Source organism: Lagenorhynchus albirostris, chromosome 6 (genome assembly GCF_949774975.1).
Source record: "Lagenorhynchus albirostris chromosome 6, mLagAlb1.1, whole genome shotgun sequence".
NCBI lineage: Eukaryota > Metazoa > Chordata > Mammalia > Artiodactyla > Delphinidae > Lagenorhynchus > Lagenorhynchus albirostris.
Window position 1 is genome coordinate 83,431,784 of NC_083100.1, and position 72,089 is coordinate 83,503,872.

The following is a 72,089-nucleotide window of genomic DNA, read 5'->3' on the forward strand; positions in this document are numbered from 1 at the left end:
CCTCATAGAATCTGCCCACATCTGAGATAAAATCAAGGTCATAAATAAAAACCAAGTGTCAACATTTTTGAAATAATGAAAATAAAAATTTCCAGGACATGTTCAAATGCATTTATGGATGTCTGCAGGGCACTTATCTTTTCATAAACAAACTAGATTAATATAGATTATAATTGAAGGCTTTGGACAGCCAATTGGCACAAGAGGGAATAGAAGTTGAAGCACAGAGAAAGACTGTATAAAAAATAGTAAAGATACACACTTAACTCATAACCAAATAAAATAATCCACTTAAAATACCCACCCCTCTCACTGCAATTTCTTGCTCCGGAAATTGCTGAGCATCTGCTATAGATGATGGTCCCTTAGAACAGTAAGTGCTAAATTATTCATTCTGTTTTGAGAGTGATGCTTTTTGGAGCTCCTTTTGGGAAGCCAGCATATGAGGAGTTTGGGGCTGCAGGAAGAGGGTTAAGCATTGGAGCTCTGTACTGCTTGGAATTTTTTTGTTTTCCTTAATGATGTGAGATTCCAAAGTTGGCTTATACAGTGTTTGAGCTGAAAAACAATGGTGTATAAAAATTCACAAGTTAAATATTCATGACAAGTTTAGAAGGCTATCTTCAGATCCATAAATGCTTAATATATATTGGTTATTTTGTAAATATTTTGTAAAATGTAGTTCTGAGACATATGCCAGATTTTCTAGGGATAATCAATTATTTGTTACCCAAATACAAGCTTATAATATATTATTAGGTTTGAAATACACATTGAAAAATAAGCAGTAATCAGCACCTTCGACATAAAGTTCTATGCACAATAAGAAGCCATTGGTTTTCTCCATAGTTTCTTATTTTAATTAAAGTCAATCAACCTTTAGTTTGTACCTCTATGTGTCAGACCAAGAGGACTCCATATAATTCATTCATAATTCATTCCTTTACTCAATAAATCAACATGATAAATGCTTCTTATTTTTCCAGAGGAGAGTTTACAAAGGTAACTCACAAGTTAACAAGACCCAAGACTCCAAGGAGCTGCCCAGGTAGTGGGAAAACATAGCCCTTATTGTTTATATAAAACTATAGACAAGTGGGTACAGTATGATTGGAAAAGGGCAGTAATCTAAATTTGTCAAAACCACTACTATAGAGAACAAAGAGAGATAAAACTAATTTTGCTTGTGAGATATCATGAAGGCTTTCCAAAATAGAAAATCTTTTATACTTCAGTTATCTTGGAGGGATGAATAGGGCTTATCACCTACAAAGAAAAGGGAGCAATATATTTAGTGAAATGGAAGAGCGAATGGTGGCTCTGGTCCGTAGGGTATTCCCAAGACGAAGATGAGAGAGAAACTACATGGAGTCTTCTATATTTCAATTTTACTTGGCAGATTACGGAAAGGCATTGTGAAAAGAATAAAAATCTGGGAAACATTTCTGATGACTCATTCACAGGAAGTATATCATGGGTGCTGAGGTGATGATTGAAATTGTGACGTGGATGGGTGACAGGAAAAGATAAATCAGAGATGGGACTGGGACAAACTGATAATCGAGTGAAAAGGGGACAAAGAGGAGAGTGTTTCTGAAATGTTTTGCTGACTGAGAAAATGGTACTTCCAACAACTGAGATGCAGACTAGAGAGAGAAGAGCAGGTTTGGGGAGTGACAATCTGACCATTACTGCGCTTTAGGATATGACAATTTTGAGGTGCCTTCTGACATTTAGAGATGATAGCTGGAAATAAGGAGCTAAAGATCATAAGAGATGTGGTGTTAGGAGAGAGATGTTTGTATTGGGGACTTAGGCCTTTACTGGTAATGGAAATCATGGAAATATATGAGATTTTCTGGGAGTAAATGCAGAATGAGTAAAAAACAGGATTAAGAAATTCTAAAAGACTGGTAGAAATTTTCAGGAATATTAACATTAAAGAAGTGGAGATGGGAAAGCATCCAGAGAAGAATGTTAAAATGATAAAGGAGGGCTTCCCTGGTGGCGCAGTGGTTGGGGGTCCGCCTGCCGATGCAGGGGGCGCGGGTTCGTGCCCCGGTCCAGGAGGATCCCGCGTGCCGCGGAGCGGCTGGGCCCGTGGGCCGTGGCCGCTGGGCCTGCGCGTCCGGAGCCTGTGCTCCGCGGCGGGAGAGGCCACAGCGGTGAGAGGCCCGCGTACCGCAAAAAAAAAAAAAAAAAAAAAGATAAAGGATATGTGAAAAATAAAGGAAAATTTATTGAGCATCTAGTATTTGTGAATATACATATTCTCATTTAACCTAAACATCAATCATTTCTACAGAGCAAAGTTCAATATTCTTATTTTACTCATAAGAAAAGTATGTCTCAGAGTGGATCAGCAATATGGCCAATATCAATTAACCAGAAAACGTTGGAATTGATATTTAAGTGTATCTTGATGATCCCCAAACCCATACTTTAGTATTCCAAATTAGAAGTCAGTTTGACAGTCAGTGAGCTAAAATTGGTGTCAAGGATAAGAATTTTATATCATTTATTTCTAACTCTGGAAACTTTATTTTACCTCTACATCATTAGATAAAAAACAGGCAATATTGTAAAACCTTTTGAACAATTAAACAACAGATTTCTATAGATATTAAAACAAAAATTGGCCAAAATATTTAAGGTGTCAGTTCAGAAACATTTTTAGATATATCATTCATCTTTCAGTTGATACTTTTCTCACTTATCTCTCTCTTTAGCTTTGGAAACTTCCAGACTTTTCTCCTCCAAATATTTCACCTGAACAAATATAAGATTTTACTAGTAACACATTAGAAAAAAATAATAGGGCTTATAAATCTTCCTAAGGCTTAATTGTATATTCAAAAGAAATGGTAATAGCAACATTACCTAATGGTGTTTAATACATATATTATAATGTTTTTGCTTTTATTGTAAACCATTAATAGGTGACAATGAAGTTTACCTTATAATGTCTCCATCAGATATGGCTTCTACACAGTCCTACTTTATACTTAAGCTCTTTTCATAAAGTTATGATGGCTTTCACTTGCAGACATTCTTGTCATAGTTCTTACTAAGTCAAAATTTTTTACATGACAATATTTGTCAAAATTGCCTAAATGAAACTATGTGCAATATTATCAGGGTTTTTTTTATTGGAGTATATATATACTTACATGCAAAGTATTTTCTTTTTTTATTATTTGAATAAGAGAAAATATTTTTGCGAAGGATAAAGAGTTACTTTGGGACTTTTGTATCCTGTTTTGCCAAAAAATGAACTTGCTTATAACCTAAGTGCTTGTTAGGACTTCAGTTTCTACATATTCACAAGGATTATTGAGGAAAATAAAGATGCTTATACAATTTGTAAGTGATCCTTGGTATAAAGCAATGGGTGCTTTATAAATGCAGCATAGACTAGGAATAGAATTAATGGCTGGTGAACACAATTGGCATCTTCCTCCAATTTTTTACTGAATTATGGTGTTACAATCATTCCAATTTCAAATGGCCCTGATTTCAGACACAAAAGATGATGTCAAGAGACAACTAAGTAGCAGGGCAGATGAAGTCTTAATAGCTAAAGAGGCTGCTGTGATGCAAATCATTTTTCCAAGGGATGGTAAATATTTCTGAAGTCAACAATTGAATCGAAAATACACTGTCAATAAAAGGCAGATAAAATAAACACAGAAATCATATGCAGTCCTAGGAGAATTGTTTTTGAATAAAATGCTTTTCAAAGTCTTCACAAAGTTGTCAGAAGCTCTTTTAAAAACCAAGTAAATGCATTTGGAGCAATTGTTTGAGACAAGACTGGTTGGTAAACGATTCTGAAACTCCATCCAGCTGTTAATTTTACATAGCTATTCACAAAGTATGCAAGTTTTACAAATAATACTTTCAAAACACTGTAACATGATAGGGTTCTTGTAAAGCGTTATGATTCTCTGCATATTTAAATAGTTGCCCCCTTAACTTAAATGTTTCATTTATGGTGCATTTTTTTCCATACATTGATCGACATGATCGTATAATGTTCACTGCCTATTGCTAGTGAATAATAGAGTGTTTATTAATAAAATAGCCATTATGAAAATTTTGGCAGGACACTGAATTGATTGAGAGTTCCTCTTTAAAAAAGAAAAAGAAAAAAAAAACAACCCTGGTTTTAAATAGAACATTGAAATTGGATTAGGGAAATCTATCAGATAACCTCAAAAGAGACCAATTTTGGATTCTAAAGAGTAGAGAAGAAAGAGTAAAACAGGGAAAATAATACCACTAAGTCCCTACCTTTTTAGAGCGTAATTTCTGGTAGAGGAGACAGATCAAAATAAAGTAAAAAAAAAAGAAAACATGCATCAAAAATTAAGGTAGGGGCTTCCCTGGGGGCGCAGTGGTTGAGAGTCCGCCTGCCGATGCAGGGGACACGGGTTTGTGCCCCGGTCCGGGAGGATCCCACAGGCCATGGAGTGGCTGGGCCCGTGAGCCATGGCCGCTGAGCCTGCGCGTCCCGAGCCTGTGCTCCGCAACGGGAAAGGCCGCAACAGTGAGAGGCCCAGGTACCGGAAAAAAAAAAAAAAAAAAAAATTAAGGTAGATTAAAAATTATGGAAACCAAGAACAGGTTACTGGTCGTCAAGAGTTAGAGATGGTGTGGGGGGATATTGAGGGGGTAGGTGTGACTGTAAGGGGTATCATAAGGGAGATCTTTGTGGTGATGGAATAGTTCTGTATCTTGATAGCAGTGGTGGTTACATGACTCTGTACTTGTAATAGAGTGGCATAGAACTATGTACACATTGTATCAGTGCCACGGTTTTGATATTTTACTGTAGTTATATAAGATGTAACCACTGAAAGAAAGTGGGTAAAGGACACATGGTGACTCTCTGCACCTTTCACAACTCCCTGTGAATTTATAATCATTCAAAATAAAAAGTTAAAAAATAATGTGGATTAACTGATGGACAGACTGATAGATATTTGATAAAGAAAATATATCGAGATGTTAGCAATTGTAAGGTGGCTGCAAGTTATAATAAATGCTGTGAAGGGAACAAAGACAGAATAACAGGGGAATTCAACGCAGACTCCTTTGAAGAAGTGACTTCAATGTAAAAAGAGAACTAGTCCTGCAAGAGTCCAGCTCATTTTAGATTGTGGGACCAGCACGTTCAAATAGGGGAATAATTAATTGTTTCTGACGATAGTAAGAATACAAACATGGTTGGAACTTAGTGAGTGAAGGGTAGATTGGAAAAATAAGCAGATGCCTGATAATATAGGGCAATTGTCAGCAAACTTTTCCTGTAAAGAGCCAAACAGTAAATATTTCAGTCTTAGCGAAGACCTAGGGTCTCTGTCGCAACTACTCAATCAACGTATATAGTGGAAGGCAGTCCTAGACAATACATACATAAGCACAGCTGTGTTCCAATAAAATTTTATTTACAAAATGAGACAGCAAGCTAGATTTGTCCAGGGGACTGTAGTTTGATGACTTCTGAGGTAGAGCTGTAAAGTTAGACATTTGAATTTTATTTTGATGCCAAAGAGAACTAATCGAGTGGTTTCAAGCAGGAGAATTAAGGTCACCTTTGATACTTTGTGAAAAATAGAAGGTGGGGATGCAAAATATGAAATAGTAATTTAAGTGAGGATGAAAGGTGATTAAAGGAAATTCATTTGAAAAAGTTTTAGAAAATTTCCATATTTTTCTTAAATGCTCACACATTTCCTATGAATACTGTGTGTACCCTAACACAGGTACAACATAATAATCCGTCAGATGGAGTAGTATACAGGCAGACCTCAGAGATATTGTGGGTTCAGTTCCAGACCACCACAATTAAGTGAATATCACAATAAAGCAAGTCACACAAGTTTTTTGGTTTCCCAGTGCATGTAACAGTTATGTTTACACTGTACCATAGTGTTAATAAGTGTTCAATAGCATTATGTATAAAAATAATGTATATACCTTAAATAAAATAAAGAAATACTTTATTGCTAAAAAATGCTAACCATCATCTGAGCCTTCAGTGAGTCATAATCTTTCGGCTGGTGGAGAGTTTTAAATACGAAAGAATTACCAAAATGTGACACAGAGACAAACAGTGAACAAATGGTGTTGGAAAAAATGGCACCAATAGACTTATTCGACTCAGCGTTGCCACTAACCTTCAGTTTGTAAAACAAAACAAAACAAAACAAACCACAATAACTGAGAAGTACAATAAAACAAGGTCTGCCTGTAGTGGTAATGTGGATGGTGTCTGAAGTAAAACTACCTGTATTCAAAGCGTGGAGCCAGGTACCACCTGTGTCACTACACAGTTCATTGGCCTCTCTGTACCAATTTGTATTATTGAAAACGTCCAGAAAGTGTCTTTGTCCTTTGTCGTTGTAATACATTTTCGAATATGATAACCCTAGAAGCAGGACTTCTGTCAGATATTTGTGTAACTTACATGTTTTTCTTGCCATTTAACAAAATGTTGGCTTTTGGCTTTCCGTGACTATGCTTCACTATCTGTGTGTACTCGATCTCTGATATTTTCCTCTTTCACATTTTCTATAAGTTTTCTAGGTCAATGATTATTTTTAAAGTCTGAAAAAGCTCTGTGGGAATACATTGAATGTGTGGATGGCTAAAAAAATAATTTCAACACAGAATATACAATTTAAAGAATGATTAGCTAATTGAGTTTCTTTTAGGATCACATAGAAATATATACCTAATATAGAAAAATTTTTATGTGTTTATTACTAGAACCTCAAATGCATGATAAACCATTCTTTCATTATATTAGGTACAGTAAATTGGCTTTAGACCTGTCCTATTTCTTTCTGATTTGCCTTTCTTGCTATACATTCTTGAAAGATGGAATCTGCATCTCCCAGCCTCTCTCTCGGCTATGGTCTGAATATGATCAGGTCCTTTCAAACAAAGCACTCCCATGAGATTTTATTTGTAACTGAGTACAGTGGGAATATCCATTTGTTTGGCTCATATGATTTGACTCCGGAGCCAACAGCATCATTAGAAACTTTGTGATCCTTAGGTTACAGCTTAGGTAGCCTGTTCCTGGAGCCACAAGTTGAAGCTGAAATATTTGATTCTCCAGGTTCCTCATCGTGGTAGAATTTCCACTCTCCATGGGGATCACTTTAGTCCCAGTGTTGTGGGAATCATTTCCATACTCTCAGCATATAGCCTGCTCTTCTATTCCTTCTACTTATTTTGTAAATATTCAATTGGCTGGATCTTAAGTGCTTTTCTGAATAAGATACCTGCAGTATCTATGTCATCTGAAAGCGAACTTTGGTTGATATAGTATTTAATACAGATGTGGTTGCAGATAAAAGCTCCTCAAGGATAGGGATTTGGAGTTGGTTAGCTGGCCTGGTTGGGTCATGGCATGTGCAACTTACTGCTCACCAGGTCCTATCAACATGGTGTCACATAGTAGATTGATATGATGCCTTAGTGAGACATTTCTGTGCCATAGGGTGGGAGGTAAGCCCTATGAAAATTAAGGGGCGTGCCACTTTTGTGAGATTTCTTGCATCTAGTGGGCTGGGTCATATTGGAATTCCTGCCACAGAGAGAGAAATAAATTGCTGAACCTCACACATTCTACCTCTAAGAAAGAAGTATAGCACTTGGTGGATTTGGAGGAGACATTTTGTATCAGCTTTACAGCTGTCATCTTTGAGAAAAGCACAGACTAAGGAAGGTTATCTAACTGACCTAGGCTGCAGTTCAAATAGGTCTGCCCTTTAGCCTTTATGGTATATCAGAACACAGGCCTAGATAAGAAAACACATTTTATGTGTAAGATTGATTGGGCTATGAATGCCCAGATAGCTGGTAAAACATTATTTTTAGATGTATCTGTGAGGATATTTCCAGAAGAGATTAGCATTTGAATTGGTAGACTGAGTTAAAAAATAAATCACTTTTTTCAGTGTGTGTAAATAGCTGCAGGAGATCCATGGTCAATACAAATGATGGAGGAAAATTGAAAAGAATGTTAAGAGAAAATTTAACAGGGTGTGAAACCATTAAGGATAGTGTGAGCTTGCAGGGCCTGGTCCTCTCGGAGTCAGATCGCTTGGGAATGCCGACCAAAGAGAGGAGTAAACTCCATCGAAGGCTGTATGTAATCTGAATCAGCATCCAATATATAGTGTTCTTTCTCCAGTAGCCCAGATTCATGGGTCCAGGAATTAAGGGGTGGAAATAAGAGTGGCCCCACTCACTATTACCGCTAGTGATCCACTAGTACAAGTTTTGCTCTCTGTTGCCTCAAATGTATGGTTTGTTGGCTCAGAAGTCTTAGTGCTGAGAGAGGAGTTCTTCCACCCGGAGACACAGCAATGATTCCATTGAACTGAAAATTAAGACTGCCACCCGGCCACTTTGGGCTTCTCATGCCTCCGAATCAGTAGACTGAGTAAAGAAGTGCACTGTCACTCATGCGGGTGGGCATCATCCAATCCACTGAGGGCCTGAATGGAACAAAAAGGTAAAGAAAGAGTGAATTCCCTCTCTCTGTTTGAGCTGAGCCATCCACCTTCAGACTCAGACTAAATTACACCACTGATTTTCCTGGTCTCTAGCTTGCAGACAGCAGATTGTGGGACTTCCATAATCGCAGGAACCAATTCCTATAATAAATCTTCTCTTATCTGTATCTATATCATCTATATCTGTGTGATCTGTATCTATCTCCTATTGGTTCTGTTTCTCGAGGGAACTCTTACTGATGCACTCTCCTAGAGCATGTATCCAGTTCCATACTATAGTTGTTATATCTCGTTGGGTTCGCGTCTAATTCCAGTTACCAAGGTGCCAGGAATCTTCCATGACATTTAGTACTAAGACTACAGTGACCAATCAGTCCTGCTGCTCAGTACTATCCTGGTTTTGTCTGGCATCCTGGTAAGTCCCTCAGTCTTGGGAATACTGGGATAGTCACTCTACTTCACACACATTCGATGCCTAAAAGAGGTCTAGAAAATGTGTGTTAAATATATTGCTTCAACCATGTTTGAACATAAAACTGGTAATGCAGCACCGTTGTGTTTTTTTCAACATATAGATTAATACATTTTATTCTTCCTCCTACCCCAGCATAGCAACCCAAATAATTACCCCAAACATGCCAGGAGGCTACCCACAGAAATTCCCTATATTGACATAGAAGACAAGATGATTTAACCATGTGCAACAAATACTCCTTCTTTCCCCCAAAGCATTTCTTGCAGAATCTAACTTTATTGCAAACACACTTTATTTTTATTAACATGGAACTTATCTAGATTCTGAAACACAAGCTGGATAAAAAGTACACTTAGAATTTTGCTATTTTCAAATTAAAAATAAGTTCCCCTAAGATAGTTTTGTCAATTGCTTCTTATAAGAAATATGACACTAAAGACTGTAGTTTTCTTTTTTTTTTAATTTGTATGTCAGAGTTTTTTTCTAATTATAAAAATAAGCTCATTACTCTGTTTGGTCTATTGAATTATCCAGATATATATATCCAAATATATCCAAATATTGTACAATCTTATGTTCAATTTTGAGCTAGTGTTGCTGTAGATTTTACAACAAATCTCACAAAAACATGCATTGATAAACAGTACTGGGGATTCCATTCATATGTCACAAGCCATTTGTTTTTCAGTTGCCTGGTTTTATCACTTTTTAATGATTTGTCACGTGTCCTAAAAGACCATGAAATTAATCTTATGTAGGTTCACTAAATTAGCCTGTAAATAATGTAACAAATCATTAAATTGAAAAGCAAACTCAGAGCATTTAAAAATAAATCTATCATATTGCATTAAAAACCCTAAAGTGTGAATGGCAGCAAAGTGCAGCAAGAACGGAAGCCATTTCCCATTTTAGAAAGGGAAAATAATAAGCATGAAGTACGTGGACTCCCTGAGATTGAGCAGGGGAAATTTTGTTGTTGGTTAAAGCTCAAGCCTTAACTTTGGCTTAGAGAATAAGGGATTTTAATTGTTGCATGGGGAAAGCAAGGGCTCACTGATGTCTCCCAGTCTTAGACCGTACTCCATCCAACTTCATTCTTGTCCCGAGTTCTGAGAGGCAATTCTCATTGGTATTTTGTTTGAATGGTGATATATGTGTGTATGTATGTTCTACTCCACTGATGCACTTTTTCCCAAGACACCGTAATTTCTTTGTGGAAAATTTTGGGTACAACTAAATATTTACTTGACCAGTAGTCTTTGTTTAGGCCAGGGTTTCTCAACCTCGGCAACTAGTGACATTTTGTGTGAGATAATTCGTTGATGTGAGGGCTGTCCTGTGCACTGTAGGATATTTAGCAGCATCTCTAGCCTCTACCCACTAGATTCTATTAGTACTTTATAGTAGTGACAACCAAAAAATCTCCAACATTGCCATGTTTTTGAGCGAGGGGGGAGGGAGTGGCAAAATCATACCTGGTTCAGCACCACTGGTTTATAACACTTGCAATGTTATATTTTTGAAAATACAGTTGACCCTTAAACAATGTGGGCATTAGGGGTGCTGACCCTCTGCACGTAGTTGAAAATCCATGAATAACTGTACAGTCAGCTCTCCCTTCTGGACTGTGATTCTGCATCTTCAGATTCAACCAATCGCAGATCGTGTAATACTGTAGTACATAATTAGTGGAAAAACCCCACATATAAGTAGACCCTTGCAGTTCAAACTCCTGTTGTTCAAGGGTCAACTGTGTATGCTATAATTGGATTGATTTACTTTTCTCTATATTTAAAAAAATATTACAGAGTTACCTGTGGGAAGCTGTCATAAATACAACCACATCATCCTTTCAAATTATTTAGAAATGTTAGACGTGGTCCTCATACAATTTTGATTATTGATCTAGTATCTAGTTTTTATGGTCCGGCTGGTAAAATACAGTGTTCAGATGCTATGGACTACAAGAGAGTAATTATTTAGTGTTTACCCTAACTAGGACAGTCTTTCTAGCATGAATATATTTTGTACCATTAAAGGCAAAACTGTGTGGATTTCCCACAAATCCCTGAATTCCTTAGACTCTGTTATGAAGTGATCATCTATGAGTTTGTCTAGATACTTAATGATGTATTCTAAATTGTTTTCAACTTATTTTAAGGATTCCACTTTTTCCTGTTTGCAGCATGTTATAAACTTTTAAGAGAAAGTTTATTTTTCCGTCTAGTTGCTTTCCACAGTCTGTTTCAAAACCATAAATTTTACCATTCAAAAGTTGCGATGGCCTGACTTATTACAGAGCTTTGAACTGATTTTTAAAACAATCTGAGCATATGGAGCTGAAAGAAAAGATCATGGTTTCATCCACACCTCCCTCTAAATGTTTAATGTTACATTTATTCCTATTTAAAGTGCTATCTGTATGTATTGTGGAAAAGGAAGTGGAAATCAAATGTTAGTTTCTTGGTGTAATATCTTCATAATCTCTTGGATGACAAGATAGGGCTGAAAAAGAGAGTTGCAAATTGGATAACTCCTTTACAGTACTCTACAAAGGTTTCATTTTGTCCTTATTCTGATCTCAAGAAACAAGGCATCTATAATTTCTGTATCATCTCTGAATATAAATAAAATGAGAAAAAAATTTCTGTACCTAAGAAGTAATCTCAGTTATGGGAATAACTTACTTGACTTGCTTTTTTAAAGATGTAATGAGGCTGGATTTGGTCTTTTGAGAACTCGAGTAATACAGTATGTACAGTGAAGTTTTTATAATTTCCGTGATATTCAGTATCTTGACTCACATAATTAAACCAACGATTTGTTATCTTACAAAAGTTACCTTCATGTATTCACGTTTAAAACCATTGTTTTAAATCAGATTCATGTAATTAAAAAAAAGAATTGGTTAACTACCCTATAGGTTGTTAAAGTAAACATGCCTAAATCAAACATTGACACTAATTGACACAATTTTATTGACAGAAAAAGCACTAAGATTTACAGTGCTTTGAAGCATATTACTAATTACCTGTCGTATCAGGGTGACTGGGAAACATTCACATATTCAAAACTGGTTGCAAAAAAGCCAGTCCACAATAAACCTATAAATTTTCTCAATGAGAAAAAATATATATATATATACATATGTATGAATATGTAATGTATAAATACATATAATGTGTGTACATATGAAATGCGTATATATTTATATATAACTAGTTATATATCATGTATATACATACATAAATGTGTGTATCTATTGTTCTGTATCTATCTACATCTATATCATTGATGTGACATATCATTGATGTGGAGGGTAGGGGAGAGTGGTCCACAAGAGTAGAGATTCTCGTGTAGCATTCATTAATCAAGAGTTTTCTTTAACTTTGGTTAACTTTGGTTTTAGAGATCCTCAGAGTAAAAGTTCTCTTGATCGTTATAACTTGAAGAAGCACTGCATGAAATATGTATGTCTATCTATCTATCTGTCTAAATATCTATATCTATGTATCCTTTCCTTTCCCCTCTAATTGACAACTTTTAGTATCTTAGAAAACTGTTTTTTTGCAGAGCAAACTGGGGGAAAGTGATTACTTCTATCCTTGATAGATTAGAATATCATAATATTTTCTATTAGTTTGTATGGATTAAGATAGTCTTGAATTTGGAATCAAAATACCTGGATTTTAGTTCTCTATTTTCAACACGATTGACTTTCTGAGACTCGTAATTTTTTGTAAGGATGTCTAGGAAATGAGATACTATTTGTGAAAACCCTTTATAATCTTAACTGTGCTTTACTGGTGTTCATTCTTTTTATTAGCTATTATCAAGCTCAGTCTAAGAATCTCTAAAATGTTACCTACATCACTCAGATTGCTTAAACGATATAATGACACATTCCTTAATTCCCTTCTGTTAATGCTTTGGCTTCCCTCTTGCAAAACAGCAAGAAATGGTTAAATGTTCTAGTTCCTAAGAGGTTGAACACTTCTACAAACAACAGTCAGAATAGGGAAAAAAGAAAATTAACGGTTTTCGGCTAATGACTCATATTAGACCTCTTTGGTGGTCTAAAGCAATGGATTACATCTTTTATCATTTCTTCCATCTGCCTGTCACAGGACTACTGGGGTGACTGCTAGTTTTGTTGTTAAAAATGTCACCCCCATTTTTTCAGAATCTTTAAAAGTAAACACAGGAAAAGTGGTATATACCTGTCATTTAGATCAAATAAAACAAAGGTTGATGGAAACACATTTTTTGTTTGAAGAGGCTCCCCTGCTGATTTTGTTTATCAGGAAATGGCAAGTTTTTGTTCCTAATGGACTGAAATTTAGATAAAATCTGACCCTGGAAATAAAAGCAGCCATTATGACAAAATAAAATTATATACTTTGGAGGAGAAATTGAATTAGAATGCTGACTTTCTTTGGTTAAATTCTTTTACATAAGGAAATGAGCAAGAGAGAGAAAACTGTTGGATAAAGTGAGCTTTTTAAAAATCAATAATTGCTTCTAATTTACTTTTAAAAACTTTATTCCAGACTTCATAGAGTATCATGAATTATACTGAAATTTGTATATTTCCTTTATACAAGAGTTTAACCAAAGCCAAGAGGGCAAACTGATTTGCATTTTGGTAGTTCTTTTTAGCAAAGAGAATTCTCAAAAGAACCAGTATTTTGATTTCTTAAGTCTAATCATTCTTTAAAAACTGGAGTCAGCCTCCCACTAGCTAGCTATTTTACATTTGGTAGTGTATATATGTCCATGCCACTAGCACAGGGAGATCAGATTGGTTCCTTGTGTCCACCTAGAGGGGTGGGATAGGGAGGGTGGGAGGGAGACACAAGAGGGAGGAGATATGGGGATATATGTATAGCTGACTCACTTTGTTATAAAGCAGAAACTAACACACCATTGTAAAGCAATTATACTCCAATAAAGATGTTAATAAATAAATAAATATTTTTTAAAACCCCAAAAAACTGGAGTCATTAAAAGATCAAACAGCATTGGCAAAAACAGACTTGAAAAATGAAGAAAATAGTACAGCTCTTATAGGATTACATTTGATTTCAACTAAAATTCATCTGAGAGGACAAAAAAATAGGCTCTGACATTCATATAATTTCAGAAAGAGTTTTCCTTAAAAGTTTGATGCTGAGTCTCTCAGAATCATTGCCTCCTCTTCTTAGTCTGCTTGTTTTGACAAAATTTATTTTAATTTTAGTCATGTTCAGAAGAATAGTTCTGAATTGACAAAATTTAATACAGTGAGACAATTTTTATATTAAAACACTTTACATTTAATACATTTTGAAAAAAATCAAAGTGTATGTCTGCACTTTGAATAGGTATGTTTGTCCCTTAGAAAATAAATGTATGATAGTTGTCATGAAGAATATAGGAATAATAAAGTCATGGAGTTCTGCAGTTATTGGAGAGCGTAAAAGAATGTCTAGTCCAAAGCCTTCCTTTTTTGAATAAATAACTAATATTTGGCCACAATAAATTATTTATCTAAGGCTACCTTTATAATTTGGCACAGATTAGAATAGAGTCAACAGCATGTAGTGGAAAGAAACAGTCTTTGTAGTAGGACAGGTCTGAAAACTAAGCCCATCTCCTCTATTTATTAGCTATGCCAATTTGGACACAATGCTCACCTCCTCGGAGTCTCAGCCTCCTTTTACAGTACAATAGTCCCCACTTTATGCGCAGGGGATACCTTCCAAGACCCCCAGTGGAAGCCTGAAACTTTGGATAGTACCAAACCATATATATACTAGGTTTTTTCCTATTCATGCATACCTAAGGTAAAGTTTAATTCATAAATTAGGCACAATAAGAGTTTAACAACAATAGCTAATAATAAAATAGAACAATTATAACAATACGCTACAATAAAAGTTATGTGAACGTTGTCTCTCTTTCTCTCAAAATACCTTGTACCAATTTAATGCCTTTTCCATCTTAACTAAGCACTTATGATGCACTGTGGCCATAACTTGTGCAGTTTGAGGTACAATAGCAAAACTAGCAAAATTTCTTTTTCCCTTCTTCACAATTTCACAGATAGGAGGTTTGTTCTTACCAAGGATTTTAGCCACTTCACCATACAGTTTTATTTTCTTATTAGGTCGAGAACTTTCACTTTTTCGCTTAGAGGAAGCACTTTATGGCTTTTCTTTGGCATATCCGAATTGCTGGATCTCTATTCTTGTGCTTTCCGGCCAGTATTAAGTAAAATAAGGGTGACTTGAACACAGGCACTGCAATACCACAACAGTGGATCTGAAAACTGAGAAGGCTACTAAGTGACTAATGTGCAGGAAACCCTGGCCAAAAAGGTAGTTCATGTCCAGGGCGAGAAGGAGTGGGATGGTATGAGATTTCATCACACTACTCAGAATGGCATACAATTTAAAATTTATGAATTTTTTATTTCTGAAATTTTCCATTCAATATTTTTGGATCACAGTTGACCATGGGTACCTCAAACTGTGGAAAGTGAAATAATGGATAAAGGGGGACTACTGTATTTTCCCATGAGTTTGTGTTGAGGATTTGATGAGATAATGTTTTAAAAATTACCTGGAGTGTATTAGATGTTCAATGGAGTCATTAAACAAATATTCATGGAGTAAATAAAATGTATCAGGCTTTGTTCTAGGTGGTGAGGGTGTTGCAAGAAAAAAGTATTAATTTTGCTTTTATTCTTATGGAACTTCTTGTCATTTGGATGATCCAAGACAAAACAATAAAAATAGACAATTTGAGAACCAGAAAGGTACTGGGAATACTATGGAACTAGATGTAGTGATAGTAAGAATATAGGGGCAGGGAGGCTACTTTCCATGTGGTGATCAGGAAGATGTCTCTCAGTGGAGATTCATGCATGGGATGCAAATGGTAAAAAGTATTAATTGAATTTGAGTTGAGCATGGATTGGAATAAGGTACAATGGTAGCCATTAGTATTTTCATAGACTTTAGATCTATACATTCCCAGAAGAGTGTTGTCTATCATTCCATTATGCCCTTATAAAAGAGTACTAATGGAAGTATTTGTGCATTCAATACTTGTTTCAGATTTGTTTTTTTCTTTTGAGATAAATCAGGCAGTGAAATTAGAAAAATAGCATTCTGATGACCTGTAAATTCACTTATATTTAATTACTATAGTTAGATGAATAAGATGTGATGTTGTGGGTAGTAAAGTACTTTTGAGTCCTCATCTGAAAAGACATATCCTCTAGGAGGATGGATTACAAAATATATTTACATAAAGTCACTACAAAAAGGTATTTATATAATACACTGGGTATTTCAAAGGCAAGGAGTATTAAAACACCATTCAGTTTCTCCCTTTTTTATTTTCAATGATTTAATTGACACAGTGTATCTGTGACTTGCTTAGGCAAATCCAAAAACCACCTAAATGATATCTGAAGAGTCCAAAGTAAACTCCCACTGTGGAATTTGAGAGTGTTTAGAATCAGGTATTTTTGGACCCCAGCCCATATCATTTTTGGAGTTCATGCCCCCAACCTGTTCTACTCCTATATCCTAAGGGATCTAGTGATTCATAATCTTTGGTATGTTTCCAAGGGTTGCATCTGGCCCTGCAGGAATCTTCAAATCCTTATTTTTGCATGGCAGAGAGAGAAGACTGCTAAATAGGGTTATCCTGCAGAGGAAATGGCTTGAGAAACAAGGAAACTGATTATACCCCATTGTTTCCTGCAGAGAGGAAGTTACACAATTCTGGGAGAACAGGCAATCTTTGTTCTACCACAGTGAAGGATTCAAAATTATGATTTGTTTTCTCCAAGGATTTTTGTTTACAAAATGCAGGAGAAAAAAGACAAACACTCCAAACTCCATGGAATATATTCCATCTGCTTTAGAGGAAGTAGAGAGCTGAATATACTTATAGTCTACAGGACTGAGTGTTTACTCACACAAGGAAAAAGTTTCCTCACCTCTGTGACCAGAGTTGTGTGATGATTTTAATCTATAGCTTATAAATTCCTTAGGATCCACAGAAAACACCACAGCTAATCCAATTAGCTAATGCCTAAAATGCTTTCCCTGCGAATTCCGCTGGTTTCGAAAGTACTTTCTGAAAACCCAATTTTTCATCTACTTGTGTATCAGTCAATTCTTGTGTGCATCCAAACTGGATATGCTCAGATTGCTTCAAAATGGACCGTTTTTTCTCCCCACTCTCACTCACATGACCCATTCTTAATGATTAGATTCCTAGGGCCAACATTCTAAAGGGCCACCCTTCTGTGTGTGCAGTTAACACATTTTCAAATGCCAATTGGCATATGTGCCTTCCTGTGGGGTAGTTAGGCATATAAATATAGTAATTGCATATGCAAATTTCCCAGCCCCCCAAAGTTGGGAGGTTTCAGAATTCTATCCCAGAGTAGTCTCTCAACATTTTGGGGGGAATTCCCTTCATTTAAAGCCAAGACTCATGGTGGGATTCCAACTAATGTTTATCTGTGACAACTTTTGTGACTTTTGTATTTTTATGTTTCAGAATTTTAAACGATGAATTCCAATTTAAAAATGTGTACTTTTCTCCATCCTCCACATTGAAAATCTTTCAGTATAAGCCACAGGGAGTGGGGACGTAGCTAAGGGGTAGTTGTACTCAGTGATCAGGATTTGTGTGAGGTGTGTGCTCTTAAGATAAGGAATTGCTGTAGAAGCTAAGTAATTCTGCAGTGAGTGTCAAGAGACCAGAGTTCACATCTCAGCTCTGTCACTAACTGTATGACCTTGAACAAGACACCCTAATCTCTCTGAGTTACAGTTTTCTTATTGTTATAGGGGGAGTTTTGTGGTTGCTTGTTTTGTTTTACATTATCTTGCAGTCCCCTTACACTTTAAAAAATTCTATAGACTGTAAAAATAAAGGTCAAGTTTTTCAGTCATTTTTCTTTAAACAGAGGGCTGAGATTTCCTGGTGGCATATCAGCATGTCTTCTAAGTGGCTGAGGCACTGAGGCTCTTCTGGTATTTCAAATGCTCTTTCATTCAAGCATCATCTCATAATCCCTGGATTCTATCCATTTTCTGTTCTTTGAGGCTTTACTCCTTTGGTTTTTTTACCCATTTGGTTGTCCTAGGGAAGAACCTTCATATAAAGTTTTGGTGAGTCAGTTGGTAACTGTGCTTGGGGGTCACGTACACACCTGTACCAGACAGGACCTTAAGAACTATTTAGTCCCAATTTGTTATTTCGCAGAAAGATAAATAAGGGCTCAATTAACTAGTTAATTTAATTATCTTTCTCTTTTATTGGTTGACTTGTTCTTATCTCAGAAGGCAACTACTTCTATGGCTCATATTTCTTTGAGTGGGTTTAAGTTTTTCCCAATGTTTATTTTTATTATTTCAGCATTAATACAGATTTTTAGTCATTTTGTCCTATTATGCCTCCTTCATCACCATTAGTTTCACAAAGTTAGTCCATCCTGGATCAGAGTTGCCTAAATATACTGTCTTTGCCAAGATTATAGCCTGTATCATAAATGTATGTGTAATATTAATGCAGAAACTTATTTTAATATACATAAATTTTTGTTGCTTTAAGCAGTCGTATCTCTCATGGTTAATAGTCCATCCAAATTTACCATTGAAAAATACTTTTCTTTTTTTTTTTTTTTGCGGTACGCGGGCCTCTCCCTGTTGTGGCCTCTCCCGTTGAGCACAGGCTCCGGACGCGCAGGCTCAGTGGCCATGGCTCACGGACCCAGCCACTCCACGGCATGTGGGATCTTCCCAGACCGGGGCACAAACCCGTGTCCCCTGCATCAGCAGGCGGACTCTCAACCACTGCGCCACCAGGGAAGCCCCTGAAAAATACTTTAAAATTTTTACTTTTAAAAATATATTCAAGATCTTAGACACCTCTACTTCAAACATTCAAGGAATATTAACATTAATGTCACTCTAGAGTTTTTTCCTTTGTCCTGATATAACATGCTGCTATGATATATACTTACTGAATGTGGAAAACCCACGCCAAAGTAGCTGTTTCTGTCATATTTGTTTAAAACTAATGCCATCTAATCCAAGGTGTTCTATTGCAAACCATCTCCAGCTAACTCTGGTGAATAAAGGGGTTTACTAGTGGGTAATCTGAAAGATACACATTGTGGAAAGTGTTGCCAAGACTCACAGCAGCATCCCCTCTTTGGGGTCACAAGGTCTTAACCTCTCTCTGCAAATCAGTTTCATTCTCCTTTTTCCCAAATATTTTTCTCTGCAGTCTCGTAATCTCGATTTATACGAGGAATATTTTGTCATGATTTTACACAGAACGTCTTAGATGCTCAAGTCCTCCACTTTCTCCCTGTTTCATCATTGCAGTTTCCTGCTTGCTTTCTCCACTTATATTACCCTGGACTCCTTGCTGATGATATTCCTGGAAAATGCCAGCCTGACTTTTATTGTTGGGAGTTCCTTCTGCCTGAAGCTCTTTCCATTATATATTTGCTTGGATAAAACTTTCTTATATCTTTCAACGTCTTTGTTCTTGTGTCATCTTGCCAGATTAAAACTGTGACTCGCCTCATCCCCACCCCAGCAATCATGTCACCCCTTATTCAGTTTGTATTTTCTTTGTTTCATAGGATTTATCACTTTCTCATGTATATTGCATCATGTCTTATTTATTAAGTTTATGGTTTATTATCTGTATCTCCCCTAGATCATAAGCTCCTAAGGGTTGGATCTTCACCTCTTTTATATGCTGATGTGTCCCATTTGCTTCAAAGAGTGCCTAGCACATAGCAGGCTCTCAACAAACGTTTGCTGAGTTAATGAATAAATGGTGCCGTCTCTCTGTTTAACTCCACACGACCTTAGAAGTCCTGAACAGGACTGTCATCTCCGTTTAAGTTATCAATTAAAAAAATACAATTCACTCTGCCTAGCCAGTAAAACTTTCTTTCCTTAAGTGTCCACTCGTGATCAAATCTGTTGAGGCCAAAATAACTGAATTCCCTAGCCCAGCTCCCATGCAGAAGGTGCTGAGGGCAAGGACATATCCTCTGAGAAGCAGGTTGTGAGGAACTGAGGACTTCCCTCCTGCTGCCATTCCTCTTATGTCAAATATCTGTTATATTAATATACTTCCACAAAAAAAGATCATATTTGACCTAAGATATTAAGACAGGGATGAAGATTCATCAAATGAGTGCTTTATTTTAATGATAGAGCCAAAATAGATAGTCCATGAAAGAACCTGAAATGATTTAGTTGCAGTAATATGTCTATTATATTGAATTCATTCCTAAAAATGTTCTAAACATCTTCAAAGAATATTCACTTGGAAATAGAGAACTCTAGGTTCTAACCTTTGTTTCACCCCATGGTGTGACCTTGTACAAGTCCTCCTGTCACTTTGCTGGCTTTCAGTTCTTCATATGCAAAATGTGAGTGTTAGACTAGGTGATGTTATCATTCTACATATGAGTCTATGATTTGTACCATTCCTACGAAAGGAGAATATAATTGGTTCAGGCAATTTTATGACCTATAATTTGTTAGATATCTATTTCCAAAATGAGAGTTGTCATCCATCATCACCATTTTATTATATGATAAAATAAAGTATAGCAATGGTACCACTTGGATAACTGGTCAAATACTAATTTCAGTGGTGATATCCATACTGTTCTGATACTTATGCAGTTGGCTTTGATAAAGTTGACATTGACCACAATTAACTGAACAAATGCATATAGAGTGAAATGGAAAAGGATATAAGCATAGAAAAAAGAGATACATATATTCTTAATTTTTCTTTAATAATATTTCATCCAACGTGGCTTCTTAATATAAATATCAATGAATATATATTGCTTCTCCAGCTAGATTATAATATTTCTTAGACTTCTGACTTTACGACATCTCCCTCAAGTGTGTCATTCACTGAAGATATTAATAAGATTAGTGATGGAATAATATTCCATGAATTAATCGTAACTCCCAATGTGCTTTTGCTATTCCCGGATCCTTAATTGTTGTTAAAAATATTATTTGTGTATATCTTTGACATTCTTTTATTCAGTCTTCCAGTGAATATTTATTAAGGCCTAAGTGCTAAACATTGGGAAACTACATGAATAACACAAAATTCTTACCTTCAGAGAATTTGCATTCCAGTAGATAGGTCTGAATGGTAAACAAATATCACCTCTAGACATACCTAAACAAATTCCTAGGAACAGTAAAGGGGGGGATGGATGATTAAACTTTTCCTTAACCGAATGCCAAACATAGGAGATGATGCTTTCTCAGAGTCAACCCTATAGATCAAAGAAGCAAGGACTGGCTGGCTAATCAAGGCAGAGGGAAGGGTTGTTTGGAGGTGATGACAGGAAGCAGGCTCAGTGCTCAGCATTTCAGTGCATGGAGTTTATATGTGTGCATGACAAGGTTGTGCGAAAGGGTGGGAGGCACACACTGACAAGGGAGGCGTTAGCAGAGGGCTTACAATGATTTTGCAGAAGGGAAATTCTAATCAGTGGATTAGCTTCTTCAGATTTACATTTTTTAAATATCACTTCGTCAGGGTGTTAAGAGTACCCACTTAAAGCACTCACCCACCAGTTAAGGACACTGATGAACCCAAGCTTTGTTCACTAAAATGCTAGCTGAAACCAGTGTGCTTTTTGTTAAACACCAGAGAATGCAAAAGTTCTGAATAATCCCATCTCCATCACCCTGCCATCCCTATGCATTCACATGTTATGCTTAACTATTTAAATTGATTGTGTTAGATGGTCTCTGTTTCTTAAGACTAATAAATCATTATCACTGTAATTATTAATAGAGTTTAGTAACTATTTATAAAGCTTTAAAGTATATAAGGTATATCATTTTCATCACGATGCCTATTATGTCTCATAATATGAAAAAAGCCTTAAAAACCTTTCTATTATTTTTTAATTGAAGTTTAGTGGATTTACAATGCTGTGCCAATCTCTGCTGTGCAGCAAAGTGACTGAGTCTTACACATATATATATATACATTCTTTTTTTAATATTCTTTTCCATTATGGTTTATCCCAGGAGACTGGATATAGTTCGCTGTGCTGTACAATAAGACCTTGCTGTTTAACCATTCTAAATGTAATAGTTTGCATCTAGCAACCCCAGCTTTGCAGTTTGTCACTCTCCCTCCCCCACTTCCCCTTGGCAACCACAAATCTGAGCTCTATGTCTGTGAGTCTGTTTCCGAAAAACCTTTCTATTATCTCATTACTAGAATTCCTACTCTTGTTTCTCTCTTACCGATGGTGTCAATAACAGAGTGATTACCTCTTACTTTATGTGATTCAAGTTGCAGAACAAAAGTGAAAAAGAGGCAGACCTACCACTCACCTGAAAAAGCTCCAAAGGAGTTCTGGGTACCACTCAGGGGAAGGTAGGGGAAATACCTTAGCTGCACACTCTAGTAAATTCAAAATCCAACAAATTTTCTTCTTCTTCACCATTCTGGTTATTTCCTTCATGTGGCTACTAAAAAAGCAGGCTAGCTTTAAAATTTAAGAAGTATTTTGTGAAACCTCCTGCAGGTGATTGTAACGTGTATCTAAAAATGAGACCAATTCCTGTGCCAGTTCAATGGGTCTCTGTCTCTCAACCTGAATAAAACTTCTAGCCCCTCTAAAAAGCAAACATGCAAGGAAAAATCAGGTACATTTCACACCACATTTTTTTTTGGCTCAGTGACATTCAGTAATTGCTAGTGATGATAACGATGATGCTGTTCTTGATGATGGTGATAGTGATGATGGCAATTATGACGAAGATGATATTGCCATCGTAATGGCAAAAGTTGACCTTTCTACTTGATTTTGGGCATATATCTTTTTCAAAATACCATTTAGTGAGCCCCCATGAGCATGCTTAAACAATCCTACAGCTAATTATGATAACCTTTCTTTTTGAACCATAATCGTAGCTGGAACAACATAGTGCTAAAATACTAGTTGAAAGCTTCCAACTTTTAAACCCAGTGTATCTTATCTCAGGTTACTATTTTTGATGATTTCTTAATTTGCACCTACCATAAATGGGGCACACAAAGTCAAGGTAATATTTCCTGCGAGACCAAATATTTCCCACTGAGTGCGTTTTCCACCCAGAGTTATGTGTGTTATGCCTGTGTGTGCACTTGCATGTTGGTTTTAGTTTGGTAATTCTTTTTACATCTTTATTTCCCTCCTATTGATTCCCTCTACTTATTGGAATCAAACCCTCTGAACAGACATGGGACCTCCCACGGAGCCTGGAGTGGTTTGACCAAAAAAATCCCAGCTTGTTGTTCAATAGGGCTTTGCCAAGCCAACACAGCTCTAATTGCATCTTTCCACTGGTTTACCCCAACCACTCCCCTCCCCACACTGCCTCTCCCTTCTTCCCAATAGTCTTTTGTGTGTACTGAAAAAATATTATAATGAGTACTGTATGTTTACAGTGAGTTTCAGTGGATTTGGTAGCCAAAAATATGTAGATTTTTTTATTAGCAGTAGCTCTCCAATGGAGATAATATTTATAGAATGAGCTTGCTTGTTTGTACTTTCAAAGATAAATAAAATGGATAATATCCAAACATGATAATCAACAAGTCAGTTTCCAAGTACATTGGCATTTAGCATGAATGCTTGTTACATACTTATTCTGTAAAGAGTAAAGGATAGGCATTAGTACCAACTCCCTGGGGAATGGTATTTTCAGCATTATTTCAATATGAACAATTTTCTCTTGTTTATAGCAGGTATAATAAAACCATAGGAGGAAAATGAAGAATTACAAATGCATGTAAAGTTTTTCAAATCCTTCTGGCATGAGAATAGTTTTGTATGTTTTTTGTTTCCTGTCATTTAATCCTCTGAGTAATAGAATATATTTGAAGGTGAATTCTTTAGCATTTCTCTCATCTTCTGCATTCTCCAGAAGCTTTGAGTATTTGTTCATTACTTAATCTGTTTTTGTTTCTTTCTTGAGAAGGACACATGATGTCTGCCCCCTCCTGATTTTTCAGATGCATACATACATGTGTGTTCAAATTCTCTAAGATAGAATGAGGATTTTAGGTTACTGATTTCCTAGGTCTTGAACTTTGATGAGAGTCAAGTACCCTGAGCTTCTGTGTGTGGCATGTGGAAAAGAGTTACTGCTCAAGAAGTCTGTCCTAGTTGAGGATCCAGACTCTACCACTTCTCAGCTGGATGACCTTCAGAATAACATAAGCCTTTATAAACTGCAATGTATGCATTTATAAAATGGGAATATGCCACCTCTGATTGTAGTGAGGCTTGATGGAGATGATGTAAGTGGAGCGGCTTTCACATAGCGAGCTCTATATACACACTAGATCTCTCTACTCATCAACCCTTCATCCATGGTTGCTTGAAAGAGGTTGCACATGACCTTGTACTGATGATGTCAGTGTTATCATCACAGGTAATATTTAAAGTCTTTTGATATTCTATCCCTAGCTAAGTTATTGTACAAAGCAGTTTGCCATGGTGTGCTGGTAAATATTTAACGAGAGGTTGTGGGGAAGGGAGTGGAGGATGGGCGCTCTGTTTTGCAATGTTAGCTGATTTTTGTCATGTAAATGCACCCACCTCAGTCAATTACAAGCTATTAATGTGACATCACTGAACACAGAGCTGGTAAGTGGTGCCTAGTAGCATATCATTTTATGGCATTTCCACCATACAGATAAAATACACTTAAATAATCTCAAGAATATAGATAATAGTGAAATGTAGTAAAATAATTAGGAATTGATGAATTGTATTTATTACTTTTGTTTTTAATATAATTTATTTAAGTAAATGTTTATGTAATCAGTTAGTTAATAATGGTGGTATCTAAAAATTGGCTTACAAAATTCCTGAAAATTTCAGTTTCTACTCTCACAAGCCAGAACAAGCAGAATTCACCGTACCTCTGCCTATTTACCAGCAAGTTCCTAGTCCTTTGAGGTTAACTATATGCGATAGAATTAAAGCCAAGCATCCCTCTAAGGAGAGAGTGCACTGATGCAAAAGCTAAGTAAATCATTTACGTGTACAAACAGTTAAGGAAATGTAAGTGGCGTGGTGTTAAGAATTGAAAGTTTGTGTGTAGATACAATGACCCCCGTGGGAAATCACTACCTCTCAACTAATTAGTTGAGGACAGATCCCACTGGCCAGAGTGCATCCCCAGTGAACTGGCCTTCTTGAGAAGACCCTTATGGAATATTCTGACCACGCTGCCCTGGAAGAATCCAAGGGAAGAGTGTATAGCCCACTTATTTAAATTGATCTGTCTCCAAGGGGTTATGTCTTAGGATAGTGGCTCTTGAAGATGGCATTTTAATTTGTTGTTTTAATGAATTTAATTTTTCTTGTTGTATATATCTCTGAAAGTTATTTTGCTTGTTTTATCTGTTTGTTTGGCCTTAAAATTGTGCTTACATGTGTATTTATCATGCAGGTTATACCTATTTATATATCAATAAAGGCAACCTAACTAAGCAAATTAATTTTTTTAAATACATATCAATGTGAATAAATCTTGTTTTGGTGTACAAGAAGTAAGTACTGATTAAGGGCATTTAAACAATTCCACTTCTCAGAGGATGGAGTGTTAGTTTTCATTATCTAATTCTTCTGAGACATTTTCCTGTACCATATTGGACACTCAAACCACCTGTCTTCCATGATGATGTTGCTTAATCCCTTAGAAAGGTAATGTATCTTTTTCTGGGCGTGAGTTTCACCTCCCAGGGTTTCAAAGTATGTCCAGGCCAAGATAATTGATGACCTTATTACCGCTATTTGAGCTCTGCTGGTGGCATGCTGAGACTTATTTCCTTCAGGCAGAAAACCTAATGACCCTCCCCTTCTATCCTGAATCCAGTGGAGACTTAAAACTCTGTAAATCATAATAATAAAAAAATAGTTACAAAATGATTCTCTAAAAAAGAAATATACATTTGCCTATACCCATTTGCTGGACTGGTAAACTGTGGCAGAGGAGATCACTTGAATAAGATTCTGAAGCTTGATTTTCATATTCTGCTCCAAATATTTGTACAACATTACTTTTTTGCTCTGATTATGAGAGGATATATTCCCAAATTCTCTTTAATTTTAATTACTTGTTAATTGTTTCTCACATTCTTAAACTTGGTTTGGTTGGGTGGCAAGTCAGAATGCTTTTTTAATTCGGTTCTTATTTTCACTGTGAGACAAAAACAAACTGTTTTTCCTTTCTACATGTTCTGAATTTCTTTAAAGTACACAGAGCTCCCTTCAGTTAAATCTAAGAAAAAACATCTACACCAAATTTCCATTATTTTACTGAATCCTTCTGATCACAGCTGCAATGACTATGTTTTTAGTAGATTTTATTAGGTTAGAGATGACAAACTATTTTATAGAATAGAAGATATTTTATTTTTTAATCTCAAGGAATCGTTGAGATTATCTAGTACCTTGTTCTCAATATGTATGGGATAAAATTGAGACTCATAAGAGGTTCAACATTCCAGCCAAGATCACAAAACTTTTTAGTATAAAAATCTGAAATTGCACAAATCTCTTCCCACCATCCTCCTTCACATTGCTCAAGCCTCCAATTTCTTCCCTTCACAGAATCTTCACAGGGACTGTTCCTTTTGACTGGAGTACTCCTTCCCCTGGCTGCTTCTCACGCTCAAGTCCTATCTGGAGGAGTCTACTCCATTGTTCTACATCTCTGTCCCTTATATTTTTCCTTGACAATACTAATCACAATATCTGATTGCTTTCCTTTGCATTTGCTTGTTTAGCTCTTTATTTTCTTACCATATCCACTCTAAGCTTCATGTCTACTAGGCCAAGGTCTGGTTAGTTCATAACCCCATATCAAGCTTCCCTCATAGTACAATAAATAATTAAGTGAATGAAGGAATGAATAAATGAAAGAAAGGAAGGAAAGAGGAAGGGAAGAAGGAAGGAAGGAAGGGTGGGAGGGAGGATGGAAGGAAGGAGGGAAGGAAGGAAGGAAATCATAACTTTCATCAAATTACTGGTTAAGAATTTATTGGATACATTCCTACATGGAAGTAGGGGATGTCTAGGGAGAGTTTGTTAAGTGATTACTTTTAAACTGTTTGATTTCAGTCATATAATTGCGTACAATAAAGATGGTAATGCCTGGCAGATGCAATGCCTCTTTCTCTCTCTCCACCAAGGGCAGACATTCCTAACCTATTAATAAGAGATTTTGTTCCCAAACACAGACTTGAACCAGAGTCTGTCTCAAAACAGAACTCTAGGCAGTCATTCTAAGTGGATCTATGAAAGCTATTTGACATTTTTGATCTATGTGATATTACTGAATAGTTTTGTTTGTTGACTTTATTTTTGTTTTCTGTCTTTTCATTTTTAGTAAGATGATCAACTATAATGTAGACAGAAAGATCTGGAGATTTTTACATCTGGATGTCTTTGATAATTGTCTTTAAATGATATAAATGAAACGTATTGAATGAATAACCATGAGTTTTAGAGACATGCATATTCCTAATCACTTATTTATTCTGTTCATGTACACATTCTTCTATGGGTGGGAAGAAAGAAATCTCTAATGCAGGCAATAAATGAATTTTAGACAGTTCAAAATTATAGTAACCTGAATCTGTTTATAAAACACATTTGCACATGTGCAATCAGGCTGAATTATAAATCTATGGTACTTCGCTCTTTTATACCTCTGATTTCCTGAATAAGCAAAAATCTTGGGTATTTCTCCTGTGGTGCCTTACTTCCCCTTTTGACAGCGAGCAACCTCTGTAAGATTTGTGCTTCCTCTTCCCTCTTCCAAAGCCCTAGTAGAATTCAAGGAAGTGTCCTAAATCCAGCTTTCTAAGAGTAGTACTGCATTTGCCATACCACGCTTCCTACTAAAACAGTTTTGGGAGGTACTGCTGTCTTCCTGACAATTTGTTCTTTCTTTAAATAATACCATTCTGTCATACGATCCATCCCTAGAAGGTTATTTAATCTTTTTCTTTAGTTCCCTATTTCTTTATTGTTTCTCACTGTTAAATGTATCATATGTACAAAAGAATATATATAGCATAGCCCTGCAGCATAATATTTAGAATAAACATACAAATGAATAAATGAAAATAAATAAATGAGTTAATATGTACCCAGTACCCAGATGCATATACAGAAAATTACCAAGACTTGCGAAGAACTCTATTTGTCCCTCTTCCATCCCAGTTACCATTATTCTGCATTTGTGTTAATCAGTACCCTGCGTCCTTCATAATTTTGTTAGATATATGTGTGTTCAAACACAACAAAAATTGTTACTTTTTAATCAGCTTTATGAAGGTATAATTTACATATAATAGAAGCCTCTCAATTTATGTTTATACTTTGTTGAATTTTGATTAGTATTTTCAATATGTCTCTATGTCAAGATGTAGAATTTATCCTTAACCATGAAAAGTTCCCCTGAGCCTCTTTGCCAATAATCTTCTGCCTCCACCATAGACCCCAGCAACCTTTGATCAACTTTCTGTCATTTTAGTTTTGCTGTATCTAGAATATCATATGCATGGACTAATACAGTATATAGTCTTCCATGTCTGACTTCTTTTGTTTAACGTAACACTAATGAGATTCATCCATTTGTGTTTATCGGTAGCTCATTTTTGAAAGTGTTCAGTAGTATTCCATTGTGTGAATATACTGTAATTCATTTTTCCATTTTCCATTCAGTTGGCAGCCTCTTTGGTTGTTGCAGCTGTTTGGCTATCATGTATAAAAATGCTGTGACCATTTGCATACTATTTTTTGTAGGGACATATGTTTTTATTCCTCTTGGGTAAATACCTCAGAGTGGGTTTGATGAGTAGCTTGGTAAATATATGATTAACATTGAAAAAATTGAAACTGTAAAATTGTTTTCCAAAAGGACTATACCACTTTTCCTTCCCATCAACAATGTGAGTGTATCAGTAACTCCAAATTCTTGCCAGCAGTTAGTATGATCTTAGTAGTCTTTTTTTTTTAAAGACATCAATTGTACTCGAACATGTGTTACTTTTTTTCTTCTTTTTTTTAATTAATTAATTTATTTATGGATGTCTTGGGTCTTCGTTTCTGTGCGAGGGCTTTCTCTAGTTGTGGCAAGCAGGGGCCACTCTTCATCGTGGTGTGCGGGCCTCTCACTATCGCGGCCTCTCTTGTTGTGGAGCACAGGCTCCAGACGCACAGGCTCAGTAGTTGTGGCTCACGGGCCTAGTTGTTCCGCGGCATGTGGGATCCTCCCAGACCAGGGCTCGAACCCGTGTCCCCTGCATTAGCAGGCAGATTCTCAACCACTGTGCCACCAGGGAAGCTCTTAGTAGTCTTTTTTATTTTGACCATTCTAGTGACTTTGTGATGTTATCTAATTGAGAATTTTATTTGCATTTTACCAACCTGAAATGATATTAAGCATATTTTATGATGTTTATGTACAATTTATATATCTGCTTTATAAATTTTACATCTTTTGCACATTTTATTTTTAGTCATGTTGTTTGTCTTTTTATTACTGAGTTTTAAGAGTTCTTTATATATTCTGGAAAGAAGTCACTTATCAGATATGTGTTCTGCAAATATTTTCCCCCAGTCTTTTTCTTGCCTTTTCATGTTCTAAATAATACCCTTCAAAGAGTAGAATTTTTTACTTTTGAGAAAGTCCTATTTGACTTTTTTCTTTTATGGCTAATATTCTATATCTTATCTTAGAAATATTTGCTTTCTTTAAGGTCATAAGATATTCTTCCCTGTTTTCTTCCAGAAGTTATATAAGTTTAGCATTTTGGTTTAGATCTAAATATGATCCATTTTGAGGAAATTCTTTTACATGGATCAAAGTAAGTGTCAATATTTATTTCCTTTTTTATATGAATATTCAGGTCTTCCATGCACCCTTAATTTTCCTTTTTCTTTGAATTTACTATCATTTCTCCATTGAATTACCTGGCTTCTTTAGTTAGAAATCTATATCTAGACTCTCTCTTCTGCTTCAGTGATTTATATGTTTATCTTTATACCAATACCACCTTAGCTTGATTATTGTAGCTTTATAGTAAATCTGTAAATCAAATACTCCAAATTTACTCTTCTTTACTGAAATTGTTTTGACTGCTCTAGATTTTGCATTTTCTTGCTAATTTTAGAATAAGCTTTTCAATTTCTACCAAAAGATCCTATATGGATATGATTGGAATTGTATTGAATCTAAGATTGATTTTTTTTATGTTAGTAAGATATACAATCATAAACTTTGTCATTTTAACCATTTTATGTGTACAGTGCAGTGACATTAAGTACATTCACGTTGTTGTGCAACCAGCACCACCATCCAGAACTTTTTCATCTTCCCAAACTGAAACTCTGTACCCATTTAACAATAACTCTCCATTCTTTCCACTTCCAGTCTCTGGCAGCCACCATTCTACTTTCTGTCTCTATAAATTTGACTATTCTAAGTACCTCATATAAGTGGATTTATGCAGTTTTTGTACTTTTGTGTCAGACTTATTTCACTTAGAATAATGTCTGAGGATTCATCTGTGTTATAGAATATGTCAGAATTTCATTCTTTTCAAGGCAGAATAATATTCCATTGTATGTATAAATCACATTTTATTTATCTATTCATCTGTTGATGAACTTTTGGGTTGTTTCCACCTTTTGACTGTTACGAATAATGATACTATTAGCCTGGGTGTACAGATACTTGCTTCAGTTCTTGCTTTCAATTCTTTTGGGTGTGTGCCCAGAAATTGCTGGATTGAATGGTAATTCTGTGTTTAACATTTTGAGGAACTGTCATGTTGCTTTACATAGTGACTACATCGTTTTACATTCCCACTAGCAATGCAGAAGGGCTGCAATTTCTCCACATCCTTGCCATGCTTATTTCCTATTTTTCTCTTTTTTTAATAGCACAAAATATTTTTTTTCTTTTTCAGTAAAATTTTAATTTTAGATCAGTTTTAGATTAACAGAAACATTGCAAAGATAGTACAGAGTTTCCACAGGCCTCAAACTCAGTTTCCCCTAGTATTAACATCTTACTTTAGTACAGTACATTTGTTGTAATTAATAAACCACTATTGATATCTTGTACTTAATGACCTTTTTTTTTTGTTACAGGATCCCATTCGGGATACCACATTACATTTAGTTTACATGGCTTCTTAAGCTCCTTTTAGGTGTGACAGTTTCTCAGGCTTTCCTAGTTTTTAATGATCTTAACAATTTTGAGGAGTAATGGACAGGTATTATGTAGATGGCATCTCATTTGGGATAGGTCTGTTGTTTTTCTCGTAATTAGACTAGGAATATATGGTTTTGGGAAGGAAGACCACAGCAGTAAGTATCATTTTCATCACATCATCTATTGTTTTACACTCTTATTCTAATAAACTATACTGATATTTTTTGGATTCCTGAAATAAAACCTGATTTATTATTATATATTACACTTTTAAATATATATTTCTGGATTTGATTATGAAAATTATGTTAGAAATATTTGCACCTATATTCATGAGGAATATTGATCTGTAATTTCCTTTCTTTGTGAAGTCTTTGCCTGAATTTAGAATAAGGGTACTGATGGTCTCATAAAATCAGTTTTGAAGTGTTCTCATTTCTGTTTTCTGGAAGAATTTGTGTAGAATTACTATTATCACTTCCTTTTATCTTTGGTAGAATTCACCAGTGTAGCCATCTAAGCCAGGTAGTTTCTTTGTAATAAGGTTTATAACCAGAAATTCAATTTCATTAATATACATAGGGCTCTTCAAATTATTTGTTTCTTCTTTAGTCAGGTTTGATCATTTGTGTCTTTCAAGGAGTTTCCATTTCATATAAGTTATCACATTTATTGCATAAAAATTTTACGCTAGTTTCTTAGTATCATTTGCAATTCTGCAGAATCTGAAGTGATGTCAAATCTTTCGTTCCTGATGTTTTGTTGTCTCTCTTTTCTTTCTTCTTAATTTTAATTTATCCATCTGTCTAGAGGTTTATCAATTTTGCTGATCTCCTGACATATTCAGACTTCTGTTTCATTGATTTTTTTGTCCTATTTTTTTGTTTTCAGTTGTGTTAATTTCTATGCTTACTTTTATTATTTTCTTCCCTCTGCTTATTTGCTTTTGATATGCTCTTCCTTTCCTAATTTCTTAAGATGGAAGCTCATGTCATTGCTATAAGGCAGTTTTGTTTTTTATAAAAGCATTGTATTATGAGCTGAAATGTCTTCCCACTACCATCCCTGTGAAATGAATACGTTTAAGTCCTAACCCCCAGTACTTCAGAATGTGACTGTGTTTTGAGATAGGGCCTTTAAAGTAGTTACTAAGATAAAATGAAATCATAAGGTGGTTCCTAATCCAATATGACTGGTGTTCTTATAAGAAGAGGAAGTTTGGACATAGTCCCTGTGATACTATGATTTATACTAAGAATGTACATTTGGTTTTCATCCCTGTTCCTGGCACAGAGATCTCAAAAACCTTGGAATTTCCTGAGATGAGAGTAATAAAGGTGTCTTTTGTTGTTAGTGAGATGACTTTTGGAAAACACATAAGGTTGGAGGCTGGCTGGTTGCTAGGGGAGCCAACCATGTGATTAGAGGGTTGGCACTGTCAGTCCCACACCCTTGACCTCCAGGGAGGGGAAAGGGGCTGGAGATTGAGTTTAATCACCAATGGTCAAAGATATAATCAATCATGCCTATGTAATGAAGCCTCCATAAAACCCCCAAAAGATGGGGTTCACAGAACTTATGGGTTGGTGGGTTCATGGCGATTCTGAGAGAGTGATACACTCAGAAAGAGCATAGAAGCTCCTCACCCTTTCCTCATACCTTGCCCTATGCATCTTTTCCAACTAGCTGTTCCTGAGATATATTCATTTATAGCAAACTGGTAATCTGGTAAGCAAAATGCTTCTCTGAGCTCTATGAGCCAATCTAGCAAATTAGTCAAACTCACGGAGGGGGTTGTTGGAAATTCTGAAGCCAGTCTTTCAGAAGAACAGGTGACAACCTGAACTTGTGATTAGTGTTTAGGGATGGGGAGGAGTCTTGTGGGATTGAGCCCTTAACTTGTGGGATCTGACACTAACTCTCTAGATAGTGTTGGAATTGAGTTGAATTGTAGGACACCTAGCTGGTGTTCAAGAATTGCTTGGTGGTATGGAAAAAAACACACATTGTAATTGGTGCCAGAAAGGAGGACAAGCACAGAGAAAATAGTACGTGAACATAAAAATGGCCATCCACAAGCCAAGGAGAGAGACCTCCTTGAAACAATCCTGCCAACCCTTTGATCTCAGACCTCTAGCCTCCAGAACTGTGAGAAAATGAGTATCTGTTGTTTAAGCCACCCAGTCTGTGGTACTTAAGGCAGACTTAGCAAACTAATTATTTGTTATATTGTGTTTTCATTTTCATTTAGTTTAAAATATTTAATTTCCTTTTCAGTTTTTCCTTGACCCATGATTTTTTGGTTTGTTTAGAAGTGTGTTATACAATTGCCTTATATTTGTGGGTTGTCTTGATATCAAGTTGTTTTTGTTTGCTTGTTTTTGGTGTGTTTAAAGGAGCATACATTATATTCCTTACTTTGTGGCCCAGAATATGGTTTATTTTGTCAGTATTTTATGTTTACTTGTTAATGTTGTGTATTCTGCTGAGTCTAGTGCTCTACAATGTCAACTAGGTCAAATTGGTTGATACATTGTACAAGTTTTCTCTATTAATACTTTATTTTTGACAACATGTTCTACCAATTACTGGGAAAGAAGGGTTGAGATCTTAAATCATATTTGTTAATGTACTTCTTTTGTTAGTTCTGTCAGTTTTAGCTTCATGATTTTAATTCTGATATTAGGTACATAAATATGTAGAATTATTATGCCTTTTTGATTAATTGACTTCTTTTTCATTATAATGGGTCCTTCTTTATTTTTGTTAATATTTTTTACTTGAAGCTTACTTTTCTAATGTTACTAAAGACTTTTCAACTTTCTTTTGTTCAGTAGTTGTGTGGTATGCAGTTTCCAAGCTATTATTTTTTTTAATATTGTTTTTATATTTAAATGTCTTTGTATACATTTTGTAAAAACTTTGTTTATAGCTGAGTCACTTTTTTATACAATCTGAAAATTTCTGTTCTTTATTTGGAATGTTTAAATCATTTCACTAATGCAAATGTTGATATGGTTGCATTTAAATCTACCATTTTGCCATTTGCTTTCTCTGTATAAAATATGTTCTTTCTTCTTTTTCCTTCTTTTCCTGCCTCCTTTTGGATTATTTTAATGTTTTATAATCACATGTTATCTCCACTATTGGATTATTATCTATGCCTCTCCTTGTGATTTTAGTAGATCTAACAAGACAAATTCTTAACTTTTAGTTTATTTTAACTATTATACCACTTCACACAGAGTGTGAGAACTTTGAACAGTATACCCCTCTTTTATCTCTCTTATCCTTTGTGCTTTTTGGTCATATAATTTACCTCTAGATGTTATAAAACTCAAAATACCTTGCTATGTTGTTGTTGTTGTTTTTTTAATTTAACTAGTTGACTATCTTTCCCAGAGGTTAAAATGAGAGAAAAATTTTTGCATGTGTTACCACTTATTTACCATGTGTGGTCCCCATTGTTGCTTTATGTAGATCCAAATTTCCATCTGGTATCATTTTCCTTTTGCCTGAAGAATTTCCTTTAACATTTCTTGTAGTTCAGTTAGCTGGTGGTAAATTCTCTCAGCTTTTATTTTCTGAAAAAGACTTCCTTCACTTTTGATAGTTTGCTAAGTATAGATGTCCAGGTTGACTGTTGTCCATTCCACCCTCCCCCCAATATTTAAAGGCGTTACTCCATTACCTTTAGGCAAACATAGTTTCAGAAAACACATCTGCTGTTATTTTTTATCTTTGTCCTGTATGCTTAATGTGTCTTTGTTCTCTGGATGCTTTTAAGATTTACTCTTTGTCATTGGTATATAGGAATTTGATTTTGATATGCCTTTAGGTGTTTTTCTTTGTTTATTCTGCATGAGTTTTGATGAGATTTTTGGGTGTGTGGGTTTATAGTTTTTGTCAAATTTGGAAAAATTTTGATGATTATTTCTTCAAATATCTTTGGTTTTCCATCCTTCCTCCTGAACCACAGTTACTCATATATTAGGTGACTTTATTTTGGTTTCTATGGTTCTCAGAAACATGCTTCCCTGCCATGACCATATCCTTATCTCTAGAATCTGTGAATATGTTCCTTGCTTAGTAAAAGGGATTTTCCAGATGTGACCGTGTTAAGGACATTGAGATGGAAATATTGTCCTGGATTATCTGAGTGGGCCCAGTATCACATAGTCCTTTAAAGCAGAGAAACTTTTCTGACTGTGATCACAAAAAAGAGATGTGACCATTAGAGCAGTGGTCCCCAACCTTTTTGGCACCAGGGACCTGTTTCGTGGAAGACAATTTTTCCACAGACCAGGGCAGGGGGATGGGGGATGGTTTCAGGATGATTCAAGTGCATTACATTTATTGTGCACTTTATTCCTATTATTATTACATTGTAATATGTAATGAAATAATTATACAACTCACCATTATGCAGAATCAGTGGGAGCCCTGATCTTGTTTTCACTTGCCACTCACTGATAGGGTTTTGATATGAGTCTGCAAGCAATTGATTTATTATGGGCTCTGTGCAGTCAAACCTCTCTGCTAATGATAATCTGTATTTGAAATCTGTGTGTCAGAGGGATATGAAATGAGGATTCAAGCCACTGTTACTGGTTTAAAAATGGAAGAAAGAAGCTATGAGCCAGGGAATGTGGGGAGCCTCCAGAAACTGTAAAAGGCAAGTAAATAGATTCTACTCTAGAACCTTTGGAAGGAGTGTAGTCCTGCCTACACCTTGATTGTAGCCCAGTAAGACCTATGTTGGACTTCTAACCCACAGAATTGTAATATAACAAATTTGTGTTGTTTAAGCCACTAAGTTTGTGGTAATTTGTATGGAAGCAATAGAGAACCGGTGCCGTCCCGCAGATTTCTAGTGCACCATTTATCATTTTTCAGCGTTTGTTTTTCTCTGTGCTTTATTCTGAATAATTTTGATTACTGTGTCTTTAAGTTCAAATTTACTCTTCATTCCTTCTGCAGTGTCTAATTATCTGTTAATCCCAACAAATGTATTTTCCATTTAATATATTTATTTTCATCCTAGAAGTTCCAGTTGAATGTTTGTATCTTCATTCACTCTCCTCATTATATCCATGTTGTTCTTAACATCCTAGTATAACTTTTATGATGGTTAAGATTCTTGTCTCCTAACTCTATCCTCTTCCTAAATTCCAGGTCTGTTTCTATTAAATTTTTTTCCTGCTTCTTCATATGCTTAGAAATAATTTTTGGATGCGAGATATTCTAAAATTTAATTTGTCCAATGCTGAAGTTCATAATACTTCTTTAAAGAGTGTTAGACTTTGTTCTGGCATGCTGTTAAGTTACTAACAGATCAATTTCATCCATTTGAGCCTTCTTTTAAAGATTTATTAGATAAAAGGCAGTACAACATTTATTCTAGGGCTAATTTAGCCGCTAGTGGAAAACTCTTCTGAAGATTCTAACCAATGTTTAATTTTTTTCAATGAGGTTTTAACAATCCTGTCTAGTGATAACTTGAAGTATTCCTAGTTTGTTTTTTTTGGTTTTTTGTTTGTTTGTTTGTTGCTAAGAATCATTAGGTTTACCCCAATCTTGTGAGGTATTATGCCATGCATGTCCAGATTAGTTCAGAGCCAGAGACACTCAGTGAGACCCTACTGATCATACTGTGTGTATTCTTCTGCTATTTCTCTTTGCTCAGTATTAAATTTAGAGATTCAAAGATGTTGTGGCATTAACTATCCTCATTTGTTCTCTATAATATTATACTGTATGAATATATAAACAGTTATCTATTATCCTCTTGTTCACTCCTCATACTTTGCTGTTACAAAAAGGTCTCTACTAACATTCTTAAACATGTCTCCTAGTAATCTGAGCAAGAATTTCTTTAAGATATATTCTTTGAAGTATATTGAATAGAACCAAGAATACAGTTCTTCCACTTTACTAAGTATTGCAAATTGTTTTCCAAAGTGGTAGTCCCAATTTATACTTCCACTTGCAGTGCATAAAATTTGGTCTGATTTAAAATTTTGACAATGTGATGATTTGAAATAGTTTGTTATTGAAGTTTTAACTTGCCTATCTCTGATTACTAAGGACATTAAGCATCTTTTCATATATTTACTGATTATTTTTTATTCTTCTTCTGTGAAATGTCTTTTTATATTTTTGCCATTTTTTCTAATGGGTAGAATCTTTTTCTTATTAACATGGAAAATTACCCTGAATTCTAACCATTATTGTTTGGTATTCCAAATATCTTCTCATTTTTTTTAAATCTACTTATATAAATTTTGATAAATAGAAATGTGTAATTTTATTAAAGTACAATTTATACAAATTTAGCTCTATAGTTTTGGGGCTTTTGGTCTTCCTTGAGAAATTATTCCTTAGCTCAAGGTCATAAGTATATGATATATCTAAATATTTTCAAATGGTACTTTTACATTTTAGGTTTTGGTTCATCTGAAATAGCATTTTATAAGGTAGAAGTTCATTTGTGTTTTTACATTTTCCATCATTTCCAGCCATGATCTGCAATTGCAACCTCATTACATAAGTGTGTGCATATAAACACATGTATATGCACATATATACACAGATATACATATGCACGTATACATATATAGTGCATGGGTTTATATATTAGCTCTTTTGTGCAATCTTCTAAACCTGTATTAATATTGAACTCTTAATTAACTCAATTAATTTATGGAACCCTAACTCTTGAAACCTAAGTCAAGCTTTCCTTTTTTAAGAGTGTCTTGGTTACTCTTGTGGTTTTCTCTTGTATATTAAACTTAGAAAAACATCTGTAAAGCTAAAAAAAAAAAAAAACTCTTGAATTTTCTCTGAAATTGTACATGATCCATCGGTTAAAGTAGGGAAAATTGATGTTTTTATAATGAGCATTCCTATCCAATGTATTCTGTTCCTTAATATGTTTCATTATTATTATTGTTATTTACATTAAAAATATGTGATATCTTTCATGAAATTTTGTACAAATTACATTATAGGCCTTCAAACTATTATAAATAGTAACTGTAGTAGTTGACATTAGGTTCAGCTACATGTGACAGAAAATCCAAAATAATATTTCTAAATAAGATATAAATGTATTTCTTTCACATGTAAAGAAGTCTGGAGATAAATTTTTCCAGAACTTAGTTCTCATTATCACAAAATTTTATCCTCATGGTCCAAAATGACTGCTAGAACTCCAGCCTTTAGGTCACATACCAGGCAATAGGAAGGAGACCAAATTGAAGAAAGATAACTTTTTTTCCTTTTAAGGCCACTGCTCAGAAGTTGCACAAGAGCTGCTGATTATATCTCATTAAATGAAACTTGGTCAAGGGTGACTGGGAAATATAATCTCTGTCCAGAAAGCTACATGACCAACTAAGAATAATGCTTTCCATTGCTACTATAGACTGAATGTTTTTGACACCTCACAATTCCTATTTTGAAATCTCAACCCTCAAAACGTTGGTATTAGGAGATGGGCCTTTTAAAGATGATTAGGTCATGAGGGTGGAGTCCCCATGAATGGGACTTTTATATGATGCCCCAGAGAGGTCCCTTGCTCCTTCCACCATGTGAGGTCACAGCAAGAAGTCAGCTGTCTATGGACCAGGAAATGGGCCCTCACCAGACATCAAAGCTGCTGGTGCCTTGGTCTTGGACTTCCTAGCCTCCAGAACTGTGAGAGCTGAATATCTGTTGTTTCCAAGCCACCCTGTCCATAGTATTTTGTTATAGCTGCCCAAAGGGACTAAAAGAATTACTAAAAAAAGAAGAGACAGTAGTGTAAACCCAATAGTACTTGTTCCTTAATTTTTCTTTTAATTGAACCATCTAAGTGTTGGAGAATTGTTATACATACCCTAGGAACAGCACCCAGCCAACGACTGATGGAAATAAGACTATAAATGCTAGGTTCCCTTGCCCAATGGGTGGATAACTCCAAGGTGCACATTACATCGACCCCCAGATTTCCTCAGCAAAAGAAACAACTTGCTTGATAATGCCTACTTTAGTGACTGCCTTCTCTTCCCTATATCACTTTTGCTCTCTCCTACTAGTGATTCCTGGGATTAAGTTCAAAATAAGCTTCTCTCTCTCTCTGAGAGAGACATATATGTCTATATGCATATATATATATTAAATTTGTACAAAGTACATTATAGGTCTTCAAACTGTACACAGTAACTGTAATGGTTCTATATGTCTATGTGCATATATATATATTATATATATATAATTTTTCTATGGGAAAAGTAATCTTTAAAGCTTAATTTTAGAGAAAAGAATAACAACGTTAAGAATCATTACTTTAGTAGGTGTCTACACCCTAAGTGGGTTTAAAGAAAATTTCTTTTTTTTTTTTTTCAGTTCACATTTTTTCAGATGAATTCATTATGGTTTTCACATAGATCAGATACAGGCCCACCTCAGCGGCTTTCTAGTGGATAATTAATTTCTTAGTAGAGTGCTCGAAACAAAAGGACAGTAACATTCAGAGGATCTTAGTAATAATGGCCAGAGTGATGCTGGTGATTTAGAGCCAAGAGCGTTCTGCTCATTAAGGTACTCATAGCAGAACACAGCCATCTTTTCCCATGAGCCTGTTTTTGTAGGTCCCTGGCTTCTCCTGTGGCTTTGTTAAACACAGTAATCTTAAATGGGTTTATTGACTTTTCCAATCCATATTAGCATGTGTCTATTGTAAATAGCTGGTAGTAGGGACTTGCAGCCTTCCGTGGTGGGCAACTCTTACTAAAATCAGTAATAGAGCAGTGGAAGGAAAATCACAGAGGGGTAGAAAGCAAGCACACTGAAATATTAAAAAGTCCAGCTGTGAAAAGCTTTCCAGGGTGTTTTTTTCCATATCAAAATGTGTTTTAAACACTTTTTGAGTATTATTATAATTAACTATAGTCGCTTTGTAAGCAGTTCCTTTTGTAAGTGAAAAACCTACCATCACTTAGAGGGTACTCGTTTTTGACATTGAGCTCTTAAGTGGATAATTATATTTATTGAGAGGTGATGCTCACTTGACCACTTGGTATTTTGGTTTAGGCCAAGGGGAAACAAGGCAGGTGAAGTGTTTTTATTTATAAGGAAACAGATATTGCTATTGTGACTCCATTTCTCAGGAGCAGTTTGTTAACTAAATCTGTTTCCAGCAACTACAATGTTCTTCTCTTCCTTGTTCTTGGAAAATTAAAGGCTTCTACCTTAGAAAAGTGAGTGATACATTATCCACTCGCTCTAAATTGAACCCATTTGGAGCTATTTGCATCTTATAGAACCTACAGCTGAGTGCTGTGCTCAGAGGTGTAATGAGAGGTTGTCACAACACACTGGAGGTGGCCCCGTAACAAAATGATCCCCTGTCAATCCCCTCACAGGAAATGCTTTGGCAACCTGTAATTCGGCCCCAGTATTAACATCCTGCCTGGGTTTTGTTAAATGGCACCTTCTAGGAAGTAGAGCTGGGGAACTTGTGTTTAATAATGTTTTAAGAGGAATATTTGATGGAAGTTTTAGAAAGCATCACATGGGGTTAACAGTGATTTGTCATTTGCTTCTAATTAAAGGACCTAATCTCTTATCACTGAAGCAGTCGTTTTTTTATACTAAAGGCACAGATGTGAATGGAAACATATTAATGAGATGTCATACTGCATAGTCATTTAGTGTTTTGTTTAACTTAAACATAGCAGAAAATGTGTGTCTAAGTAGACACATGTAATGACATCCTGATAGAATTATAATTTCCTGCATTTGCATAATCTTCGGTAAAATTCAAACTAGGTTCACCTTGCATTGCTAATTTCAGTTCCCAAATCTGCCTTTTTAGAAAATTAAGGCTAGACCTAAGTACTAAAGAAGCAGAAAGGGCTTATTGTTAGTTTCCTTCAAATTAAAACTGGAATTGTAATTTAAATGTTTGAGTGCCAGGTGTTTTAAAAAGTGACAGGAACCATTCAAATTGGCAGAAAGTTGCATTTCCTGAAGCTATTTAAAATCTTCTATGCGAAATCATCCCAGGAGCTTGGCAGGTCTTTGGTCTGAGCTACAGCTGAAATGTGACTTCTGGGCCTGGGAAACTGTGATTGATCAAGGGCCCTGGTGTGTCCAGGTCCAAAATTCCATGAGCTATAACTTCCAAGAGTCAGGTAATTAGGCAATGAGAGAAGCAGCAGGAACAACCATATTTAACTACCCCCCTGACGTATACCACGTGACTCCATTCGCCCAGCAAGACAGCTCTGGATGTGAGTTAAAATCAGGTAATCTCAAAATAGTTTAGGGATGTGGAAAGACATTGAAATTGAATACCTCAGACATTGACAATGAATACCTCAGATTATTAGTGTGGTTGCCAGTAGGAAAACCTAATTATTCTAAGGCCTGTTTAAAAGGTATTTCAGAAAATATCTTCCAAGTTCTGTCAACATGGCATATTGTGCTTCAGGGATCCCATTCATTTAGTGAAAAAAAGAATTTGTTGAACCTTACCATCAGCCAGACATTGCTAGGAACAAAATGATGAGTTTCTCTACTCTCATACATAACAATAAATTTTTTTACATGAGTAAGTAACTTTCTACTAATACAAATAAAATGAAAGTTGTTTTTTCAGAAAGATGAGAAACAATCAATGCGATGGACTTTTTTTTTTCCTTTTTGCAAACGCTGTCATCCCTTTAATTGTTCTTAAGCTCAGCCAGGGTTAAACATCATAGTAGCTTTAAATGTCTCACTTGGCTACACACAGGTACTTACCCATGCCCAGTTAGATACAAAATAACCTAGCAGATTAAAAGGGAATAGATTTTACAGTTTAAAAAGGCAAACTATATATGAAGTGCAGACTACAGTTGGATTAATTTTGTAAAAGGTGATAGCCAGCAGGGATAATTCAGGTATTCAAATGAGTAGTTGTGAAATTTCACCGCACAGAAATTGTACATAGAAACTTATAAATGTAGATTCTTCTGCCTGATCCTAAGGGATTTTAATTCAGAAATTTTGAATCTTGACTGGAATTCGGCCTTTTCCACAGGCTCCAAAGATTATTATGAGTTAGCACATGACCAGACTTGAAATACTCTGTTTGGTTATCAATTTTCATATTAAAGTTGTTTGGGGCAAACTCACTGTAAACTTTAATATTACTGACAAAGATGGTTTTTTATTCATATATAGAGAATGAGAGCTAATATGTGTTCTTTTTCATTTATTTTAATACATTAAGTAGAGTTTAAGTTCACATTTGTAATTCCCAGAAGGCAGATAAAAATTTTTTTGGTGATTTTCCTATACATTCTGCCATTTTATTTTCTACAGGCAAGCCCTAGCAAACGTACTATCTCCATGGGACAAAGGTGCTACTCAATATCAGAAAAAAAAATTAACTTGGAAACCAAAAGCAATCAACTTTGTGGTTGACAGTTGTGGCAGATTTTCTTGATCCTTTTGAATTTTTAAATTTATTCTTTGAATTTTAATGAAAGCCAATGGTATCTTAGGTATACTTGTGGAAGCATCATATTTTTAATTTATTTTAAAATTATTTTTATTTTAAATTAAAATTGTTATTGATATAATTGTAAATTCACATACATTTGCAAGAAATTAAGCAGAAAGATCCTGAATATGTTTCACCCAGTGGTAACGTCTTACAAAATTATAGTAACACACTGTAACCAGGATATAGATATTGGTACAATCCACTGGTTTTCAGATTTCCCTGATTTTGCTTGTGTTTATTTGTGTGTGTGCATTTTTTAATGGTATCCCATTATTACACATTTTTTCATGTTTGACACTTTGTACTACTTTTCTGTCTTTTGAATTAAAATTAGACAAGAGAATATAAACTAACTTAACACATGAGAAACCACCACTCAACTTCTAATAATAAGGTTGAAATTCATTTGTGTATCCCTTATGTATTCCTTCTCCTTCCTCTCCCCTCAGAGGTAAACACCATCCCATATTCAATATTTTAATATTTAACTACATATATAGTTAGAAATAAGCAATACATGTTAAAGTTTTGCACGTGTCAAACTCTAAACAAATGGTCATAAAGTACCTATGGTATTCTGAATGTAAGCATAGCCTAGTGTATGTATGTACCTTGAGTTGAGCCTTGAGGTTATTTCCATTTTACCATGATTACAACTGAGGCTTCAATGGACATTCCAATACATGGGTAAATGTTGGGGAGTTTCTCTGAATGTATGAATGGTAGTGGACTTGTCAGATGATAGGGTAAGGGCGTCTTCAACTTTCCTGAATATTAGTAAATAGTTCTCTATACTGGCTGTATATTTACACTCAACAGAAGTGTACTGGAGTTCTGGTTTGTCTACATCATTGCATTGTCTAACTTTTAAGTTCTTTCTCAATGAGATAGGCTCTGTACTTTTCAATTAGAAAACTACAATTCCCACATTTGTAAAATGAAAAGAATAATAATACCTATTTCACAAGTTGTGATGAATTCTAAATGTGAAAATACATATGAAAGCACTTAGCACACTGCCTGACACCCAAAAGAAGTTCATATGTTTTATATCAAAATGTGAAAAAGTGCAAAGTGTTCTGCTTTAAACTCAGTTGATCAGGATGTCTTCTTAGGTGATATGTTTGGTGATGCTTAATTATAACCCCTTGCATTGGGGTTGATGGTTGAGCATGATATTTAATGACAGCAGGCTCATGCAATATAGCACTGATTCTGACTGTTCTTGGAGCCTAAGCGAACAATACTCCTCCAACCCCCCAAAAGTTTTGACCTAGTCCTACCTTAGGAGACATGAGACTGTCAGAATTATAAAAATGCTAAGACCCTGTGAGCATCTAGAAGAGGTGGTCCTCTAACAGGAGACTGCAGGCAGATGGATGGAAAGACAAGGATAAATGAATGAGTTACAATGTTACCTTGAGATTCTAGAATCCTCTCACATCCTGAGGACATGCCAAGGGCTAAGCTTCTGGGGGCAAATTAGGTTTGATCTCCAGCCACATTTTTGGCTATCCAGGATTGCCTTTGTTGTCCTTAGCAGAGTGTGTGTCCACTGAAGAGAGAAATGAACATCTAGCAGAATTAATGTCTGGCTGTGAACGTGAGGTTGGTGAATAGGGTCTAACAGCTCAAGCTATTAGAATGATTAGGAATCTAGTATATTTTCAAAGATGAGCAATAATATCTTTGCTCAGAAATTAGCAGACTTCATCAGAAAATATTTTTCTGGAAGTAGTCAGCAGAAAAATAGGCAGGCAATATGCAACTGTTGTTAAGAGAATGACCTCTGAAATCAGAAAGCTTTGCCAACTACCAACTGTGTGATCTTGGAAAAGTTATGTAACCGCCTTTGTCAGTTTTCTCATCTTTAACAGTATTTACAATGTGAGTTTATTATGAGGATCAAGTAAGATATTTTATCAAAAGAAAAAAGTACACATGATATATTTTAACTTATCTATGAGAAAATTCTCCTGAAGGGGAATGCCTACACTGTACCAGAATTTCAGTCCACAAGGAGTAATTCTGTGGTGACTTGGAAGTGACAAAAACTGAGAGAGAGAGAAACCAACTGAGCCACATTAGAGTTCAGAATAACTCAGCCAAATGTGAGAGACTTAAGTGTGGCAGAATGGACAAAGTGAAATTTTATGCATTCGGAATTTTAAAACCTCAGAAAGAGTGAGATAAAGAAACTCTCCCAGCAGCCAAGCCCACTTATCAGGAGGTGATCAGTCAGGTTCCTGGAAGGAAACCAAAATCACCCAGCTCTGGGGTTTAAAGAGACTTTATTTACAGAGGTATGAGTAGGGTTAAAGGAATTCTCAAAGAATGGGGCCAGGAACCCAGGGAATAAGGAGAGCAAGAAACCACCGCTATCCCTGGCCTGAAGTGGCAAGGGAGGGACTGGTGTTTCCAGAGCTTAGGGAGAGCTAGAGCCTCCAGAAAGGAAGGCTCCTCCAGAAAGGAAAGCCTGACGGAAGCTGTGGCTGAAAAACTGCTCCTCGGAGCTCCATGTGTTTAAAACTCACCTTGGGTTATTGTTAAAGGGCAAGTTCTGTTTCTGTCTCTCTATGGTATTTGAGCCCATATTCAGTTTTAATAAACCCGCAAGTGATTTCCATGCTACCTGTTCCATCCTTGGGCCACGCTATAAAAAGCAAGGTCATAGAGAAACTTAGTCACTGCCACATCCAGGGCATCCAAGCAGAGAAGCGTCTGGAAAAGAAGTGCCCCTTGTCCATGAGTTAATAGCTGATGATCTTTTTTCTCCTATATCCTATGGAAACTATATATAGGATATAGTGTCCCGGTGTAAATTGTATTCAGAGTAGGTAAGATCAAATGTCCCTTTTCTTTATATAATACTATAGTGTAAGACTCATTAAACCAAAACTAAAATTACATTTAGGGAAGTGAACAGAACATAAAGAAATACATGATTACAAATGCAGTCTTAAGACACATTGCCATGAGACAATCATCATGTCTTCAAGACTTACTACAATTAGGCTTAGTGACAGAATGGAAAATATAGACACCAAAATACTGTTGTGCCTATTTCTGGATAATAGTGAAATAAGTCAGACAGAGAAAGACAAATACTGTATGTTATTACTTATATGTGGACTCTAAAAAAATAAAACGAATGAGTATAACAAAACTGAAACGGACTCACAGATTTAGAGAAAAAGCTAGTGGTGACAAGTAGGGAGAGCCAAGATAGGGATATGAGGTTAAGAGGTACAAACTACTATGTATAAAATAAACAAGCTAAGAGAATATATTGTGCAGCTCAGGGAATATAGCCAATAGTTTATAATAACTTTAAGTGGAGTGTAGTCTACAAATATATTGAATCATTATGCTGTACATGAGAAACAAATATAATATTTTAAATCAACTATACTTCAATTAAAAATGAACATGTAAAAGGAAAGCAGAATAAGTGGAAAACATATATTATGTTCCTAGATAGAAAAATTTAATACGCGAAATGTCAATTCTCACTAATAACACCAATCTATACATTTCTGTGCTATTTCAATTGAAATAGCCACAGAATTTTTGTAGCCTAATATTTTGATTCAAATTCCTCTAGAAGAGAAAATACAAGCCAATGATAATCCATGACAATATTATAAAATTATTTACTAAACACTTGTATAATGTGTATTATTTCCTTGTCATTATTCTAAGTGATTTATAGAAGCTAAGTCTTTAAAACATAATAGATTTATGAGGTAAGAATTATTTCCCTCCATTTTAGGGATTATACACATATAGAAGCACATACATATGAAAGACTTCATGACATATTGTTAAGAAGAATGATCAAGTTACAGGAACATACTGATTTTGTAATGCCTCCATATATATGTCCATTATTTGAAAACACATGTTATATTTGTAGGTTTAAACACACACATACACACCCAAACACACATATGCATGTTGTATCCGTTATATCCACTACGTAAAAATACATACATATATAGATACATACAAATATATACACACAAAATACATGCACTTCTTTTTATATTTAGAAATGATAGGAGGGATGTTTAGTCAGCAAAATTCAGAAACTTAAAATCATCAAATCTTCCATTGAACAAAGTCTTCTTTAAATTCACAAGTAGCCAATTTGTATTTCCAGATGGGGAGCCTGTGATCAGGTAATGGATATGCCTTAGGAAAGAATTGAAGGTATATATACCTAGAGACCTAAGCTACAAACTTGTGTTTTCTATGAAAACTCAAACCAACATATGTCTCTATCCTCTATTTAAACAATCCTATAATCAGACATATTTTTGTCCCTTTTGTGTTTCTATTATAAAATTAAAAAAAAAAAAAACTTAGCTGCTTGTTTCACGTAATACTTGTTTCCAAGAGATAATAATGGGAACTAACTAAGCAGCTTATTTTTCAAGATTGACAGCTTACTCATCAATACCCAGGGCTCAGTGCCCATGATCCATAGCTCTAACATCATAAACCCTGCCCATCCCACCCAGGCTCTGTCTTCAAGACCTAGCCTAGAATCCTCTGGACCAGGCACAAACCCTGTCAAGGTACCATTCTTTCTTACTGCACAATCTTAGCTTTTTTTCCATCAGCAAGTGTTTCTGGTAGTCCTTTAGGGAATTGATGGTAGACACCCGGTCACTGCAACACCAAAAGGCCCTTGATATGAACTGATGCCTGGTAAGACTTTATTACCTATGAAACAAGTGATACGTCATTATTCTTTCAGTAACAATACGTCTTTTCCCAGCTATAGACACTGGGAAGGCCTCTTTCCTTCTTTTCCATTAACACTTCATTGGTCTCTACCTCAATTGCCTAATCACTGTGATACATTAATAAATAACATGGTAACACTACAATTGGTGTATCTAACATCAAATTCGTCAGTTCATAATGAATTTCATCCTTCCTACGGAGTTCTATATTTTCTTCTGTCTTATTCTCAGATCTCAGATGTGTGGTGATTGGTTTCTATTTTGTCCTATTTCTAAGAATTTCTCTGCAGGAAGGTGTGATTCTAAATATCGGTCAAAAGAAATTACAAGCTAAGACTGTGTGGTGTCAGGCACCCATGAAAATATATACGTTTTTCTTTTCTGGTAAAGGAACACATAACATTTGTACCTATCGGTACCCCAGCTTGAGGTAGTTGTAGGATGAGAGTTAGAGCCAACCATCATATTTCTCTGTCTGACCTCCCCCTACCTCCACCCAGTGTATAGGGTGGAGTTCTACTTGTCTCTAAAGCAATTGCTGGGATTTCCACAGGGACATCATATTAGGAACCACCTCATACAGCCAGCATGTGAAATGTAAATCTTTTCCATTGTTTCTTTACTGGCTAGTTGTGATGATGCTTCCATTAACTGCCAGTAGCTAAACAAATCACACCAATATCTGCATAGGTTTCAACTGCTGCTGCTTAGGCTCATATAAGTCAAGAGAAGGCTGCTATTGCCTAAGGCCAGAATCATGGATACCTTTGCCAGTAGCTCACATTTTCTCTAGCCCTAATCCTGAAGGGATCACTGCCATCCCCAGCATAGCTACTGCAGGCAGTAATACTACGGCCATCATCTCTAACTCGGCCATCTGCCGTTGCCAAGCTTACTTCAACCATAAGACGTCCACCAGGGGTGAGATAGTGCTTTCAGTGTCCATGGGAATGATAGAGAAATGAGGCTTATTCATTCACTGTACCCCTTCCTCAAGAGTCAGGCCTGAGTGCACAGGAGATAGGCCAGTGGAGATAGGGGTGAGCTATATCATTTCTCTGTGAATCACTCTTGGTGAACACAGCCTTTTTCTTTTTTTCTTTTCTTTTCTTTCTTTTTTTTTTTTTTTGCACCAACTCTACTCTCTTTTAATTTAAGGTGTTCACTCTCCACATACCCACATTCAAACAGTCCATCCAAATTGACTTATAATTAGCCCATTTGACCTGGCCTTCAGATAAGTGCAGATCTCCTTGAAATCTAAAATGATGTACTGTTCAAGCTGAATATTAAAAAAAATGGTGGGGAGAGGAAAAGGAAATTTAGGAAATTGTTTTCTATCTGCTTTTGTATTTCAGAAACTGCTCTCAAAATAAGTTTTAAAGAAAAAAAAAGGAAGAAACAGACACAAATACTAGTATCATGCTGAAAATATTTTTTAAAAAATGATTGTACATACATTAGGTTTATAGTAGAATTTACAAAATGGCAAGATAAAGCAGCTACAAGATGTTCTTCCAGCAGGCTGCACAGTGCTGACTTCTGCAGTGCAGGTGAGTCTGTCCAGCAAATCCTTGGGAAAGAGAATGGTGGGGTCTAATGTTAGCAGTGGTGGAGCAGTCCCCTAGGGAAGGACTATATGGTAACACAACAATAACTGTATTTGAGAAATCTGTATTTGAGATCAAATACAGAAATCTGTATTTGAGAAATCAATTAGGTAGACCACAGCAAAACTGAAAAAAAGAGTTGTTTGATATTTTAGTAGATAAACTCACTAGGAAACTTGAAGTTGAGTTTAAGGAAAATGCTATTGAGGAAAAATATTACTTTACTATTAGTATACTAATATGCTAGGAAAAATACTATTAGGAATTTTAGGAGGAACTGAGTTAGATGTTAAGAGCAAGATATTTATTGCTTATGTAAAAATGGCTTGAGGAACACTGTTTTTAAAAATAGTAAAAATGATGGATCAGGAATTAGAAGAAGGCTTAGAAATGAAGCCAAATCTTCTTTCTTTGAGAGCAGTCATTCTCTGGTTTTCAGAACTGCAATTCTTAAGAATTTCTCTAAGCTGGGTGTTGGCAGAGTTTGGAGAAATGGTTGTGAGAATCATTGCCAGACAGTAGCCTTCCTTCTGAAAAGCTCTTGCTTCCTTTGAGCTTCTATTTCTTCATCTATAGAGAAAAGAGCATCTAATTTTCAGATTTGTTTTGAGAGTAAACAGTGTACCTAAAACCGCATAAAGCCATCTAACACTGATTTCTGTTTGAAAACAACTATGCACTAAAAACATAATGGATTTTAAATTTTTAATTATTTTCCCAAGTTAGTATTTGAAAAGTTTCTATCCTACAGGAAAGTTGAAAGAATGGTACAGTAAACACGTGTAAACTCTTCACCAAAATTCAATTGTTAACATTTTGCATTATCCGTATTCCTTTCACTCCATTGTGTTGTCATTAAAATACCTTAGGATGCATCTTCTAGGAATAAAAATATTCTTCTTCTACATAACCACATATGTTAAAATATTCCAGAAATTTAACATTGATCCAATTATCTAATGTTCATCCCATATTCAATTTTCCCCCATCACCCTAATAATGTACTTTGTAACTGTTTTTGTTGTTTCTTTGTATTTTCATTGTTTTTGTTTTGTTTTGTTTTTATTCCAAAAAGCAATCAAGGATTACACACTGCATTTATTGGTTCCCAGCATTTTCTAAATTAATAACACTGATATTTTAAGTCTCCAAGCCCACTATCTTTCAATTTGGATTGTCTGATTGTTTCCTCATGATTAGATTCTAATCACAAATAGGATCTTGGATTTTGGTAGGACTACTACTTAGATAATGTGTCCTTCTCAGTCCATCAATAATGGAGAGATTGTCCCATTATCAGGGAGATAGAATGATCACTTAATTAAGGTGGTGTCTGCTAGATTTCTTAATTATAAAGGTACCTTTGCCTTTTGTAAGTAATAAGCAATCTATGGGGATGATAACATGTTTTTCATAAAAAGGATATTACGAAACTGTTTAAAAGATAATTTTTTAAATCTTAGAATATCTAGTAAGTAGGTACACTTTCATCCTTAAACCTGTAGACAGAGGATTCTTAAAATATTCAAAACATGAAACAAGTCAGTTTAAATATTATCTTTTACTCTCTCTGCCATCCCCCTAACTGAATAAATGTAACCCTTGTAGCCCTAATCTCTTGACATACCTAGGGAAGACTACAAATGTCAAGGCCGCCTCTTGCATGGAGATACTAGAAACTGGAATGAAAGTGTTTTCTGCATATAGGAGGTGAAATCTTGTTCAAAATTTATCTTTCTAAAACAAATACATTTGTGAGTTCTTGAATATTTATTTATTTATTTTTGGTAATGATTCAAAATGTTGGTGGTAGAGGTGAGTGAAGCTGGCAGCTGCAGCCCTATTTCAAGGTCCTTTGGGATGGGTAATGCTGTGGTCATGACTCAGAAACACAACTTTCCCAGCCCTACCTCCTTCAATTACATGAAACGGGAGCCTGTTTTATATCTTTGTGACTGCCTGAAAGTCCCACTACTGTCAACACCATCTAGCCACCCCCCACACAATCGTTAGAAAATAATAAGACTCCACATTATTCTGCTAAACCTATATTTTTTCCTGCTGGCTGATAGCAATAGCCTGTAAGTCTGCCTTAATACATAAAAAAAAATAATAATAATAACAATCCCCAACAAGTGCTGCCTGTCATTGGTAATTTACCAAAGTTTCCATCTCTCTTTACTTCCTGTTCCTACTCTATCAGTGAGTCAAATGCAATCCAAAAGTAAATTAAATAAATGTATATCTCTCTATATATTTTAAATTAGAGAATATTCCTCACTTGTCAGTGGATTATATTGTAAAGCAAATTTAAATATATGAATATCAAAGCTGGAAAAATTAATGAGTGAATAGTTTTTTACAGTTTTTATTGAAATATAATTGACATATAACACTGTATTAGTTTCAGGTATGCAATACGATTTGATATTTGTATATATAGTAAAATGATCACCACAATAAGACCAGTTAACATCGATATCCGTTACCCTACATAGTTACAATTTTTTTTCCTGTGATGAGAACTTTTCAGATCTACTTTCTTAGCAACTTTCAAATATATAATACAGTATTATTAACTATAGTCACCATGCTGTACATTGTATATTTGATCACCTTCACCCATTTTAGCCACCTGACACCCCTCCTCCATCTCTGGCAGCCACCAATCTGTTTTCTGTATCTAAGAGTTTGGTTTGTTTTTGTTTTTTTAGATTCTACATATAAGTAAGATCATATTTGTCTTTCTCTCTCTGACTTATTTCAGCATAATCCCCTCCAGGTCCATCCATGTTGCAAATGGCAGGATTTCCTTTTTTATGGCTGAATTTTATATATATATATATATATATATATATATATGCATTTCTTTATCCATTCATCCATTGATGGACACTTAGGTTGTTTCTATGTCTTGGCTAATTCTTTGCTTTAGAAGTATCTCTCAAAATAATACATTTCTCTCCATCTTCACTGCCGCCACTTTTTTTTCGAGTTTCTCTAATATCTCCCTGAGACCACATCAGCCTGCTACTACAGTCTCCTCTCCAATCAATTCTCCATAACGCACAAAGCCATCTTTTTTAAGTCTAATCTAAGTATCTAAAATTCATCTTCCCCTGTCAACCTTAAATCACTTTAATGGATTGAAATAGATTTATCTCATTTCTTTTGAGTTAAAAATAGAAATGAAAGTCTTAAATATGGCCTTCAGTTTCCAACATGCTAGGATCCTGCCTACCCCATCCAGTCTTACCTCTTAGTATGTGTCCCATACACCTGTCCTTCTTCCAGTTTCTTGAATAAGTTTTGCTCTCTCCTGCTAAGAGATTTTACACACGTTATTTTATCTTTTGGAATACACCTCATTCCCTCCTGCTTCCTACTCTCATCTGGATAAATGGTCTCTAAAGTTGTTATAGATTTTTTTTTTAATGACCACATCTCCAAGATTTTAATTAATTAATTAATGGTGACATCAGTAATATATTAGAACTAGTTCAAAAGAGATTTCAAAGAACACACCATACACACACATGTGTATATATACCTACATATGTATATATGTGTGTGTGTGTGTGTGTGTGTGTGTGTGTGTGTGCGCGCACGCACTTGCAAACGTGTGCACATGTTTATGGAGCAAAGCAGGCAATGAGGAATGCTGAAATGAATTTATAAAATGATGTAAAAGTGATCAGTATCCACAGGGCAACAATCAGTTGCATTCCACTGGATGAAATCTGTTTGTATTTCTATGGACAAGAATCATTTGTATTACTTCTTGTGTTCTACAATTTACTTAATTGTAAAATGGCTCAAACATAATGAAAGGTGTAGATAATCTAGAGTGGTGCTCTAGTCATGACTTCCAGAGATCTCTTATGCCTCTTTCCAAGTCCCAGCTCCACCATCATGATCATAAATTCTCAAAGTAATAAGATTAAGATATTGAGATTACGGAAGCCATGAAGTAAATTCTCTCTGAAAGTTTTTGTAAGGAATCTCAGATTAGATTTTTAAAAGCCTGTATAATTTACTCTCCCAAGGCAAGAATACTAAGCCCAAGAAACTCTACCAGGTTTCTCCAGCCCTACCTGTAAATTTTGATGAATGCTTTCCTTTCCGATGTTGCCAAATTTACTAATTTTCATGGTCTGCCTAACTTTTCTTAATCCCTGTAAGGCTGGAACCTGGTAAACCAGGTACCAGGCCAATTTCCCTGAGAGGTCTTTGTTGACATTAGCTCCAAACCTAAACCAATCTTGTTTTCTTAAAAGTGCCTGTACTACTTGACTCACTAAACATAATTCTCAAATATGATACTACAGATAAGGTCTTGGTTATGCAGTTGATTCCCCCAATTGTGTCATGGTAAAAGGAGGATAGATTCTTTTTGACCCCAAATAAATAACTATATTGCCAAAGTAATAAAAAGTAAGAAGATTTAGTAAGAGATTCTTGGGATCCGAGTCAGATATTATTTTTAAGTATTTCATTTTAGTTTATAAAAGCATAATTGTGGGTTCAAGATAAGTTAAGTAGAAAGAGAAAAGATGGCTTTTTATATCCAGATAAATATGACATTGAACCAATATCAACCATATTCAGACAAACAATCACAATAAAATGTCCCTCATCAGCTCATTCAGTCCTATGTAACTGAGTGTTCACTTACTGGATATTTGGTTAGCTGTCTGTTTTCATAAAACCCTCTGCTTCTGGACTAAAAAGCCTGATGCAGTCCACTGGTATGGTATGAAAGTTTTATAGTTGATGTGAGCTCAGAAGCCTGTATTTGAGAGTTTATTCTTTGAAGTATCAAAAGTTCAAAGTACCTGGTACAGTAATTTCTCACAGGCTCTGAGACTGTCCTTGGTTGAAGACAAACTCTAACCTAAAGCTTATATCAAAGCCCTCAAGCAAACACTAACTTAAAATGAAATCTCATTTTAGAGGAGAGATTAAATGGCTGTGGTTTATTTAATAGTATAATCCAAACTACCAATATGGAGGAGATCACAGTTCTCTTTCAAGGCAGAGAATAATTCAGAAGACTTTTGATGAGTGTTTCTGCAGGTAAGGCATAGTATAGTCAGCAATGCGTTGTTAAATCTGCAGGTAATTCCTGTGGAGGCATACAATTTGTGAAGTATGTACATTAATTTACCTACACAAATGTAACATAGGTAGATGGCTTGTCTCTCCTGATTTGACAGATTTGCCCATATAACACTTTACAATAGTAGCATAGTAAAGAAATCTAATTATTTCTAGCATTTCCCTGGGAAATTTCAAAGATAGTTTTAGATGTTAGAGTTATGCTGAAACTTTCATTTTATTTTTTTTCCATATTTAAAATTTGATATGGAGAAGACAACTCAAAATATTTTTCAGAAGAAATTTTGACACTTATTAAGATAGGATCATTCTTGCCAAAGACCTATTTAATCACAGTGACAAGAAAACATTTAACAATAAACATGGACAGTAATGTGATTTTAAAGAACCCTAGATCTTTCATAAGTAAGGGAATTTTTATTTCTTTTTCTTTGATATCAAGGGCATAATTAATTCAACATAAAGCATAGGAAAAGTATTATGGTAAAACATGAAATCTCTGCTTTCAAAGAAGATTAGGTAAAGCAGGTAAAAAATGTTTCACAATAGTAGCCAAAGGCATTAATCAGTAAACCTAGGAAGTTAAGTCTAATAAGATTAAGTGAACTTTGACAAAGTTTTATTTAACACCTTTCCTCACTTCTTTACAGTCTTAGGTATTATATACCATGGCAAACAAAATTTACTTTCTAAGCTTTCTCTTTCGTTAGTCTCTTTCATAGTCTAAAACAAACTGGCTTTACTTGAGGACAGTGGTTCTCACTCAGGTCTGAGGGTTCAAAACTATTTTCAAGACAGTACCAAGATGTTTTATGTTAACAGACAATGTGTTCGTCATTGTTATCTACAAATGATTAAATAAATAAAAGTGGTAATAATTTTCCATTTTAATATCTGATTAGCTAAATATTGAAAGTTATAATTCCTATAAACAAAAGCACTTTGGAATCCTTAGAAAGTTTTAAGAGTTTTGGTTCAGAGACCAAAAAATTTGACAACTGATGCTTTAGGACAAAACTCTTCTTTTTTCTTGAAAAACCAAAAACGCACATACACACAGTTTGATTTCTTGGTCTTTAATGCTGTTAGTATAGCTTCAACTACTTATACTAATTATTACTTGTTTTTAAATTGGAGTACAATTGCTTTACAATGTTGTGTTAGTTTCTGCTGTACAGTGAAGTGAATCATCTATATGTATACCTATATCCCCTCCCTCTTGGAACTCCCTCCCACCACACCCGCCCCCATCCCACCCATCTATGTCGTCACAGAGCACCGAGCTGAGCTTCCTGTGCTTTATAGCAGGTTCCCACTAGCTAGCTATTTTATACATGGTAGTGTATATATGTCAATCCTAATCTCCCAGTTCGTCCCACCCTCCCCTTCCCCCACTGTGTCCACACGTCCGTTCTTTTAACCAAAGTAAATAACCGCCATTTCACAATCAGGGCACAGATACTTGAAAAAGCTGGCAAATGACAGCATTCTAGGAGACCAGCAGAGCCCGTGAGCATACACGTCTTGCCTTTCTACAGCTGCACACATCCAGTTCTCACCTTCTAAATGTGTCAAATATACACACTTAGATTATCCTGACTGAGAGCTGTAGTCTGTCTATAACACATAAAAGTAATAAGCAACAAAGTATATAAACTTAAAATTATACTCAGTGAACAACGTTTCAGTATTCTAGCTTACTCAGAAAATAGGTTATTTAGTTAAAAGAATAGACTCAGGAAATCCACTTAACTGGGTTGTGTATTTGCTTTATTATTTCTTTTAGTTTTTTATTCGAGTACAGTTGATTTACAATGTTGTATTAGTTTCAGGTGTACAGCAAAGTGAATCAGTTATACATATACATATGTCCACTGTTTTATTTTTTTTTTTAGATTCTTTTCCCATATAGGCCATTACAGAGTATTGAGTAGAGTTCCCTCTGCTATACAGTAGGTCCTTATTAGTTATCTGTTTTATATATAGTAGTGTGTATATGTCAGTCCCAATCTCCCAGTTTATCCCTCTCCCCCCATCTTCTGGTAACCATAAGTTTGTTTTCTATCTCTGTGACTCTACTCCTGTTGTATAAATAAGTTCATTTATGACTTTTTTTTTTAGATTCCACATATAAGCGGTATCATATATTTGTCTTTCTGTGTCTGACTTACTTCACTCAGTATGACAATCTCTGTGTTCATCCATGTTGCTGCAAATGGCATTTTCCTTTTTTATGGGTGAGTAATATTCCATTATGTATATGTGTGTGTGTGTGTGTATATATATATATATATATATATATATATATATATATATATATATATATATATATACACCACATCTTCTTTATCCATTTTTCTGTCGATGGACATTCAGGTTGCTTCCATGTCCTGGCTATTGTAAATAGGGCTGCAGTGAACATTGTGGTACATGACTCTTTTTGAATTATAGGTTTCTCAGGGTATATGCCCAGTAGTGGGATTGCTGGGTCATATTGTAGTTCTATTTTTAGTTTTGTAAGAAACCTCCATACTGTTCTCCATAATGGCTGTACCAACTTACATTCCCACCAACAGTGCAAGAGGGTTCCCTTTTCTCCACACTCTCTCCAGCATTTATTGTTTGTAGATTTTTTGATGATCTCCATTCTCACCGCTGTGAAGTCATACCTCATTGTAGTTTTGATTTGCATTTCTCTAATAATTAGTGATGTTGAGCATATTTTCATGTGTGTTTTGGCCATCTGTATGTCTTCTTTGGAGAAATGTCTATTTAGATCTTCTGCCCATTTTTTTTGATTGGGTTATTTGTTTTTTTGATATTAAGCTGCATGAGCTGTTTGTATATTTTGGAGATTAATCCCTTGCCATTTGCTTTATTTGCAAATATTTCCTCCCATTCCAAGGGTTGTCTTTTCATTTCATTTATGGTTTCCTTTGCTGTGCAAAAGCTTTTAAGATTAATTAGATCCCATTTGTTTATTTTTGTTTTTATTTTCATTACTTCTAGGCAGTGGATCAAAAGAGATCTTGCTGCGATTTATGTCAAAGAGTATTCTGCCTATGTTTTCCTCTGAGAGTTTTATAGTGTCCAGTCTTACATTTAGGTCTCTAATCCATTTTGGGTTTATTTTTGCGTATGGTGTTAGGGAGTGTTCTAATTTCATTCTTTTACATGTAGCTGTCCAGTTTTCCCAGCACCACTTATTGAAGAGACTGTTTTTTCTCCATTGTATATCCTTGCCTCCTTTGTCATAGATTAGTTGACCATAGGTGTGTGGGTTTATCTCTGACTTTTCTATCCTGTTCCATTAATCTATATTTCTGTTTCTGTGCCAATATGATACTGTTTTGATGACTGTAGCTTTGTAATGTAGTCTGAAGTCAGGGAGCCTGATTCCTCCATCTCCATTTTTATTCCTCAAGATTGCTTTGGCTGTTTAGGGTCTTTTGTGTTTCCATACATATTGTAAAATTTTGTTCTAATTCTGTGAAAAATGCCATTGGTAATATGATAGGGATTGCATTGAATCTGTCGATTGCTTTGGGTAGTATAGTCATTTTCACAGTATTGATTCTTCCAATCCAAGAACATGGTACATCTCTCCATCTGTTTTTGTCATCTTTGATTTCTTTCGTCAGTGTCTTATAGGTTTCTGAGTACAGGTCTTTTGTCTCCTTAGGTAGGTTTATTCCTAGATATTGTATTCTTTTTGTTGTGATGGTAGATGGGATTGTTTCCTTAACTTCTCTCTCTTTTCTCTCTCTCTCTTTTTTTTTTTTTAATTTGGCTGTGTCAGGTGGCTTACAGGATCTTAGTTCCCTGACCAGGAATGAAACCTGGGCCCCGGCAGTGAAAGTGCCAAGTCCTAACCACTGGACCACCAGGGAATTCCCAGGGTTGCGTATTTGCAATTTGCTGAAAGTGAATCAATGAATAAGTTTCTCTATTTCTTTATTATGTGTTCAAGTACCATAGACCCAGAGTCAGAAAACCTGATGCAACTCTGTTGGAAATGAATTAGTTATCACATAATCAAACCATTTTAAAGGTAAAAATATGGAAATCCAGAAGAATTCATAATTTCCCATAATTACAGTGCTTGTTAGAGAGGACCTTCACTGCAGCATATCAGTGTGGCATCATATAACAATTCTCAGAATGCCAAAGGCTAAGATTTCAAACAAAATCCTTCATTTTGGGATTGGTACACAGTATAGTATGGCTGTCTGAATGTTTTCTCTCTAGTTATACAGTGCGTGACCAACTTAGTTGGGTGAGGTAAGTTTAAAAAGGGGTTTTTTTCAGGAAAGTTTTTTTTTTTTTTTAATAAAAAGGTGTATAATCATTGGAAAATATTTGTAACTTACGGGAGTATATATAAAGAAGAACATAATCTAATCTGTAATCTTCCTGCCTTTAGATAACCACTCTAAACATGCCAGCATTTCTTTTCTTTTAGTTTATTATTATTTTTACAAAACTATTGTTAGGGAATTCAACATTCATTTATTTAATAAAGGCAAGAGTTGGGAGGAAGGTACATACCTATCTCGTTAACACTTAATTCTTGACATTTTCAGTTGAGTTTCTAATGTTTCAAATGTGAGAAGCTGACTTTGCTGCTTTAGCATTCTTTAGGGCAGAAGGGCAAACAGTTTGTCTTTTGACTGTTGATTTATTACTTCACTGTTGTAATTACCTTAGCTGTATAGGGTATAAACCTCTTTACATTGAAATGTGCTCCCACCACACACACAAATACATTTTATTTACTTTCATATGGATTTCAGAATTATCTTGTCAAGATGCATAATATAGGCCCACTAAAATTATAATTTCTATCACATTGAACCTATAAATCTTGAGAAGAATTGTAATGTTTATATATTTGTTTCTTCTAAGATTTAGAAAAATCTAGATTCTGTCTTCTATTAAAATATATTTGTTGGTATTTTTACAGAAGTTTGTTTTTAAAAAATATTTTGGACCTATGCAAACATTGTTAAAATTATTTCTAGAATAATTTTATTCATTAAATTTTGCCATTTTAGCTTTTTATTTTTTTCCTGCTGTTGCCACATAACTAGTTATTGTTGATGTGGAGAAAAGTTTCTGGGAAAAAAACAAAATAAAACACAATAACACATCATTTTCTCCAGTATTTATACTTCTTTATTTTATGATTTGTTCCTGTTATCAGAATTTCTGAAGCAGTATTTTAAAATTCTTTTTATATAATCTGTTCAATTGTTCTTGGTTTAGAGTTTCACCAGTCAGCATGGTATAGACAGTAGATTTTAGATGAAAGATTAAGCCTAGTATTTCATAGTGTTTCTTTTTTCAAGAACTGGTATTAAAGTTTATCATATTTTAAACATATATTAATTTGTATGCTTTCTTTTTGTGTCTGTTGATGTCATGTGTAAATATAATTAGTGATCAGTTTCTTCTTATTAAAATCCTGTTTTTCTTGGAATATACTCACTTTGATTGTGATGATTGATGATGACAGAAAGTGACAGAAAGGAGAAATCCTTGATTGAGAACTCCATGATTTAACATTTTCTTTTTTTGAAAGGGAAGCACACCTTTCTAAACTAATTGTACAGAGGAAGGATTCTATACTAGGAATTGTGTTTTCTAATGGCCAGATTCTCTGGTTCTTGGGGCATAGCCAAATGTGGAAGCCTAATTACTGTAACCACAAAACCCACAGAAATAGATTTTTGGGCTGATGCGGAAGACTTTTGTGTATGAAGTCAGTGCCAAGCATTTATCACTGAATTTTTCAAGGTGCTTTGGAAGCCAAAAATATTGGTAGTTGTGACTCAGGAACAATAAATGTATAATTTGTTACATGAAGAAGAAGTAGTCTAAAATACCTTTTAAACTCTTACTTTATCCCTGACTGGTCATCTGCACATAATTTTGCAGAAAGTAGGCTATCAAAATGAAGCATTTAAAAATAAATGAATATAATTTATATTAATCTTTCATTTGCCTTTTTAGCCATACCTACATTTATCTATTTGATCTAACGTGCTTTAATTCATATTATTTCTCAATCACTGCCAGCAGTGGTAACAGATTATACAGTAGCTCAGGCAGAAATACAGTGAGGGCATTCTAATTTTATTTGGTGGTGGTGGGTGGGTGTGGGGATTTTCTCATCTTCATAAATAGAGTTGTGGACATGAGAGCCCTATTACTTTTATTCTCCGTTCCCCTACTTTATTCTCCCCACAGCAAGCACAATCTTTGCTATTTTATGCCTACAAATATTTTTAAGACATACCTCTATAAGAGCATACTTCTGTGTTTTAATAAGAGTAAAACTTTTTTATAGCAGGAATTGTCTATACAGCTTAAAGCATACACTATTCTTATGTCTTATATCTACAAGTTAGTTTTTAAAAAACAGGCATACTTATATTTAAGCAGTGTTTTGTAATTTATGAAATATCTTTGTTGGATTTAGAGCTAAAAAACACTTTAAAGTTCATCTAGCCCAAATTTACCTGAAAGACATAGCAGAAAGACCACCAAAATCGAGGCTTCCTACTCTGGGTGTAGGTCTTTTAACCATCTCATTCATATGTACTCTGTCTTCTGCCATGTTCTGATGCACTCCCACAACAAACAAATAAGGTGATAGATTTGTGTGCATTGATAGAATCTGACATGTTATGTGAAGGCTAGTACTTCCTAGATGACCCCCATCATTTAAAAATTCTACATGCCTGTCTCTTCCAGCTATTTGAGGAAGAGCTCTCTTCTATTTTGTCAGTATTAAGATGTACCAATTGCTTTTGGGAATTGATACAGGAATTTTAGGAGGAGTAGATACACTGATACATTAAGTACAGACATCAGTTTGATGATGTATTTTATTTTCCGAGAAGTTCAATCAAATGTGGGGAAAAAACCCCAATATATTGTAGTTTTTCATGTTTTAAGGATTCCCTCAACCTAATCAGATCATAACATACATTATACTACTTTTAATCTTGTTGAGATGTGTATTTTGCCATTAACCTCATTTTAAAAAATTGTATGATACGGTGTAACATGTATAAAATGTTAGCTCAAAGAAGACATTCAAAAAATAGATTTTGTGTTCTATTTTATTATTATCATTACTACTGTTGTTATTAATTTTCACACTAAGTGCTAAGCTTTTAATAACATTTCCTCCTTTTTTACCTGGAATAAGCAGCTAGAAAAAATTGTGGGGTTTTCTTTCATAGAAAATTTAAACTCAAGATACATTCTACATTTTTCTCCAAAATACTCAATTAAAATATCAAAGTGCTGTGTTTGGGATGCTCAGTTAAACTGTTGGGAAGCTCTTGCTCTTCCGGACACATGAGGAAGTAAATTTTCTATCAAAGCTCTGTGAATGCCTTAATAGAGAAATGGGTTTCCATTATTTGGTAAGTGTAATAAAATATGCCACTAGGGAAAAAAAAAAGTCTCTTTGGTTAAGTTCAGTGGGCTAGTTCTTCAATTCTGATTTCGCTATGCCTCTCACCAGCTGTAAAACCTTAAAGAAGGAATATCTTTCTCTCCCTCTTCAGCTACTCTTTACAACATCCAGAGTGAAGGGGAGCATGTTTGTATCTGCGAATTGCTACAGAGGTAGAAGGATTCTGATTGTGTTGGAAGTGATTGCTAATATTTCATAGACGTTTTCAAGCTTTCTGAAATAAACTGCATATTTGAATCTTTCAGACAGATGTCAGTTTTATTAATTTTCCTCCTATTGTTATCTAGTGTGAAGTCATGTTGGTTTACAATTTATGCTATGTTTTTATTCATTGTAAAGATAGGCAGGGAAAAAAGAGGAGCTTGACCCATTGTGATTGTTCTTGTCTTCTTTCTGTCTGAAACACATGAATTTGGGTGCCTCACAATTATTTTTCTGAGGTCTATGGTTAAAATGGTCTACATTTTAGTCTTTTGACATCAGTAAGCATTTATTTATAGAGTATTTTTCAAAATTCTCGTCATTCTCTGTTCCTCTTGAAATTAAAAAAAAAAATTACTAGTAACTGGAAATAGGGCACAGATATCCAGGAAATGTAATTTGGCAATAAATGCTGTTTTGAAGTACACTGCATAGTTTGTGGATAAATATTTCTTTAATGCATGTAATTACTGGATCAGCAGAATAAATGTGGTCATGTCCTTGTAATTAATACATTGTCAAAAGTTCATTTAAGTATAATAATTTTACTGGGAAAATGCTGTCTATGTGTTTCCTGCAATAATTCGTTAAATTAAGTGCAATAAATAGAAAGTTACTCTCAGAAATTTTTTTTTCAAGTTCTTTTTCACTAGGTGTCACATAATGCTTTTAAGAAAGCTTTCCACACATCCCCTTTACACTAGCCCTTACCTCTTCAATTTAAGAACCCTCAAGCAGGGGTAAGGGTAGACACTAAATATTACACTTGACTTTTCTAAAAATTTCATTTTAGCTTTAGAATATTATAACATAGCATATATTACAGCTTAGGTTGAAAATATTTAGCCAGGAGTCATGCAAACTGCCAAGTGGTCTTGCCTTTAATACAGGATACTAGTAAAGCATGGCTGTCCCCTTCTGCACTCAGCTGCTGACCATTTAGCTCTGGAGGCTGGAGTCATGGCAACACAGAATTCTAGGGCTGGACCCGTGCAACCCCTTCATTTTATAGTCTTGTCACATTGCTCCAAGCCCTCCACAGAAGGATGCTGGGCTCTGCTAAGTGAAATAGCTGTGGGCACTCAAGGAGGACATGATAAATTAAAGGTGCTTTCTTTTTAATGTTATGGCCAAAGGGCTGCAGGGAAGCATGGTTTCCATTGCCTGACATTTTACCTGTGTTGGGAATGTAGCTGGAAGTTCTATAAATAAAGGGCAGTGAGGAAACCAGAGATACTCAACAGGGTTGGGAATAGAGTGCACTGTATGGTAGGCATGGCTAGAAGTGGTACGCAGCTAGCAGAGACCTTTTTATCTCCGCTGTACCCAAGTAATTAATGGATGAGGAATAAAGGACAAAAAATGTGTTAAGGGTGGTAGGGGGTAGAGGAGGTGGGAAGGAGAATGGACAGTTGCTAAGTCTGGTATAGACTGATACATTTTGGCCACTTGATAATGTCTTCATGACCTCTTTGCTTCCAGTTTTCTTTTTAAAAAATAGTTAAAAACTACGGCTCCAGAGCAGCATTTCAAACATTATACAGTTTTATTCAATTTCCCCTTAGATTTCTATAGGCCTTATAATCATCTTGCCAGTCCAACATCTAACCTTCCTCAGAGAATATAGCAACTTTGCAATTAAATCAGGTTCTTCCTATTTTACTGTTCTACCTTGTCCTGTAATAGACTACCCATCCTCTGCACTTCCAAAGTACCACTCATTTAAATTTACCGTTTGCACTTGATGTTGACGGAAGAATGGTAAATAGGAAAGAGTTATTAGAACTTAGTGAAGTAAAACAAATTCTTAAGCATCGGAATACGTAGAAATGTATTACCATTTCCCATCTTGAAAATCATCTCACTGATTGTTTCTCTCTTTAGAACTTTGGCCTCTCCACGTAAAACTTGGGCTTTCCATTCACACCTGGTTCTTCTGTACACCTCCTTCTTCCTTTACCCTTCCTCTCTTTCTGTCTTGGGCTGCTTGTAGAAATATTCTTCTCCTATGATGATATAGAATCATTCAATTCTCTCTATATATTGCCCTCTTCCCCAAGATCACATGCTGATGGGCTCATCTTATACACATAAACAGACATCCAGCAAGATTCCTAAACAAGAAGCCACGTCCTTTTATGTAAATTATAGTACTCCCTAATTATAAAAAAAAACAGCACAATATATTCTTGTACTAAATATTTTTTTCCCTTTTGACCACTTAAATCTTATTTGAGTAACCAGAGAAATCATATAAGGTGGGGGAAGAAGGGAAGCTTTCACAATGCGTTGGAGGAATTTAAAATCTAGTTGTGAAAGTATGTAGTGGATAGGATGGATAGATAGATAGATAGATAGATAGATAGATAGATAGATAGATAGATAGATAGATAATGTAGACAACTAGCTGGGAAGCAGAAAATAACCAGACCTTTAATTATAAACAAATAAGCATGAGGTACTGTGTAACAATATGAATATATGAATGCTCAGAGAGTAAAGCATTCAGAATTCAGAAGCTGAGTTGGTAGAACTTTCTGGGTAGTTTTCGTGCATAGTCATGGCACATGGACATGGGTGAGTACAGTTGTTTTAGACCCAGTGAACTGAGGCAAATTAACTTCAAGGTTAATTAACCTGAGCTTTTGGGCTCTTCACTTGCATGGATCCCTGGTACTGGTAGGGGCTCTGGCAACATGCTCATGTAGTCATATATTTGCATACATGGTCCAAAAGTTACAAAAGTAGGATAGTTTAACCATAATTAAAACTGCTAACTCTTTAAACTGTTGCCTATTTCCCCTCCATTTTCCTCTGCATTTCCCTTCCCCTTCATCAAGTGGTGTTACAGTGGCCATAAGCTGTTTGGGGATCTTACTCAGGGGAAGTTTAGTTGCTGATACATTAATTTGGTTTTAGTGGGTTAGGTTTATGTGTTTCACAGCCCTTTTTGCAAGATTGCCAGGTAAAATTCAGAACACTAGTTAAATCTGAATTTCAGATAATGAACAGATAAGGTTTTAGTTGTAAGTATGTCAAAAGAAATTACCAGTTGTTCATGTGAAATTCAAGCTTCACTGGCCATCCCCTATTTTTGTGTGTTAAATCTTGCTATAGTCCACTTCCATGTTTGGTTCTGCTATCATCCTGGTACAGAACAACCACCAGGTGTGCTTCTCATCCACTGTACCTACTCTCCACGCATCAGGACCCAAAGGTGTGGGCTCAGAGGTCATATTACAAAATGGCCATGGCCTGTGCTACCCTGGCACTGGAAGAATACCAGTGGTGGAAGAGAAACAAGGTTCAGAATCTCCTAAATCAGAAGCTATATTGTGAAAAAATTTTCCCAAATCTTACAGCTCATAAATTAAAAAAAAAAAAAAAAAGGATCTCACAGAAGTTTCCCCAAATTTGACAACAGCCCTAAAAGTTCACATGCTCTTACCAACAGTGACCTGTGATCCTAAAAATAACTTCTCTAAACTACCAATAAAGAAAAAGTCAAATATACTAAAGGGAAGATTAAAATTATAATCGTTAAGAAATTATAGTTCTATGAAGAGACAATCAAAGAATGTACAAACCAAAAATGTAGGGGAAAATGATGACAGAGGTAGGCCAGGTGGTCAATTGAGAAAAGTATTACTTTTCAAGATTTTGTGATGCTTACCATACCCAACTGCCTTAAAAATGGTATTTTGGTGAGCTTTCTCTTTCTGAATAAATATGTATGTATTTGGGCTTCCCTGGTGGCGCAGTGGTTGAGAGTCCGCCTGCCGATGCAGGGGACACGAGTTCGTGCCCTGGTCCGGGAGGATCCCGCGTGCAGCGGACCGGCTGGGCCCGTGAGCCATGGCCGCTGAGCCTGTGCTCCGCAACGGGAGAGGCCACAACAGTGAGAGGCCCGCGTACCGCAAAAAAAAAAAAAAAGTATGTATTCATAATTTTGTGTCCTTCTTCTTAAAGAGGATTCTCAAAATTGTAAAAGCTTTAGGTTTGGTGTGATGACTTGAGCATCATCCAGAGATTCATAGTTATTTTCATACTGTGTTTGGTCTGTCTTGTAGATCTTGATTCTTTTCAGTTAAAAAAAAAAAAAGAAGAGCAACTGCGATTTTGAGTTAGTTACCACCTACTGGCATGATGGTTGGGAATTATCTGTGGTATCACATTGCCTGTGTCCAATCCAAGCCCCTTTGTCTTTTTACCTTTATGACCTTAGGTAAATTACTTAGCTTTCCCTGTGCCTCAGTCCTAACAGTAAGATTATTGTTAAGACTAAGTGAGATGATGCTTGTGATACACTTAGAATAGCTGACACATAGTTTAAAGTCTTAATACGTTATTACCATTATTATCAGTGTTATCATTAGACCAAAAATTCACCCCATTTAATTCATTAAAAAGCAGCAGGGGGCTTCCTTGGTGGCACAGTGGTTGAGAGTCCGCTTGCCGATGCAGGAGACACGGGTTCGTGCCCCGGTCCGGGAAGATCCCACATGCCGCGGAGCGGCTGGGCCCGTGAGCCATGGCCGCTGGGCCTGCGCGTCCAGAGCCTGTGCTCCGCAACGGGAGAGGCCACAACAGTGAGAGGGCTGCGTACCGGGAAAAAAAAAAAAAAGCAGCAGGTACAAATGGGAGTATGTTAGGCTTAGTCTCATGGATCATTTAAAAGTTATTTCATGAGATTTTCTACATAAAAATAGGTAGGTTTTAATAATGGAACTTTTTAAATAATGGAACTCAAAGAAAGATGTGTGACCACACATGTCCCTTACTGTACAGCCATCCATAGACTTATAGGTTTATGTTCATGCTGTATTTGGTCTGTCTTCTGGACGTTGTGTTCCCTTCAGTTTTAGAAAAAATAGCAGCTGTGATTTTTGAGTCAGTTACCTACTACTTATTCTCAAAAGGCAGAAATTCTGTAAAGGAGATTGTCTTCTCAATGTAAAGGAGAAAAAAAAATATCATAGCATATGAGTCTCTCCTTTAGATTGTCAAAGTGATTCAGAAAAAATCATAGCACTTCAAGTCACATTTGCTTAGGTCCCACTGACACCACATCCACAATCGAGCCATATAATCAATGAGCTCTTCACCAGGAGAAAACAGAAATTGGCCATCAGTCTGGCTGGTCTTGTGGAAAATCAAATACTTGCTGACCCTGAACACTGCTCACAAACTTCTCTGACATCCATTAATTCAGTGTAATAATTTGATGGTGGGCATTCAAAATAGATTCAAGTGCATGTTTGTGAAGTAAAGGAAAAGTCATTTTACATATAAGGAAATCATCATAGATATTTAAGAAAAACAAGATAGGTTGTCACACAAACTGAATGTTATGGACTGAATAACGTTTTTGTCTCCCTAAAACTTATATGTTGAAGCCCCTAACCCTCAATATGATAAAGATGGGGCTTTGGGGAACTAATTAGGTTTAGATGAAATCATGAGAGTGGGACACCCCCTTGATGGGATTAGTGTGCTTATAAGAAGATGGAGAGAGACCAGAGCGCTCTCTCTCTCTCTCTCTCTCTCTCTCTCTCTCTCTCTCTCTTTCTTTCTTTCTCTGCCATGTGAGGATACGGTGAGAAGTTGGCCATCTGCAAGCCAGGAATAGGGCCCTCGCCTGGGAACCAAATCAGCCATCACCTAGCTCTTGGACTTCCCAGCCTCTAGTAGTGTAAGAAATAAATTCCATTGTTTAAACCACCCAGTTTTGTTACGGCAGCCTGAGCTAAGACAGTATGCATTGAAATGTATCCTGTATTATTCTAGGAGAACTGAGTTGGCTTGACTATACTATTTCTTGTGACACGATGTCATTCTTTGTTAAGGTGGCCTGTGCTAGATTTCCCTTCAGTGTGCTCTCTCCCATCATGTTGCTCCCAGTATGCTCTTTCCCACTGCATAGCATTTATCCGAGTCAACTGAAATTAGATTGTCTCCCCACTGGTTTCTGAGATCTTTTAGGTCCCCATTTTTCTGAATCCCTAGTGCCTACTACCATGCCTTGTACAAAGTTTTGCTTTCAATGTATTTGTTTATCTGAAAGAATGAGATGGAAATACATATGTTTTACTTTCCTAATATTTCACTTGCTACTGTCATATCTGCTGACTGCCAATAATAGTTACATTATAACTGTAGAAGTAATTCACATTGGACCTTTCCACTGTTATTTAAAATTCTTGGTCCCATTTTGAATGAGAACTTCATGCTATGGATTTTGGAGAAGGCATATCTAATACATAAGTATTTCAAATAAAGACACAATGCATATGAGGCACAACTAAGCATTGAACATGGAAAAACATCAGACAACCTTGATCTTCTCATCTCAGAACATGATTCCAAATTCCCAGTGAAGTCATAGAGAGTGGAGAGTTATCACAAAAACTTACATCCTCCTGAAGTCTGTATTTCACTTTTCTAAGTGTTTACTGCCCTGGACCACTACCATTCTCGAACACATATTGAAGAAGCACAGAGTTCTTTACTGAATTTCAAACATCATCAGCTCAGGGACAAATGCTTAGCTAAGGCTCACATCTATCATTCTGGTTGGTACATATGGTAATTTTCTCTAAATTGGCTGGCTTTCTCAGGCTACTGTATCATCCTGAGATATTAAGTTTTTAAATTGGCTCTTCCCACCTCTTTTAAAGTTAGATGGCTGATTGCTGTCACATAATTTAATGATCTAGTCCAATCTATACAATGACTGTGTAACATGGGCAAGATAATTGTAGATGAATTGCATGCTATTAATCAGTTGGCTTTTTGTTCTTACATGTTCCATTGCTTATCATTCAAGGAAGAAAATTGTCTTTTGACAGGGGTCCCATTGCAGCCTTTTTACTGTCCAATAACATCAAGGCTGAGATTTCAAAAGATAAATGAGAATAAGTGTTGGGGGGAGAGACTTAGTTAAAAGGCCTGTTTATCTAAGAATTATTTTTGGAGAAATTAGAAATTTGCCTGTATTGTTAGAGAATAAGTTGTAGAATGTTTTTATATTTAAAAAAATAGAAATAGTTTAAATAGATTTTCTCATTAGAGATTCACCAGTTTATGCGAGAGACTACCTTTCGTTGTGAAAAGGATAACACCAAAGCTCTAACTCTCGGTAAGCATCCCCTACTCTTTCCACCCCCTAATAAACAATAACTATATTGGCAATGGAACTTTATCTAAAGTGATGGCCTAGGCATTCTATTCATTGTCATACTTTACTCACAGATGAGCAGATGAGAGAGCATGCCTTTTTAATCATGTGTTCCCGGATGAGAAGCATGCCTTTTTAATCATGTGTTCCCATAGCCTAGCTCAGCTATCTAGAATTTATTAGATGCTCAATTAATGTTTCTTCAACTAAACCAATCTATTTTTTTTTTTTACATCTTTATTGGGGTATAATTGCTTTACAATGGTGTGTTAGTTTCTGTTTTATAACAAAGTGAATCAGTCATACATAAACATATGTTCCCATATGTCTTCCCTGTTGCGTCTCCCTCCCTCCCACCCTCCCCATCCCACCCCTCCAGGCTGTCACAAAGCACCGAGCCAATATCCCTGTGCCATGCAGCTGCTTCCCACTAGCTATCTACCTTACTGCGTTTGTTAGTGTGTATATGCCCATGACTCTCTCTCGCCCTGTCACAGCTCACCCTTCCCCCTCCCCATAACCTCAAGTCCGTTCTCTAAGAGGTCTGCGTCTTTATTCCTGCTTTACCCCTAGGTTTTTCATGACATTTTTTTTTCTTAAATTCCATATATATGTGTTAGCATACGGTATTTGTCTCTCTCTTTCTGACTTACTTCACTCTGTATGACAGACTCTAGGTCTATCCACCTCATTACAAATAGCTCAATTTCGTTTCTTTTTATGGCTGAGTAATATTCCATTGTATATATGTGCCACATCTTCTTTATCCATTCATCCGATGACGGGCATTTAGGTTGTTTCCATCTCCGGGCTATTGTAAATAGAACCAATCTATTTTTGATCTCGTAAGCTAACTCTGCAAATAAAGAGTGATTATTAGGGAAATAAATCAACATGAGCCTTCTGGATGGGGAGTCAACACAGTGAGGAAATGGTGACATTTCCAACTGTACAGAATGTGCAATTAGCAGTTTGAATGCAAGGTAAAAAGTCCCGTTTTGGATTCAACATGTGTCGCAGCGTTTTTATTTAATTTTATTTTATTTAATATTTAAGGATGACAACAAAATCAAATGAGAGTTCAAAATGATCTCTTATTAGACATTATATCCATATAATTATATTTACATATACATGTACATATACTTATATGAGCAAGTATATGTTTTCTTTTGCTTTTTTTTTTTCCTCTTAACTCTAGGCTTTATGAGTTAAATAAACCACTGACTGAACCACTTGTAGTAAATTACTCCTCTAATGCATCTCAATGCAGGGATGAGGGAAGGAGATGGACTTTGCTTGTCTTGTAGACAGATTTTCTTGACATTATACCAGATGTTCTTAAATGTGCTCTTTGTTCCTCTTTTTTGACTGTTTCCACTTGCATCCTCTGGGGTAAAGCTGTTTCTATGACATTCCTGTCAATCAGGAATGTATGTTTCTTGAAAATAACTTGAAGGCAAACTCTTAACTGTTGTAAAGAGACTGATGGGGGCTAATAGTCATGGAAGCAAAGTTAAAAATCTAGAGGGAAACATTATTATGAAGTTATTTCAGCATTAACATAAAATACTATTTATTTCTTTTAAGCAGAAGATATTTGAATAAATAATATCTTACAAATGGCATTTATTTTATTAAAGTGAAACAGTATTTTAGGGAGAAATAACAGCAAAGAAAAAAAATGATTTCTCCTAGTGTTTTCTGGCTGCATCTTCACCTATACAAATCTTTGCCTATTCATAACTCCTATTTCTTTATCTTAAAAACTTTATTTTAGTATAAGCTGTAAGATGGTGCCTCTTGATGAAAAGCAGATGTTTTATTTGCTGTTTCTTTTTCTTTTCAAGAGTGTTTGGACTTTTTCAGTACAATGTATAATGCTAACTCTTTTCAATAAGCAAGAACATAGCCATGGCACTTAAGTGAAAACAGGGCAGAGGGGCTGGCAGTCATATAAGGAGAGCTTCATCAAACACCAGGACATATGATGTATAAGAATGAATGATCAGAAGTGGGCATTAAATCAATTTTATATTCACCATTTCAACATCAAGAAGAGTTGTTAGTTGTAAACCAATTGTTATTCAACTTAATGAACTAATTAGGAAAATCAGTCGCAATAATAGTATTGGTACAAAGTGATCTGAATATAAAAAGTAGAATTAGAATTCTAATACCAAGCTTTCCAAACTAGAAAGACCACATAATACTGTTGATAAGATCTTTTCTTTGTAAAATTAATCATAGGCAGTTCTTCATTTACTGAATTTGATTTTTACAATCCATTCCTCTGTAACTGTGATACACCACACTTGTGATATTTCTGTTGTGTGTATATGTCTTGCAATCTGCCAGGATGATCTAGTTAATTTCTTAAATACTTTGGGTAAACTGGCTCCATTATTATTTTTCCTATTCCTTTGCTTCATTTAGTTAATGAATGGCTGTCATCCAGAGATATAAAATATCAAGACCTCTACCCAAAGACCACACTTGGGCTGGCAAGAAGGCCACAACTGCCCAGTTGAATCACAGACAGAGCTGGAGCATACGGGAACAAATTCACAAATAATAGAGAAAAGTCATCTGAATATTGCTTAGACCATTTTTAACATGAAATTTTCCAAAGATAGAATCATAAACTCCAGAAGATATATGTTAGTTGTCACTCCTATCTTTTGTTCCCTAAGTTGTGCATTTTTAATATGAATGAAATATTTTCCTCAGAGGTGACTGGGTAATTGTTTTGATAGTTACGTAATTTTGTATCTTAGTGATGAAATATTTATGCATGCAATTCAAGTTATCTGTTATAAAGGGAAACTATTTAACCATAGTGGACTAATGGTACATGGGGAAAATGGGTGTCAAAAGGAAAT